The 60,948-nt window shown below is 37.2% G+C and overlaps 1 protein-coding gene across 6 annotated transcripts; it reads left to right on the forward strand.

The window, feature by feature from the left end:
* The first annotated feature begins 7,634 nt into the window (after nt 1-7,634).
* On the forward strand, nt 7,635-59,491 carry LOC757176 (inactive rhomboid protein 1). 6 transcript variants are annotated; one of them, XM_030984298.1, is made up of 17 exons: nt 7,635-8,521; nt 18,742-18,935; nt 31,883-32,067; nt 41,053-41,181; nt 41,879-41,890; nt 43,203-43,395; nt 43,734-43,881; nt 45,934-46,203; nt 46,926-47,040; nt 48,489-48,563; nt 49,164-49,325; nt 49,839-49,930; nt 50,678-50,741; nt 51,456-51,620; nt 52,964-53,064; nt 54,709-54,862; nt 55,840-59,491. In XM_030984298.1, exons 1-17 carry the CDS (start codon nt 8,478-8,480, stop codon nt 56,284-56,286), a joined length of 2,550 nt encoding a protein of 849 aa, XP_030840158.1. In that variant the 5' UTR covers nt 7,635-8,477; the 3' UTR covers nt 56,287-59,491. The 6 variants fall into 6 exon arrangements, with proteins under 6 accessions (XP_030840158.1, XP_030840156.1, XP_030840157.1 ...); XM_030984296.1 differs by lacking the exon at nt 41,879-41,890 and having other exon boundaries at nt 43,155-43,395; XM_030984297.1 differs by lacking the exon at nt 41,879-41,890 and having other exon boundaries at nt 41,056-41,181; nt 43,155-43,395.
* Nucleotides 59,492-60,948: the final 1,457 nt, after the last annotated feature.

Raw genomic sequence — 60,948 nt, forward strand, 5'->3', positions numbered from 1 at the left:
GATTCAACAAAAAAAAAGTACATAAGAGCCTCCACATGGTCATGGGCAAGTTGCTACGTTACTTGTACAATAAGGTAATATCCAATCATAAATAAATAAGTGAGAGACAGGGGAGGAGTTCTTAATAGATAAAGTCCTTGAGACTAACAGATTGGAAAAATGATAGTTTCATCAACGCAAATCATCAGCTGGCTCCATGCACAGTTACCGTCTTCACTTCGTCAACTCAATTAAAAATCTAAATGTCATGACACCGTCCGATTTTGATCAGCTGCGTGCTCGGTATTCCACGTTCAAGGATGACATCGTCTGTTCGGAACCAGAAGGGCGTTCACACTCTGTGTGAGCGGTCGTCCTTCACACGAGTGAACGTCCTTCTGGTTCCAAACGGATGATTCAGCGATGGAATCCCGATCGATGACTGGTGGTTTTGTCCACAGCGCTGTATGGACATACCTGCGCATCCAATAGGTGTTTGCTCTGCTCTGTCATGGACACACTATACCCGGCCTGTCTGAGACACGTTACCATGGCGATGACATTGATGCCGTGAAACATACCAGCCGAACAAGCAAACAAGCCGGCAATCATAAATAGACCTGTCAAGGGCAATAGATGTCTTGTGTAATTGTCAGTATGGTTGTTGTTGTCAAGGGCAATAGCTGTCTTGTGTAATTGTCAGTTTGGTTGTTGTTGTTGCGCATGATCCTCGTTGATGTTGCATCTGTCACTCGTTTTGACATCGCGTCTCTCCATGCTAATATTGCATTAAGTGACCGCTTCCTTGTAAGGTACCCTCCCCTTTTTTGTGACCCTTTAAATTGCCCTATTTCCACCTCTGCTCCCCGTTAATCCATCGTTCCTGATGATGCCCATGTAGAGCAAGCTATCTATAGATCACATACCCATGAGGCCTGTTTTCATCAGCTCGAGTTTGCCAAATAACCAGCTATTTCCAGACTCGCGGTATTATCCCGTCACAAACTAGCTTGGACGGGCGCAAATCAAATAATTTGGAAACGGGACCAAGATTTCTCGACCAAATATCCCGCTAATTGCAACTGCGTGCTGATGAAGAGGCAAAGTCACTGGTTAATTTGCGATCGGGATAGTTAAAATAGCGGGATAATTGGCAAACTCGAGCTGATGGAAACAGGCCTATAGGGTTGTGAAAAAATGCTGCTTTTTAAAAAGGTCAATTGCCTGCAATCCTGTCTGTAGTGTCCTTTGCGGAAAGGAAATATATGCAAATTGTTGTAGATTGCTGAAAGGCATTTTTCCTGAATATTAAGCCGTGCTAACTTATTTTTGTAATTTTCATTTGTTTGAGCTTTGTACTGTACTGTGATGTCTCATCGTCACAAATGAAAAAGATGTATCTTTGTGATGGCGATTTACCTATTTTCTTATTTCCTATAGGCCTAGAATTTATGTCTTTCAATATCCACTCTTTCCTCATTTTAAGTCATGAGTTTCACTGTATGATTTTATGATTTTCTGTGAATATTTCCATTGTGTCTAAAAATTGTCTTGCCTGTTTTTGTTATTGTTGTTTTTGTAATGTTGTCTGTTATCTTACTGTAACTCATGGTCATTCAGTATGTGTGTTGTCCTATGCAGGTATGTTATTACCTTTACCACCATGTCATCGTCTCGGGGAAATGTTTATACGGTCTGTGCTTCAACTGATTCTAATCTAGTCATGTTTTATTTAAATCACCATCCATGTAATTTGCTGTCCGATGGTTGGAGATATCATGCCTTCTTTCTTATCATGCAAGACGTGCCACTCTGTATGGACAAAAAAAAGTAATTTCAATTTGCTGTCCATTCTTGTGTGATATCTCAGCACCATGAAATGCAATGGGCATGAGATCTCGCACAGTATGGACAGCCAAAGGTCATTATACAGTCAATCCTGTCTATAGCGACTGCCCAAGGGAAACACAAAAAGTGGTCTTTGGAGACATGTGGTCTTTGTAGGCAGGTTCCTGTAGTACATGTTTCAATGCGAAACCATTTTCAAGGGAAACAAGAAATGTGGTCCTTGTAGACAGGTGGTCACTAAAGCAGGTTTGACTGTACTAGCCCTGATGAGAATCGAGCTATGGAGACCCGTAAACATCGCCTAGATCTGTGTCAAACATTGATTTGCGTAGAACTAACCCTCTCTCTTTACTTCCCTTCATTTGTAATTTCTCAAAGTAAGTTGACGTGGGAATATGTTAAATCTGGACTCAAGTAAGTAATAGCTTCCTGTGGGAAGTTTGGATGTTTTTTTTCTCGCTCGGTGTTATTCCTTTGCTTCGTAATCTGTCGTGCATCCTGCCTATCAAAACAACTGGTACTTTCAAAGATTTAAAAATGTTGTTTGGTGTTTCTTTTTAATTTCATAATTGTTAGCTTTTTACTCTTCAAATATTTTTTTGTGTGTATTTTTTGTCATTTGGAATGAATTCTTTCTATTTTGTAGTTATTCCCTATGAATTTCATTTATTATTCTGATGAATTAAAGCTAACCATGAAAATGATTTCTATTAATTTTGATAGTTATATACATGTAAGAGAAAACATTTATCTCTTTTGATTTCTTATAATTTATATCATTTATATAGCTGACTTTTTTAATGTACACTGTAGTGTAAATGACCATAGCTCGGAGTGTCAAAATACATTTGTTTTTTAATTTTTATTTAAAATAGTTTAATAGTAAAGTGTGAGCATGTAAAGGTTAACAAGGACAAAAGGATTTCATGTACATGTAGCATGCATGTTGCTTTAAAAAAAAACTACTTGTTTTTAATAATCATGTCCTGTATTTCTACAGTTTTTTTTTTGCAATCTATTTGAGAACCTTACATTTTACTTTTCTGTTGGAAGTGATGAAGAAAATGAATGAAGTTTTCTTTTCTTTTTATTTTGAGATCCTGTCAAAATGTATATAATTTAGTTTTTCTTGAAATTAATTTTCTTTATATTGTAGATATCTAGTTATTGTGCAAGTATTTTTTATCAGATTTTCTTTTGAGTTATTGATCTAATATTTGCATTTTCTTTAGCCAATTTTGTTGCCATTTAGCCAATAATGAGCTGACCGAAATATATTACGTTAAGTATAATTGATAGAAATACCATCGTTATTCAAATAGACCGGTTTACTTACATTTTCAAATGTATGTATGTTTCTGGTTTATCTGCGGACCTCGTGAAGCGGTATTCCAGTAACCTATTATTAAGGAATAAACTACGATACTTGGAATCCAGTCTGCTTACATTACTTGTCGCTATGGCAGGCAAACTTCATGCAAGCTTTTAGGTTGTCAGAACAGCATTTAAGTATGCATAACATTTGAATATGTTAGTTAACTGGACTATTTACCAAAGATATTTTAATGAATTTTCCTGTGGCTGAATGTTGATGGAACACAAGCAGGCATGCATGTACAGCATGTATTATAGTCAAAAGGTCATGCATTTCGTTCCCCCCGTTTGCAATATATATATATATATTCCTCCATCTCCATTCTCCCCTGTTAATACGATGTGTCTAGATCCCCGTGAAGAGAATTAGAGCTATGACGTTATAAATCTGACCCATTAATACCCGTGAACTGCGTGGCGTGGGAATGGCTGGAGCGTATGCAAGGAGAGAGAGAGAGAGAGAGAGAGAGAGAGAGAGAGAGAGAGAGAGAGAGAGCACAAAGCCAAAGGTTCATTTACACTGCAGAAAAATGAATTTGAAAAACCATCATTTTTTTAAAAACTGCCATTTACAACTACTGAAAAAAAACCACAAAATGATGGTGTTTGCAAATTCTGTCTTTTGGTGAGTAGTGCACATGCGTGAATTTCCGCTTATCTGCGCGGTTACATGAGCAAAAACTGGTATAATTCACTGGTATCTTGAAGCAAGCTATTCACACTGCATAAACGTTCAGACTCTGACACTTCAGAGGAACGTTTTTGTCTTTTTCTGATCTTGCGTGGTGTTTATGGGTAGTAAGTCGCCTAGCAACTTCTGACGAAATTTTGGATTAAGAGAAAAACCCAGGGATTTTGCTAGCAGTGTGAATGGCCCCCCTGGAATCTAATTCTTGTTTCTATGGGTGGCTATATTCTGATTTTGAGTAAAGGGTTTCGCAATTAAATCTGGCCTATTAGATGCAGCTCAGCGTGAGAATGTGTTTGAACGTGGAGGTGAAGAGAGAATAAAAAGCGGCGGGCTGAGTCAGGAGTTAAACTTTTAGCTCAGTGGGAAGCCCAACCCACCAGCTTTGAGGGTTACAAGGGATTCACACGTCTACACAGGGAGGGTGTGGTGACTGGTTAAGCTAGAGTCTGTCATTTGCTTTCCAGTTCTTTTCTCCCTCTCGAAAAAAAAGTCTCTTTAGATGTGTTGAAAAAACAGTGTCACCTTCAAATAGATCCATGTTGATCTATTTTCCCTCCTTTTCAAGCACAAGTTACCCAGCATTCAAATTACAGGAGGTTTGAGTAATTTACCCCCCCCCCCACCTACTAGAATAGCCCCTACTGTATATGCCTTTTGGCTTCCATGGAGCTCTTGTATTTTTAATTATTTTTATTATGAAAAGAATCAAATGAGCGGGAAAAATAGATTTATATCTGAATTTCAGTTGCGGATAGTCAAGAAGAAAGCTGTATTTTTTTGGTCATGTGTGAATATAATTGTTGTGATAAAGATTATTATGCATTTAGGGCCTACATACATACATAATGTCAGTTTTGTTGTTGTTTAAAGCATTGTAATTGCTTCATCAGCCCTTGCACAAATTTGAATTAAACCTTGCTACAGTCTATGCCAAATATTCCTATTGTTCCCTTAATAAAATCCTGACCCCTTTTTACTCAAGCCCCAGTGTCGAAATCCCTTTATTAAGATATTAATGTATTTCACCAAGTTCTTTTTATAATTATCATTTTTGTCTCCTTAATGACCGCATGCATCCATTTCAGGTCCATTAGTTTGCACTGCAGATGCGCTATAAAAATGAGCTTATGGACCCATTTTAAGTACATCCTGCTTTTGTGGAAAATAAAATCATCCAATGTCAGTTTCATGCGAAATTCCCATCTGTTCGAATGAAAGTGGCCTTACAAAATACAAAACCCCCTTGGAATCCCACTTTAGCTATATCAAGGCATCAGTCATTATCATCAGCCGAGAGCGAGGAGGGCATTAGTTCACATACTGAAACAGGGAGATAATGCCCTCCTGGCTCTCGAGAGTTACATACAATAAGCCTTGTAAGTATAAGAGGATGTGATGCCCGGTCGCATGATATTTATCAATATTGTAGGAGTTCCTAAGGTAACAGCGAGCATAGCACATGATCGGCAAATGAACTCACTTCTTAAAGGTATATAGTGAAGCATTGAGTATTAAAGTAATCAAAAGTTGGAATGTGCTAAGATTTGCTCACTAGTTTTCAAAGTAAAAAAAGACTATGCAGCATCTGTATATCAAAGTGTCTTACTAGTTAATAGTTATCAATTAAATTTATTTGAAGAAATGTGATGAATTGCTTTATATCCATATTCAAAGCTCTAGAAAAACCCAAAGAGATCTTTTCAAGAGTATGAAAACTCTATAAAGAGTGCTACTGAGGTAATTTCAATTTCATATAGCACCTTTTTTTCACCTTCCCTTTCATTCTCTCCCCATCTTCTCCCCATCTTCTCCCTTCTCCCCCTTTCTCTTTTCTTTCCATTTCTCAACTTAATGGGGGGGGGGGGGGATAAGGGTACCTGACCCCTGTGCCCCCCTGTAGCTACACGCATGTCATTGACTGCAGGTATAATTATGATCTCGATGACTAATACTCAGATGAATTGACCCTGTTAGATTTGATAAATTGTTTTTCCTTCCTCATCATATTGTTGCAACTTGCAAGACTTGACAGTGTGTTCAGACAGAGTATACTGTCTTCTTAATATGTTGCATATATGCTGTTACTAGTTGGCTAATAAGCCATTGATAAATGTTTGAATACATGATCAAAGTGTTGTGTCTTCATTTTTTTTCTTACGTGGGCCCTGTCGTATAAAGAGTTTCAATTGAACTGGATTGATTGCAAGTTGTCCGATCAGTTGCATACTTACAAACTGCCACCCCTGTAGATTCAACAGAGTTACGACTTACGATTCATATAAACTTGTAATCATGTGGAATGAATTTGCACCTTTTGATGAGACAGGGCTGTGCTCTGAATAAAATAAATAATTTGAGTGGAGTATGATATTTTTACCATGATCCACATTTGCAACATGTTGTCTAACTATTTACTCATTTTATGTTTCATTGCTGCTCCACCATCTGTACCATTTGCCCAGTAATGTAGAGTATGTCTAGCACTATAGTCTAAGCTGGAAGTCATCTACTTTCATCACACATATTATGTAACCTTCTACAATAGACTACAAGAAAGATTACCGACAGTCCTTTGTTCAGGGCTCCCCAAACCTCCCCCTCTCTCACACATGGTGCGACCGTAAGCCTACCGTATACTACTATATGTAAACTTGGTGAAATTTTATCCTGTTGAAAGTACTTCATTAAATATTCAACTAAAAAAAATAATTAGATTCATTGACTCTGAATAAAAGTGAATGGATTCATGGCTTTGTGTTAACAATTTCAATAATATGGATACAGAGGGCCTTCATTTACACATTACCGGTATGCTTCCAATTCCTGTTTTTTGTAGAAATCAAAAATAGAAATAACCTTCAATAGCCAACACAGTATTTAAAGTCACAAAAACAAATGTGATAGGTCCAAAAACAGCCAGCCGCATGTTCTCTCCTTATGCTTTTTAGTAATAATCAATATTTAATGCAGTAATCAGAGAGAAATGTTTGTGAGCATGATTAATGTACACTGCCCACGTTTACCGGGTAGGTAGGATGACACATCTCCTGCTTATAAAAATAGTTTCTAGTTCCTCCGCCGCCTTAGGGTTCCAACAAGGTTAAAGTTATTCAGTATGAAGTGATTAAAGGTACTTCTCGACTTTTGGAAAGTAATGTTGGAAAAAAACAAGATAATTGTAAATTTTGAAATTTTCATTTTTTCATTTTTGGAGAATGTCTCGTATTCTACATGTTTCAAATATAATTTCAAGTAAATTTTTACTATTTTATGAAAGTTCCTTACATAAAAAACACCTGTCATTATAAACAAGTCCTAAAAATTTTTTTGACACAAAATTGCTTGACACAAAAAATCCTGGTTTTACAGGTTATAATGATACACAATTCCTTGAAATCGCGCCTGCTACATTGTTGATATTGATGATATATTTATATTTGAATTCTTAGATCGACATCTTTACACGTCTTTATGTCTTTCTTTTCTAAAGATTGATCCTTTCCCAAAAAGTTTTTAGGGATATGATTCAGCAGTTTCAACTTCTTTCACAATAATGCTGCCTGAATATCTCAAACAGTAGCTTTAAGTGTGAGCGATAACTTATGTATCAAACTTCTTCAATGCAAATGAACTTGCAGTGAAGACCTTCCTTTCTCGTTGCGATCCGATACAATTGCCCCCTTCCCCTGTGAGTCTATGCCTCGCTCTCTCTCTGCCCCCTTCACAGTAGTCTTGCAGTGTTTCCTGTGACTGGGTCGGTTTAGTCTGCAGGGATAGACTCTGTGTGGACTCTTAAACACAGTTCCATTCAGTCGTGAGCCGAGCCTAACTGTTGGTCTCTGCCTGTGCCACGAGCAGCTATCGTACAGGGCTTATGGGATGCAGTAGACCTTGAGGTCTGCGTAGTCTCGCAAATCAGACACTCTGTCAAGCGCTCTGACAGACAAGGGTTCTTGTCTGCAAACTAGGAGCCGTTCTAGCCGTCACATCCTGAGGTAAACTCACAGGAACGTCTGAAGACACGTCAAACTCGCTCTCAACTCGCGAGGACCGAACCGGGGAAAGGCGCAGAGAGGGACTGCAATGTTCAGTAGCAAGACACTGCACATGTGACAGATATAGTGCCATTGTTTAGAGGGAATTAGCACTTTAATACGAGAAGGATATGAACATTTGTCATTTTGAATCATTTATTGAAGAAGGCCTTGTTTGAAGAACTATTGCTCTCTAAGGATTAGTGGATCATAACTGTGATATTGATGCAAACTCCAGGAATGGTCTGATAATGTGGATTTGTTAGGAGTCGACCAGTTTCTTTTAAATGTGGAGAACTTTTGCTTCCTACAAGAAATCGTTCCATTCATTCAGCCGATAGAATGAGGACGTTTCTGCATTTTAATGTATATATCTGTGATTCTATAGGGATATAGATAGGGTAATCATATATCTTTATTCTGAGATTGTACTTTCAGTGATCTTGTGGATATTCACCATTTTTCTGAGAATGAACCCTGTTTGCAAGGTTGCTAGATTTTTATTGGATTAACAAATTATTCTTTGTAAGCGTTGGTCAAGGTGCAACAGAATGAGGTATCTGACCAATCCCAGAGCCCCCGAGATCTCTCGAAGGTAAGGTATAACTATGAATCACAGCTGTACATGTACTGGATGTGGAATGATATGGCTAATCTACTTGATCTCCCTTCTGAAACCTCCCTCTCTGCATCAAAGGGTGTGTTTATCATCCCTTTTCTGGCCTAGAATCAGCGTTTTCAAACGTGTTTCAAGCAAATTTGCGTGGCGATAAATGCAAGGCTTTTTTCAAACGTCTTTAGATTATGGGTATATTCACATGCAAAAAAAAGTGAGTTTTGAATGTGAGAATGAACCAGAATTATGTTTCTGAGAGACGATTCTGCTTTGAAACACACATATTGGACCTTCCCAGGCTAATTTCCGGTTCGGAGAAATAGCCCGCGCCTTGTGCTGTGCCCTAGTTGACCTCCGAGGAACTTTCTGCTTCCCGGGCCAAACGGCACAAAGCAGCTGCGCAGAGACAAGGCCTTTATTTTGAATCGTGAAGAGACGATAAAAGTGATATCCCACAATTCACAGTTCACAGTATAGTGGGGTTCGATATAACTATGTATGTATAGAAACGCTGTTTCTGAGTGGCAAAAGAGTATAAAAACACCCATGCATCACTATACTGTCTTGTCAAAGTGAGATCCTTGTCTGCGGTTGCAGCATTCTTAGTTTTTGCTATAGTTCTTCAAATTGTTTATTTTATCAGTCCTTAAAATATATTTTCGAAGTACCGTAACAACAAAATTATCTCATTTCAAAATATTACTCAATTGAAGAGATCAAAGAGGAAATTTATAAAAGTGTCAAATTAAATCCTCAGTGGTACAGGGGCATTGTTGGGAAGGGTGTTGGTCTTGGTCTTGGATGGGATGGTAGGCCTTTTACACTTATTATAGGATAATTGTCGATCACAGGTATAGCTATAAACAGCACCTTGAGTAAAAACCTCAATTGGCACAGTATCTAAAAGTTCCACCCCATCATGTAGTTTTCTGGAGTGTTGTTTTACTTGAAAAATGTGCTGGTTTTTAAAGGTAAAGACCAGTATTGGCAACGCCCCAATTTCAAAAAATGAAATGGAAGCTCTCATTACCAATCATGTGAAAGAATATGTTTGACTAATACATGATGATAAAAAATTTGCCGGGAAACCGCCTACTAATTCATATATTTGGTAAACTTATTTCTCTCATGGTCTGGTGAGAGAGATAGGGTAGTCCCATATACATCTTTCTGTGTATAGTGCTTGTAACTTTACGAAGAATGGGCCAAATTTCTTATCATTTTGATGATTCCAGAACCTTGCAGGTGCTAGATGCTAGATGATCAACCTTTTCTGATCGATTCCACAACATTTCTTTCACAATGCAATCGCATGACCATTACTGGTCTTTACCTTTAATATAATCTTACAATGAAGAAATATTATTATTATTATTTATTTGGCAAAACAAAGTGTATACAGAGGATTACATAGAAGAACAAATCATACAAAACAAAGTATGAAAATCATTAAAAAAAAAAGAAAGCATTGTGATTCCCATTAAATATTACGTTAACATTCCTATTACATATTTCAGATGTAAGAACACAATAGGGGGGGGGGGGGTCTCCACATCGTTCAGTATGAAATTGGCAGTGTCTTTATTTAGACATTACCCATCCATTTGAGCAAACAGCTCACATTATTCAAAAACACGACTAATCAGATAAGATGTCTGGCGGTGTCTAAAGGCAACTGCTCCGAGATGACCTGTCTTTAACCTTCCTTCTCGTCGGCCGGCCGGGAAGGTTCGTAGTTTGAGATAGAAAGCATAGATTTCCTTTTGAAAAACCCAATTTAGTACAGACTTCATTAGCATACATTCACATGTAGTAGTCACCATCGCAAACAGTTATTTAACTTTTTAGTTTTTAGACTGTAAGCATTTAATGGATAGTGCTATATTATTCAGTCTTTTAAAGACTGAATGATATGTCTCATTATGGAGTTATTTGTAAACAATGGATGAATGACTAATGGTTGTCCTTGGGTTTTGATGGGTTTGTCATTTGCAATATGATAACAATACGATAACAACAGTTTTTAGAAAATTCATATTACATCAATACTACTACGGTATCTAAGAAGAAAGAAAAAGGAAGCATGCTTATTAATGTCTTCCTTGAATAGAAGTCACACATCATTTATAATCAACAGGGACAATATGGAGAGCCAAGAGATGGAACTGTTGCCAATTTTTGTTGCATTGTTTGACTTTATATTCATAAACAATCATAGTTTAACTTTTCTATGAAGACATACACAGTTTATCCATTGAGATCTAAAATGTACTTCTCACAATTGTTTTGAGTTACAGAGTGATTGACATTGCATCTACGGTACATGCATTGTTACACTTAATACATTTTGGAAAACAAAATTCATTAGTTTTTGGAGCCAGAAGGGCGTTAGCATTCTATTACACAGAGTTAACACCCTTCTGGCTCTCAACGGATGATATTCTCTTGGAAAGCCATACAGACTACCGGTATTCATTGACAGGATATACCAAAATAAATTGCATAATTGTAAACCACAATCATTTGAGTCACTGAAATATGACATCGTCTGTTTGGAGGCAGAAGGACGTTATCTCAAATACCTGATAAAGTTATCACCCTTTTAGCTCCAAACACTAAACAGACAGATGCTGTGTAGATTGAATTTGTAGGTAAACCATCAATTGTAAATGGTATCAATATGACCTGAATTTGATGACACTGGAGCCAAAAGGCATTAACTCATGAACGCCCTTCTGTCTCCAAACACTACTAACAGACGAATACTGTGTAGATTGATTTTGTAGGTAAATCATCAATCATAAATGGTATCAATATGACCTGAATGTGATGACACTGAACCCTGACTCATGCATGGCCATGGAGGTGTCTGATTGAATGAAAGAGGCAGTCGGAGTAAAAAATGGAAAATGACAAGTGAAAAGTTGTACTTCTGCCAGGCTAGAGACAATGGACAAGTTTAGGGATTCTTATAGGCCTCAGATGGTGGGTGTGTCAAGCTTCATGTTATAAACATATGCTGTGTTATTATTTGTGAAGTGGAAAGGGTGTTGAGCGTTGGAATATCAATACATTCTAAGAGAACCTACATGTATGTGTGTCTTATCCACAGGATCTAATATGCTGAAAGTGGTACATTACACTAATTTTGTATTACTTATTCTCTACTTTTACATCTATGGTGAATATAATGAATATTTTCAACAATGCAGTCCTGATACATGCAATTCTCCTACTTGACTCACTGTCTACTATCTTTCTTTAAAGGGATCGTTTAACAATGTTAAATCTGAGAAACACGGCCCTAAGTGTTATCAGTGTCTGTGATATGGTGTAATATTGAAGCCATAAAAAGATTGCGCTTCAAAATGATCAAGAAGTGCCTCAAAAAAGTAAAAATCTTTGAGTGACCGGTTTTACCATACTCGTTTTCCCCAATAGACTGTAGTGTTATGAAAACCGTCAGGCGAACGGTTTTCAAAATTTGTAATTCCAATCATAAATATCTTGATAATCAGACAGGCGATCGGCTTGTAAAAGTCATGGGGCTCCTGACTGACCTAAAGGTTTATAATTATCATTACATCATGAGCTAAATCCAGAATTTTGTTTCAGAATCTGAGACAAAGTTACCGGATCCCTTTAAAATAATAATAATGGTGGTTTCTTGTAAAGCGCTCACATCTGTCAGATTTGACACTCTTGGCACTCCTCAGTTATTACCTTCATTTTAGCATGGCTGCCATTATGATGGTCTAGCATCTCAAGGAATTAATTCCCGCCAGGTACCCATTTGCCTCACCTGGGTCAATTTTGGCAAATGTACTGTAGATTAGTGTCTTGCCAAAGAACATTGGTGCCGCGGCAGGACTTAAAACGCGAACCAAGTTATCGACGGTCCTGTGACATACCCACTAGCCCTCCGCACCTCCCTTTTATGATTTCCATCTCGTTGATCATCTCATCATCCTTTAAGATCTCAATCTGTGGGTATGAGACCTTCTCTACCCATAATACTGAACAAGGAGCATCTCTGTACTCATAGTGCAATGTTCATGTTTCAAGGACATTAGTGCAGCGACGGAACTTGAACCCTGAACCAAGTGATCCAAAGCCTGGCGACATACCCACTAGACCTCCGTACCTCCCTTTATATGATTTCCATCTCTTCTTCTCAACATCTTATAAGATGTAAATCTGAAGTTATGAGACCTTCTCTATCGGTTATATAAAACAAGGAGTTTTCCTGTACTCATATGGCAATGTACTTGTTTCAAGGACATTAGTGCCGTGGCGGGGCTTGAACCATGAACCAAGTGATCCACAGTCCGGTGACATATCCACTAGACCTCCGCACCTCCCTTTATATGATTTCCATCTCATCTTCTCATCGTCAATAGGTATGTCCACATCAGCTTGAGATTGTCAAATAGCCCACTATTTCTGATTTGGGAAATAAGCTCAAAGTTACAAATCGCGTCCTCATCAGCTCGAGACTCGACCTCGAAACTCAAAACTTGACCTCGAGAAATTAGCTCGAGATATTTTGCTCAGCGTTCGCGCATAGTGGGAGTCTTCGGGCTGGTGAAGACGCACCGGACAAATAGTGGGATATTTTGGGATATCTTGGGATGATTATTTCGACCAAATATCCCGCTAATTGCAACTGCGGGCTGATGAAGACGCATATTAGCTGGATACTTTGCGATCGGGATAGTTAAAATAGCAGGTTATTTGGCATTCTCAAGCTGAGGAAGACAGGCCTAATCTGTAGGTATGAGACCTTCTCTATCGGTAGTACTGAACAAGGAGCATCTCTGTACTCATCATAGTGCAATGCTCTTCTATCATGACCAGAAGAAAGTTGAGTAGGAACAAGATGGCAGCTGTACACTCAAATATTCTATTTTGGAAGCACATCAAGGATTTAATGGCTAAAACGTACACAAAGACATGTCAGTATAGTCTACATCAAGCGGACATGTGATCAATGATCAATTCAATTCAATCAATTCAATTTTGGTTTATCAACATACAATGTACAATGCAGTAGTCCAGGGACCAATAATGCAATGTTTACATAAAATGTGCATAAAAACAGGAATGATCATATAAATGTACAAAAAAAATGATAAATGATTAACGATATTGTTCATACCTAAAGTTATATACATATATAAATAAATGATAATAGATGGATGAACAACCTATAACAGTTACAATTAAACTTATAAATATTATTAAAAGAATTGATGTATTATTTCTTTATTTATCCTGTGCCCCAAATGCCTTTCTATCCTTGCAATTTATTATTTGCTTTTCCAGTCTCTCTCCCTTTTTTTTCTTCTTCTTCTATTTTGGGGGTAAAAAATGTGGATCTCTTTTCTTTAGCTTTGTCCGATGGCTCAATGGCACCTAGCTTATAGCACTATCAGGATTCATTATTCATTCCCTTGATGTGCTGTATATAAAAGAGTAATTATATTATTCATAGCCAAAATAGATAAGTACACCCTAATGCTTCCAACTCCAAATTCACTATTAAAGACATAGCTTGCCAACCTTTCCCATTTTGGAGGAATGATTCCCATTTCTTGGCCTTCAAGCTGTTGTTTAGAACCCTTCGATTCTTCTCTTTTTTTTCTGAAATATTCTGTTTTAAAAGTACACAAAATAGAATATATTCCTAATTTTGCCTTGAGAGATTCCTAATTTTTGCAGTTTGCCTTGAAAGGTTAGGTTAGGAGGTATGCTAAGATTAAAGATAAACTCCAGTACTGGTAAAAAAAAAAAAAAATTCTCACAGAATCAAACGAAACTTACACTGAATGTTCAAGATTACAAATAAATGACATGTGCCAAACAATTTTTGAAGAAAATGTATACTGGCTGAGTAATGAGCATAGAAGGACAAGGAAATCAAGGTAGTACTAGCCCCGACACCATGTGTGTCGTCCCATGTATAGCTTTCTATGTGAGTGCTTGTTACTTTACCAAGACTCGGTCAAATTTATTATGATTTTGATGACTCCAGAACCTTGCAGTGCACACCAATACTTACATGCTACATGATCAACTGTTTCTGATCCTTTCCACACCTTTTCTTTCACAATGCAATCGCATTACCAGTACTAAAGTTTATCTTTAAGAGGTGATTTTATACGAAGCACTTATTTAAAAAAAGTCAAGATGGCTAGACTACTCTAAGTTGCTGTCATTTGGACAGGGAGTCACATGAAGCTGTAATGTCACTTCTCTCAAGAGGGGTGCCAATGTGAAGTGTTTATTTCCCCAGAGTCGTGTGATCATTAGCTACATGTATGCAGTGTAGAGTTCAAGTCATGTGAAAATCATTACTTTATAGAGAGTACTTTATTTCTAGTAAGTTCACCGGTAGTCAAAAACTATATAGAAATAAAACCGTTTTAAAGAGCATTAATGTGTTTAATTTACCCTGTGAAATAAGTATGAAAGGTTATTTTTGAAATGTTTTAAAATGATTCTATTTCTGCCCAAAATGTTACTAGTACTGTAGCATTTGGACAAGGGAGTCACATGAAGCTGTAATATCACTTCTCTCAAGAGGGGTGCCGTTGTGAAGTGTTTATTTCCCCAGAGTTGTGTGATTAGCTATGCAGTGTAGAGTTCAAGTCATGTGAAAGTCATTACTTTATTAGAGAGTGCTCTATTTCTAGTAAGTTCACTGCCATTGGCTTCTGCTATGTATTACAATTGAAATTTATAGTCTGAAACTATTTTGAAATAAAACCGTTTTAAAGACGGTTTGCATGCGATTAGCTATGCAGTGTAGAGTTCAAGTCATGTGAAAATCATTACTTTATAGTGAGTACTCGACTTCTAGTCAAGTTCACTGCCATTGACTTCTGCTATATTACAATTGAAATTTAGAGTCTGAAACTATCTAGAAATAAAAGCTTTAAAAAAAGCATAAACATGTTTAGTTAACCCTTTGAAACAACCGTGAAAGGTTATTTTTGAAATGTTTTAGAATGATTCTATTTCTTCCCAAACTGTCAGTAGTACCTTAGCATAATAACTAAGAAAGCAAATAGTATCGGAAATATGTTTACTTATATTCCTTTAGTGGGTTTATAACTGTTGGAAAGCAAACACAAAGCTTTAAAGAAAACAATTAAGGCAACTGTGTTTATTTGACATTGTTTGTAATAAGAAACAATCCTTAAGTTGATTGATACTTACATGTGTTTTCTCAATATTTGAAAAAGATCTATGATGGTTTATAAGAAGAAAAAAAAGGTTTCAAAATTGTTGGCTTCCTGCTAAAAGGCCGTAACATCTATGTATTGTCAATGGCAGTTACAACAGTCTTCTTGCTGGCAGCTGACAAAATATAATGGGGATTTAAGATTTAAGTGCCAACAATTGTAATATCATTATCTTTGCCATTGGATTGTATACATTACATTATGTGGCCTGAAAGGAATTAAACTTATTACATACATTGTGTACTCTTCCAGGATATCATAACTGGGCTAGGCTTTAATTAAGTTACCGGTATGTGCAAGTGTAAGGCAAGGCCCTGCCCAAGACATTAATTAAAGAAGTCTGCCTCCCGACTGTCTAAAGTTTCTTCGTTATCAAGATCTAGCATTGGCATTGTAATTGACAGAATTAATGGGTTCGCTCTCAGTCGTTTGAACGGCAGGAAACTACTGTAACTACATCATTCATTTACAGTCTATATTTGGGTTGAAGCTGAACAGTGGTTTTGTGAAGTCTTTAAGAAACGATCCATCGTTGTGACAGTTGTAGTTTGGCAGCTTTGCTAATTTTGAAAAGTGTTTGACTCAGCAGGAATCATATAATTAGGGCACATGCTTTTCTAATGAATTATGCTGTAATACAAATATAGCAGGTATTTTTTTCTCTGAAGTTTCAAGTGTAAGATATGGTGACGAGACCCAAGATACAAGTCTTGTTAGGTATGTCCTCATCAGCTCGAGATTGCCAAATAGCCCACTATTTCTGATTTGGAATATAAGCCCAAAGTTACAAATTGCGACTTCATCAGCTTGAAACTCGACCTTGAAACTCGAGCTGGGAAATTAGCTCGAGATATTTTACGCGGCGTTCGCGCATAGTGCCAGTCTTCGGGCTGGTGAAGACGCATCAGACAAATAGCGGGATATTTTGCAAACTAGCCCAAGATATCTTGGGAGTTGGGATGATTATCTCAACCAAATATCCCGCTAATTGCAACTGTAGGCTGATGACGACGCAAATTAGCTGGATAATTTGCGATCGGGATAGTTAAAATAGCGGGTTATTTGGCAATCTCAAGCTGATGAAGACAGGCCTACTGTCTACATAAAATAATACAAAAGTTTGTTTCCCATTGGTGTTGCATACAATGTTAACCCTAAACAGGCCGGGCTATTTGAGGTCTTAGTATGGCCGGGGGGGGGGCCATTATGGCCCCCCCTTAAGATCTCGGCCGCGAAGTGGCCGATCGCCGCGAAAATTTGCACGCATGTCAAGTGAAGTGTATAGAATAATTTGATAATTTCAATTTTTTGAAAAATTCACTCATTTGCATATTTATGGTAATTTATGCAAATAAAGTCATAAAAATCACATTTTGACCCATAAATCATATATTATTCATATTTAAGCATTCTTTTTCACTACATATATTCATTAGACCATTCTGAATAATAATACGACAAAAAAATTTGGAAGAGCCAGCTTATTCCTTATGTTATTCCTTGTTTTTGTAATTTCTTATGTATTTCATTGTTTTTTTAAGTTATGTATTTCATTGTTTTCAATATTTGGAAGAGCCAGCTTATTCCTTATGTTATTCCTTGTTTTTGTAATTTCTTATGTATTTCATTGTTTTTTTAAGTTATGTATTTCATTGTTTTTGTTGTTTTATTTCTTTTCTTACTACAATTCAACTATTTTGACTCCAAAAACAACCACCTAAACTTTAAACAAGACCCAATAACCCATGTTTGATCTGTTTTTAGGAAAAATGACTTTTACATATGTTTTGTACACAAATCATGAAAATAAGCGATTTTCGGGCTGACATGCAAAGACAAAAGGTCACGTGACCTTGTAACCGCAGGTCCGATTTTCAAAAAAATTCTTTTAAAAGTTGCGCAAGACTTGAAAGAAAAAAGTCAGCGAGCGGCGAGCTAGGCGCCATCCGTATGCGTTCCCGAGCAATTAGAAAAATCGTGGAGGGGGGGGGGGGCCATAATGGCCCCCCCCCCCGGCCTTATTAGGGTTAACATAGACATAAACATGATATTGTATGCTGAGAGCCTGAAGGGTATTAAAAGTTGATGATAAAACAAGAATGAGTCGACACCCTACCAGCTCTCACCACACAGTACATAAGAAGAACATTATTCTGAGTCACATTATTAATGCATTGAATCGTCAACTGAAATAAATTACAATACCGTAATTTCTTGTGAGCAAAAAGAAGAAGAGAGAGAAAGAGGGAGAATTTAAAGAGAGAGACACAACGAGTGAGAGAAAGTAGAGAGAAAAAAAGAGAGAGAAAGAAGAGGGATAACCGATGACTTATTATACTTTATTGAATTTTGACACCCCCATCCTGTCAGAAAGTTTCTTTGTGTGAATAGTTTTATGTCCTATTGTAATGTTTAAAAAGAAAAGAAAAGAAAAGAGAAGGGCATTTTTCCCTTTTGTGTATAACATCTGCATGCATCTTTCACCATAAATGTTCATCCACATACGCAGAAAGGAAGCGTGATTCATGTTAACATCATCTGAACACACTTCTTGTCAGTATCAATATTCTTTTCATCTCACACACTCACCAACACCCCCACTAAATGTTGTCGGTGGTTTTCTACCGTAACTACGATTGAGCTATACTTTGAGGTTCTTATGTAAGCCATTATGAAGTTCATTAAGAAATCTATCGAGAGACGTATGATTAATGCCTTTCTGGCCCTAAACAGACGAAATACTAACTTTTCAACCAAAGCATTTGCCAGCGTGGTTTAAGTGGAAACTACACTTATCTATTCAGAATTAAAAGGATAATGGTCGACTAATGGTAATTGTTTTTAGATTAGGAACAAATCTCCAAATAAAAACCAATGTAATGATACTTTAGTAGGATATTACTTTATGTGGCAAACTCTAAACGATCCAAATTTTTGTTCTTTTCTTCACAGTCGGCTGGTGTCACAGACGGCAAACTTCTTTGGTGTTGGAGACAACTGCCAGGAAGACCAAGCAAAATGGCGCCGGCGGCAATCACGGGCCCTTAGTCGGCGCCACGGTGGCATCAAGCAAGGATGTGAACCAGCAGCTCCATCAGCAGAGGACCCGTTTGGGTTGCCTCTTCCACACATCGTAGATCCCCTAGGTAAGTGTATTGGTAGTTTATGTAGTTGTACTAACACAGATCACTATGTGTGGGCCAATGTTAAGGGTATTGAGTGAAGAGCAGGTTGCTACAGGGTACTCTGTGCATGAACTTTATTATTGAACGGTATTGCACATTTCTTCAGGTTTAATCACTGTCCAGTTTAAGCCTGTTTTGAATTTTTTGGGAGGAAGAAAACTTAAAGGTAAAGACCAGTTATGGTCTTGCGATTGCATTGTGAAAGAAACGTTGTGGAATCGATCAGAAAAGGTTGATCATCTAGCATCTAGCATCTGCAAGGTTCTGGAATCATCAAAATGATAAGAAATTTGGCCCATTCTTCGTAAAGTGACAAGCACTATACACAGAAAGATGTGTATGGGACTACCCTATATCTCTCACAGACCATGAGAGAAACAAATTTACCAAATATATGAATTAGTAGGCGGTACGTTTCCCGGCAAATTTTTTATCATCATGTATTAGTCAAAACATATCGTCGTTGTTTTCACGAAGTGACGGTAGTGAAAAAAAATTGCATTCACTTTGCGTTACGATTTTCCTCACTACCGTCACTTCGTGAAAACAAGGACGATATTCTTTCACATGATTGGTAATGAGAGCTTCCATTTCATTTTTTGAAATTGGGGCGTTTCCAATACTGGTCTTTACCTTTAAGCTAAGTGCCGGTAAACGATGAAATGTGATTACTATATATATATGAGAAGGACACAGTAAGGTACCCAATTGTGTGAGCCCTGAGCTTGTGATTGCTGCCCTCTACTGCCAGATTCACAGTTTGTGTCTGCCTTTGATGCATATTTTACTGAGTGTACAATCATTGAAGTATTGAGAATCTCCAAACACTGACTGTTTTTCAGGGTCTGGTAATTGTTGTGCACTTTGTATATAGATTTATACATTTATATATAGATAGATTTATAGATATACCGGTATGTATGATTAGGAATATGAATAGGTAACATGAAGAAATAGTTTTGCACAGTCTACATCTTCTTTAGATCACAACAAAAATATGAAAATTGTTTTTGTTCCACACTGGCACTCTCAAGTCCATGTAAGTGAGCCATTGTGGACAAGAAATGTTTACTGGCATGGTGCATTTAGTCCAGACAAGGCCTAGATGTCTTTCTATAGGCCCAGTTGTTGTAAATGGGTTCCTGGTTGATATTTACACAATCTTGCAGGCCTAGAAGTTTTTAGTGAAATACTACAGTTCAGTGCCGGTCTTCCTATTTTTCCAGTGTTCATAAATAAATATATATACAAATGTACACATTGACATTTAAGTTGCCTGAGATGAGTGCTGGGTATGAATATCAATAAATACAGACAAATTGAAATTTCCATTTTCTTGTCTGCCCTAGATTTGTCTACTGTCTGTTCATCATTATATGGTTTAATCCCAGCATGATTGATTATCATCTTCTGATAATTGAAACTCCTCTTTAATATGATGCATGCAATTGCCATTTTAGGTTGATAGATGAGGATACCCGCCCTTTTATTTTGCTTCTTCAAAGGTCATTCCAGCCCTTGCATTAAGTTCCATTTGTATGATAGCAGAGAAATAAGATAATAAGAATGACGAAACATTAAATTAAATCGGACCAATAATGAGAGAATTATGAATAATTAAAGTATGAGATTACCAAACAAGTGAGAATCTAAAATTGGCAAATAGGTCTCTAGATTGTGATGTGCACAGACAACTTTCCTGTTTGTTGTGTACCAAAATATCATTAATTTCTGTTTTCTTCCCAAGTGCCTTCTCCCTTTGGGCACTACTCAAAATATATTATGGATAGCAGAGTATTATAGGTCCTCTAAAGAGTAAAGACGTTATTGAGTCGTAGATTTTTGATGGAACAAATGGGAAAGTTGTCCACCACTACATCACAGAAACATTTCCAATTTACCAAATTTGAAGAGCCCGTACCTATAGTGATTGCAATTTTTTAAAATCACAACTTTCTCTTTTTTTGTACGATTTCAATCAAACTTTCACAAGTCTGCTTCTCGCTATCGAGGTTGGGTCTCCCTTTAGAATGCATAATGTCATATTTTGCATCTTTGAAGTTCATTCAAAATATTAGTTCTAAGGCTAAGCTCAGCTATGCATATAAATTGAAAAATATTTCATATCTCCAGAGCTTGGAGGATATTGACTCAGGGCTTAAATTAATCCAAGGCCACCAAGGCCATGTCCGTGGATGCCCCTTTGATTGGCCTCAATGCCCCTCTCACTGGCCTTGGAGATATTTTGTGCCCTTTCCAATTCTTCCTATTTGTGCTGTAATATAGGGATGTGCCCTACAGAAAAGTGGCCTTGCCCTAAAAATATATGTTGACTCATATATTTTTTTAGATTATGCCCGTTTTTGCTCTCTACAGGTTATTTTTAAGGAAAATGACATGTAAAATTTCAAACCTCTTTCACATGAGTACTATAATTGAAAATTAGGGCAGGAGATAATGAAAGGATTAAAAAGAAATTTAGATAATGATTATATTTCTTTTGCTTGTTGGATTTGAATCAAATCTAATCTTTTATAAGTTAACCTTACATGCATCAATCATTATTTTCTTTATCTCTTTTCTATTTCATATTGTGCTTTGTTTTCATCTAAACATTCTCCCCTTTCTTCTCTCTGTAAAATGTATACGCCCCAGGCCCCAGCACCCTTTACATGTATATGAACTGAGATAGAAAGAAGTGGTATCATGTTTTTAAATTCATCGGGAAAAAACAGTAAAGCAATAGTAAGCTTATTTTGAATGATATATCTTGGAAACATTCATCATCTGGAGTTCTAGACATTTAAATTTGAAATATTTTGTCATGAACAATAAAGAGAAAAAAAACAACTTATTCTCATGACGCCCTCCATTAAGACTAAAATAAATGAAGGGAATGGAAAAGAGAAGTTATAAAATGGAAGAGAAGTTATAAAACGGAAGAGAAGTTATAAAACGGAAGAGAAGTTATAAAACGGAAGAGAAGTTATAAAACGGAAGAGAAATTAGAGAAATTAACATATTCTTTCTTGCAGTCTCAGTCTTATGCAATTCAATAGTGGGTGTTGATTGATACAAAACATTTTTTTAAATATCTGAAGGAAAAAAGAAAGGATCAGATTTGGATGCATCACTTGAAAGTCAATAAAACTATCTAAAAGGAAGGCAACACCCTTTGGTATTACTCACATATTCCTTATTTTGAGACAGATTTTGGATTTAAAGATGAAGATGCTTTTAAGGAACCATCATAAAAGGAGATAGATGTTATTTTGTATTCATAATAATCCCCTCAGGAAATGTGAGTAATACCAAAGGGATCATACTTTTTCTTTGTTTTGTATCAGCAACAATGGAAATCCATTATTTCATTGCATTGAAAAGCTTCTAATTTCTGTTCCTTTCATTCATTTCAGTCATAACGGAAGGCGTAACGAGAATTATGAAAATTTCCCTTGTTTCTCTCTTTTTATATCTTTCTCTTTATTGTTCATGACAAAATATTTCAAACCTAAATGTCTAGATGATGAATGTTTGCAAGATATATCATCAAAACGAGAGTACTTTTGCTATAACATGTTTTTTTTTCTATGAATTTTAACCAATGATACAACTTCTTTTTAAATCAACAGTTGTAAAAATGTGAAGGGGACTGGGGACATACACTATACAGACTTCTTCCTCATGTTGATAAATTGATATACCGTGCGTCCCAGAAAAAACGAATTCGTTTAATCAAATTATGGAAATGCAAGCACTACTTTAAACAAACAGAACTTTGTTATTCCTAGCTCATTTTTCCTGATTGAGGTGTCATATGAAAGGGCAGAAACTCAACTGTTTAGAAATGTGATTTTCTGTTAGAAATTCAGATATCGTCCGCCAAATTACTTTTCGTTTTTCTCTCTTCAAATTGATTTTAATCACTCATGCATGAAATATGCATTATTATGGGTTGCATCGAATGAAAGAGGGGGATCTAAGCTTTCCAAATATGTGTCATTTATCAATTATAATTGTGATTAAGTTATGATTAAACATTGATAATTCTTGGTTTCGTTTTATCTGGGATGCACTGTACAACAAAAAAGGCCAAAATGTTTAACAAACAAAAAAGAGAGAATCATTATCAATAGGTGAAAAGTAGCCCTACTAGTTTTTATCATTGTATTTTTTCTTTTAACCTAAATTTCCTCTGATTAGCCCCTGTGAAAATTCTATCAGGACTTCACAATAGACATTCACAATCTTCCATCATGCATTTAGTTTACTACCACGTTCCTTGTTCTCTCTTAGTATTGCCTTCTTCTATTATTTACATTTACAAGTTAAAAGTACTGATTGGTTGTTGACCTTGAAGGTTGTACCCAATAAGAAAGGATATTAATTTTTTTCTGTGTTTTATTGAAGGATACATGTTTCTTGGTTTGTTTGAAAACAAAAACTCCTTTAACTAATTATGGGGATGCAACATTTCTAACAAATTTGTTTATTAGTGCATGGCCACTGGCCGTAAATATATTAGAATCTGATTTGCACTTATCTTAAACATGGGTGTGTACATTTACTTCCATTTAGCTGAAACAATATGAATCAGTATTTAAAGCTTATCTGCCGTAGTTTACAGGAGGGATTAGACCGCCCTGCAAGGTCACTGGACAGGTGGTTATCCCATCAACTCAGCTCTCAGTTAACATAAGAAAGAGGAGGATCATGGGGGACCAATGGTCACCGATTAGGCATTGTTTGTTATATAGAGGGCGCAAGTAGCTACAAGTAGTGCAGTGGGCCTTTAAAAAAAAGTTATGTATAAAGAGGGTAGAATTCATTTTACACGACAAAGGCAATGTACATGTATCTGTCATTTGAATTATTTAGTGTGTGGGAGTAAATTTGTAAAGCTTAACAAAATCTTGAATGTAGGTGTTTGTCTTTACTTCTATTTATCTAAAGCCATCTGAAAAAATATTTAAAAAGGCAAATATTCCAGAGATTATAAAGCCCTCCAAAAATAGGGTGGGATTTAGTTTATGGGACAGTTGTGAAGGTACATGTGCTGTGGATTCTGTGCCGTCCCCATCAATTATTCTTTCATGCACAAAACTTGCTACATGTACATGCAGACATGTGCGTGGGGCATTGATATATAGTCAAGAACATTTCAGCTCTTCTCATTATTTTAGAAGAAGCACATCTGAGATGCTGAAGTGCATTTTAACCTTCTCCTGTAGCATACGGTAGTACACATTTTGTATGGATTTCACTTCTTGCGCTAAAATAAGAAGATACTGGTCTTCAAGATACCATGGACCTAACGCTGATGATAGTTTTGTTGTAGGCTCCTAGCATTTCCATCTGTTATCTTTTCTTCGATCTTCAAAATTTGGCTCTAGTCCTCGATTTAGCATTCAGCTGTCGAGGTAAGAAATAAAAACTCTTTATTGTCTTTGGGTACTTTTTTTTGGGGGGGGGGGTGGGGGCTGATGGTCTGAGGGACAGACATTTTGATGTATAGTTCTTGACATGTTTTTAAATCTGTAACAGTTCAATGCTCAAATTTATGTACATGTTATTGTACCAATGTGATAAATCATATCTGTGTCCTTCCTTCAAATTAAGTCCCACCTGTGGAAATTTAGGACAGAACATTTGCAATAAAATCATGCTTTGATAAGGTTTATTTTATAGTCACATCATAACATTAAAAAAAAAAATCCTCTTCCAGAATACTTTGATTCGAGGGTTCATGCAATCTGAATCTACAGGGAAAATAAACAGTGCACATTCCTGACATTTATTACCTGCCGATTGCCATGACAACCCCACCCTTCTTTTGTTTATCCATCATGTTGACATTGTTTGTGTAATGTCAATGATGATCTGTTTCCTGTCTGGACACGAAATGAACACAAACCTTCTGACAATGGTCAATGCTACTGTATCTCTGTGAGGATGATGAAATTTACAATTGGTATCAATTGGATTTACAGGGAGGATTAAACTTTGTCCCTTTTTAGGGGGTGTATTCACATATGGCAGCAGATCTGCAATGCTTAGGGGAACATGTGAGATTACTTAAGAGTGTACTGGATAGTCCCTGGTTAGGAAAAATGATGATGAAATATGTAATCAGGAACAATGGGATTTAAAGGATATCAAACTTTGTCCTGATGGGTATGTTCACATTTTACTTCAAGCTTGCCATTTCTGGGGGAACATTCAAAGGCAGTAATAATGTAGTAAGAAAAATTGACAAATGTAGGATAAATATAACTTGTTGGATGTGTTTACATTTACATGTTGTTTCAAGTGTGTTGTATCAAGAGGGACAAGATAAAATGAAAATTTTAATTTCATATTGGGCATAAAAATGAATGTGAACAGTCAGTCTGGACCTTGAACTGCATACATAAAATGAAATATATACATTTATAGAGAAGGTATCACTGTTCGATGCGTTTACATACTTGTTCCAAGTTTGTCATCGACAGGGACAATAGGACTGTCTACAGTAGTTGTACAGTAGATCTGTATCTATTTCTTATGGGTTGCCATTTTCCTAAATTTATATCTTGATAGCTTGAAACTGAATGTGAACACAAAATTACACCATATGGACATTGAACTTCACACCTTTGTATGTTGGAGTTATTCCATTGAGATTTTGGGCGATTTTTAAACTCCTTAAACAACTACAACTCTTGTTGAGAGGCTAGGATACTGTTTTAATATAGCATTGTGTATTATTGTGTAAACATGATGACTCATCATCATCTTATTAAACATTAGCAGATGACAGCTTGACTGAGGGCGAGAAAGTTTGTGATTGTTCGAACATGCTTTTATACTGTGAGGGTGAGACCGATGGAAAGACCTGGAATATTAGGCAGTTTTTGAGGTGATGGTCATTTCATTTAGCATGGACGCTGAATTATTTGAGGTACCTAAATTACATTTTGATTTTGCATTATTTATTTCCAGATATGTGTTGCAAGAATTTGATGATAATTTAGCTCTAATCTCTTTTCAAAATATGAAAATATTAGAGCTGTATCATACCTGCAATATATTTTTATGTGTCAATGAATCTTTGATGGAATGCATTGGTGATATATGTGAGCAGAAATATTAACGGTATTCAATACTGTATATGTTTACCCATCTAGATGGGTTGGTATATAATTTGAATTATTTGATATTTATTTTAACACTAAGTTATGTCGGCCTGTCAAATAGGCCTACATTGCACAATAATTTATTTGCAATTCATACTTGACATAACTTATATTTTTGAAGAGACTCAAGAGAGTATTTGATTGTGCATGTTACACAAAAGAGGTACTGAATAAAATCTTGTATCTCTGGACCCAGACTAGTCAAATCCAGTCTGTTCTCCTTTTGTAAAGTGGTTCATCAAGGGCTGGCAGTCTGCCTTCCAGCAGTGAGAGAGGGGTGGGTTGTAGTGGTTGGGGTGGGGGAGGGGGGGGGGGGTGGAGCCTACACCTATGGCTCAAATCATGCCAGTGCTTGTCTACTGGTCTTTTTATTCAGGTGTGTGTACATTATTGACACATGTGTATTTGGTAGGAAATTTTTTAAGGAATTCTCCTGGTTTTAGAGTTAAAATGTGATGCACATGTAGGCCCTACTATCGAGCCTACCTACTTCTTGTTGGCTATATATACAGTTGAAGTTTGGGGGTCTTTCAAAATTGTAAAGTAGATGGAGCCTTCTAGTTCTAGTGGATTCATGGATATTTATGATCATTTCCAAGAGGAAGAGAAAGAGGTTATTTACCATACACGCTTGAGTCATTGGACTTTATTGAAAGGTTTGTACTCTTGTAATAGGGCTGTGGTTTTTGAAATGTTATTGTTACTAATATTATATAAATCAGACCATTCTTTGTTTGTATAAAACTTGAAATTCAAATAATTGGACAATAGTGATGTTGTAGAGCCTAGAGATCTTTATCATTTTACTTTTGTTTAGATGATATTTGTTTATGTACATTGTAACTTTTACTTTGGGCTTTTGAAGTATTAAGCATTATGAACAATGAGAAAGGAATGCTGCCCCCCCCCTTGTGAAAAAGTAATGAATTCCCTGAATTTCCTTTGTACAATTTTCTTTGTTGCTGACCAGTAATGAATGTAGAGATACTTTAAAGTTTGAATGCCAAACTGTGTACCACTTGTCATTTTCTTTGCCATACTTCAAGTAAATCAATATCTGAAGTGGTACAGAGTGTTAATGGTATAGAAACATCAAATTTCCAACACAAGGTTTAAGTTTGGAAATAAGGAGTGGACAAAACCTGTGAAGAGGTCATTAAGGTCTCCTCCTTTTTATATAAATTTGCAACTTCTAGGAATACTTGATGGTGCAATTAAACGGTGGGTGTTTCAGACTTTTACAAACATGAATTAAAGATACGTCTTGCTGGTACTTACGTGGGAAGACGTAATAAGATGAACTATGCCATTTTGATATTAGCAGATGAAAGTGGATGAATTCACATCTTAAAGTGCTTGAGAAAAAAAATTACCATTTGTTTCTGTTTGTCTTATCTGTTTTTGCACGCACACTGAAGAAAAAATGACCCCTAACATTCTAACCACCTTGAAAACCTCATTATTCATATTGCTTATTTAAAAAGGATTAATTTTGTCTGTTTTTCTCTGTTAAATTGTATTCATAGCACTTCAGATAAAGATCACGTCGTAATCTTTACCAAGAATCAAATGTTCCTTCAAAACTGTCTATGAACATGTCTGCCTTTGTAGCTTTACAGCTCAGTATAATTTTGTGAGGAATAGTGGGCCTGTCCTCATCAGCTTGAGTTTGCAAAATAACCCGCTATTTTCAGATTCAGGATATTATCCCAAAGTTCGAAATTGCGTCTTCACCAGACCGATACGCTCATCACAAGACCATCATTTCTCAGGATATTTTCCTGACCAATATCTCGCTAATTCCAACTGCGGGGCTGATGAAGGCGCAAATTAACTGGTTAATTTGCGATCGAGATAGTTAAAATAGCGGTTATTTAGCAAACTCGAGCTGATGAAAACAGGCCTAATAAGAAATGAGTTAGGCCTACACCTAAGTAAAGAAGTTAAGTTCAGTTAGGTTCAACTCTCAGGCAATGTCAAAGCCTCTGATGACGTTGTTCAACGCCAGCAGTCTTTACGTAATCCAAGCATGAAAAAGCAAAAGGACTTCAACAGAAATTGAGGTTGACATATTAAACGGGAGCGCCGAAGAAAAACAGCAGTGGCACAGGTAGGCTGGAAAGATGTGATTCTGCCCGGAGCTACAATTTTGCTGTAGCCTTTGCGCCAAGACAGAGGGTTTTATATTCTCAGGAGGGAACTCTTTTCTAGACTATACTGAATTTTTGTAATATAGGAAAGTGTTTGTGCGATAAACATTTTATTTTTAATCTATTAAACTCATGTTATTGAATGCCAAGTAAAAAGCAGAATAAATTCTACAGTTGACAAGCCATATTCATTACATTTTGAGATTACAATAAATCAATGACCTTTAATAATGAAATGAATTGAATAATACCATTTCATGTACCTCAACTTCTTCCATTACAATCAATGTGGAACCTGCAGCAAAGTCTTTTATTAATAATTAAAAGGAAAAAAAATATAAACATTAACAAAAATAAACGTCATTATTGGACAATATTTTCCTTTACTTCTTGAAGTACAATATACTTCCAGACTATTGCCATTATCATTTTCCATCCACTCCCTTACTTAGCATTGTTGTTGACAAGGAGGACCATAGAAATTAAATTTATTTCTTTTCGACTGTACTGTACTGTACTGTATATTGGGAATTCTCAAAATCAGCCACTAGGGGGATAAATCTTCCTGAGCGAAAATATTGTGATTTGCATATAGATGGGCTGTCTTGCCTGCTTGAGACGGGAAAAAAAATGAAATTTAAAGCCGTAGTCGCTCATTATACGTCGAAGTAATCATTATTAAGCTGTATGCTTGTCTGACATTATTATCAACAGAGATATGGCAAGATTCCCAGTAGTTATCGACTTCATTTCCTCTTCAAAAACAGACAGAGATGGGAATGTCATTATCGTGCATTGAGGGTTAGTACATGTGTACCTGTAATTGGTGAAGGAATTCAATAAATGTTGTGATCAGGTAGTATACTATGAATAGCTGCAGGAAGTGTGTCTAGTGGAATGATTCATTTATGAACTTGAGAATGAGATACGTGTGACATGTTATCAATGGCTATTTGCACTTTGCAGACGTGCAATGGGCATCAAAAGTGTCGAACACCAGCTCTCTGGTGTCAACAAAAAACCTCTGTTGTTCTTGCTGCTTGCTTCAGTTTGGGTTTCAAAATTATTGCTAAGGTCATTATATGACAGTATCTGCCATCAAGATGGATTGCAAAGAGGTTAGAGTTTCTTACGTTACTTGACTTGCATTTTCTCTATGCTATTTTCTTGCAAGCCAACCAAGCATTTGTGCAGGAGGGCTGTTAAAGTTTATGTCGCTACCATCCTTGGTAAACGTGATTACCTCACCTTCTTCCTCTCTCTCGCTCTCCCCCCTCCTCTCTCCTTGGATAGTTCCTTTCCCCTTCTGAACTCTGGGAATTTACTTTGCGGATGCTCGCCGATAATTTCATTACTCTCGGCTCTGCTGATTTGGGGAGTGTTTGCTCCATCAGGATTCTTTCTCCGTTTCATTTTCTTCTGGAAGTGCAGGAAAAAACATGATCTGTTGAGTCGTTGTCTCCGCAGAGACAGGGAGAGCAGACAATTTTAGCAAGCCAGGAGTGTATGGGAGATTGAGCCAGTAGATGTTTTCACTCTCTCTCTCTCTCTCTCTCTCTCTCTCTCTCTCACACCCCTTCTCACCCCCTCCCCTCTCTCTCTTGCTTCCTCCCGTCTTGGTCTCTATGTTGCTGGCCGATTGCCTTTCAGCGGGCTATTTGGATTAGAGGAATCAGGAGTTTATTGAGGGAGATCAATAAATGATTCGCGGAATGTGTTGCAGGTGACAAGGGGGTATGAGAACGATGGGAAGCGCTCCGCAGAGGCAAACGTCCCACGTCTCGGGGTCTCTTCGCTTGAAGAAGAGTATATTGAAGCAAGGAGCTTGAAGCGACCAGAAGCTATTTGCAAGTCTAGTGCATAATGATACTACACCTTGGTGGGATAGACATATTGTCAAGACACCAACATGCGAGTGGAACTTTGCAAATAGTCACCAGACAGAAGAGAATGCATTCATTTAGAATATTCAAATCATGGTTTTATGAAGATCGTAATTTTGTTGTCACATGAGCTGCCTCAGTTGGATTCATGTTAGAGTCTAAACAAACACTCGTCACTTCTTGAGTCCTTTTAGAAGTTGGATCTGTAGGAGTGTGAATCAAATCTGGATTTCATTTCTTGTAGACAGGATTCATCTGTACTCTTTCTTCTGGTAGTTGTGGAATTATATCTTTGGAATATTACTGGAATTTCAATTATGGAAGTGATACTGAACAAGGTGACTTTTGCCTACATTTAAAAATGTTTTTCTGATATTTTTTTTGTTCTAGCCCCATGATTCTTCTCTTTCTACTATTTTTTGCCATCTCCGGGTCTGTTAGTTTTCTTATCTTCACAGGGCCTATGTTTTTTCTGGTATATTTTTGTTTTGTTTATGATTTTAACACTGATAAACCTGTTATTTTCATAATCTAGTTATTCAGAGACCATGTAATCGAATCATAGTACAGTGTACATAGACACCGATCATATAATTTTGGTATGCTTGTTTTTGTTATTAATTTTCCAAAATTGAATTATTCATATTTATTATGGGTTTTTTTACCAACAAACAGTGACATCAGTCAGTGTAATGGATTGTTATATGTTAATTCAGATATGATTTTTTTTTAAAGCTAATTTAGGTGTGAAAAAACTTAAGACAGCAATACAAAAAAACTTAATCAAAAATGAAGGAGCAACAGAAAGAACAAAGAAGCCATCATGATTATGGTATCATTATTAGAGAGAGAGAGAGAGAGAGGGGGAAAAGAGAGAGAGAGAGAGAGGGAGAGAGAAAGAGAGAGAGAGAGTGAGAGAGAGAGAGAGAGAGAGAGAGGTAAATTAAATTGATAAATTCTGCTATGCATGTTTTTGTTGCCAAACCCAGTGAGTGTGCGGATATGACATTGAAAAGTAGTAAGCATAACAGGACAGGAAGAATTAGGACATATGGAAATACATGATGTTGGTGGAGTAGTTGTTTATCGAAGGATGATAATAGCATTCATAATAGTACTACATGCCTTCTGTTGAGAGCCAGAAGGGCATTAACTTTGTGTTAGAGTTAACGGTCTTCTCGCTCCAAACAGACAATGTCATCAACAAACCATGTACCCGGTATGCAAGACTGAATCATACATTCTCAATTTAATCATTTTGTTTGCTATGAACTTGACGTGCTTGTACTTTGAATGCAAAAGTAAAAGTACATATTTCTATATATTCCTATTGAGTGAGAGAATGTCTTAATTAATATTTTCTAGTGACACAAAAATTAACATTATTTTTATGAAGTGTGGAATGTATAATAAAATAATTTTAATGTGCACTTTCAGATAATTATGTACCAAGTCTTCCCCATCAATATTTCTGCTTTGCATTAGATGGTTCTAGTGACTTGGAAATTCTCATTTATATATTATACATTGTACGTCAGTTTATTTTTTGTTATGTTTAATACAGTATTTCTCGTTATGTTATACACCTTACGTTATACACCTTTTTGCCACTTTGTTTTGTTATTGTTTTCCTGTGCTATATATCTCTGTAATTCTTGTTCTAAGTACTATATTTTTATTCATTTTTGTTACTTTGACAGCGAGACCTGGGAGGTTGAGGGACGAGTACGACAGCCCTCGTGGTCCGCTCCCGTCTCAGCTGAGCACCGGCACGGCAACCAGCAGCATCCTCCAGAAGCAAAGGTCACAGCGGCTGATCAGGCAGCGCAGCAAGAGGCAGTCGGTAGCCAAGATGGGATGGGAGCTTGTAAGAAATTCAGTTAAGGTGAGATGATGGAAAGATGAATATGATGATGAGGATGGTAGTGGTAGAGTGTAGTGGCAGCATCTTCCAGAAGCAAAGGTCACAAAGGCTGATCAGGCAGCGCAGCAAGAGGCAGTCGGTAGCCAAGATGGGATGGGAGCTTATAATATAAGACATTTAGTTAAGGTGAGAGGATGGAAAGATGAAGATGATGGTGATGATGGTGATGGAGTGGTGGTAGGATTAAGTGGTAGTGGTGGTACTGGTGGTAAGGGTAGTTATAGCATCCTCAAGGAACCTAGATAACCTTCCACTCACACCGATCTTGAAAAGTATGTGAATAGTGATTTTCTTTTTTCGATGATGATGTATGACAGTATATGGAACAGAAGACTCTACCGGTATATCATACAACTACATTATATTGCTCTTTCCATGGTTCACTCTTATCCCCTATTGGAAAGAAGCGAAAAGTTTCCCTCCATTTCACCTTGGTAGCCTATAATCTAGGCGGAGTGCTGAGCTTTTTTCTTTGCTGCTAGACTAACCCTAAGCAGAACGTCTGATACGGCGAGACTACGAACCGTGAGTCGCGAAGCGGCTCACCGCCTATAATCACTGGTCTAGCTAATCAATATTCATATATATTCAAAATGGCGGATCTATGAATCATTCAACAGCCCTACCAAATAAGGTACACCTATGTTACGTTCGACCAATCAGATATAAGAAACCGCAACGAAAAAAGATTGCGCTCGTCCATTACTAAATAGGGGTAATAAAAAGGAAGAAGGGGAGATGAAACCAAAAAAATCTTTAAAATGATCATTTTACTACTGTGAAATATCAAAAAATTAAAAAATTGTAGTTTTATGTGAACAATAAAACATATATCTTTGTATGGTAAAACAATTATCGTATCAAATTTACAATGACAAATTAGTGGTTCCCCCTTGCTTTGAATGGACCGCTAACGGCAACGACTCGAGTCATCATGATCATAGAATCCGTGGTCGCGTAGAAAATCACAGCACAAGGGGATTGCTTGGTATATTGCACTCTTTCCAAAACCAGTAGGTAATGCAACAAAAATATCCCTGCCGGCTTCAATAACGCTACGAATAGCGGATTCCTGCAGTTCTCTGAATTTTCCATTAGGAATGCCTAGTTTGTTGGCCGCATAATTATGATAAACTTTCTCGCAAAAGATCGTCGTCGCATGAACTACCCGCCATCTTGGATGAAGAAAATGACGTAATGTCACGTGATTTATAATATGCATATGCATAGACTCTTCTCCATACGTGTTTCTGATTGGTTGAGTTCATTTCGTATTCATGAGGTTTTTTCGTACGAAAAACTGCCACGGATTCATGGTCGATAATAAAAAAACAACGACTAAAGCTAGACCAGTGATTATAGGCGGTGAGCCGCTTCGCGGCTCATGGTTCGTAGTCTCGCCGTATCAGACGTTCTGCTTAAGGTTAGTCTAGTAGCAAAGAAAAAAGCTCGGCACTCCGCCTAGATTATAGGCTAACCTTGGGGGTGTTGTGATGTGCTCAACCGAATTATGGGGTTGAAGAGGAAGGGGGAAATTGCATGATCTTCCTGGGGTACGGGGAGAGGGAAGGGAACTGCCAGAAGAGTTCTTTCTGATAGCTCCCTGACCTCTTAAAGTCTCATAGATAGATGGATGTACGAGATAAGCACTGTCCACCTTGAAGCGGTGTGAAATCTCTGTTTTTAGGATCAGAAACAATGTGCTGAAGATCGTGGATAAGGTTATAAATGAGCTCTAAATTGACCCATAATTGACCCCATATTTGAATAAAATAGATTGTTAAATACCTTTGAATTGTGAACAAGGCTGTCAGTTATAAGCACCACTGATTTTATACATAATTTTAAAAAATTTAGTGATTAAATTGGTTAAGATGATTGATTTGATTAATTGTTTTGTTACAAAAAAAAAGACATGACAAATTTCCATTCTTATTAGCAGATTCCTGTTGCTTGTTTACAAATATCTTTATGAAACCCATCCGTGCATATTTATTTAAAATATAAATATGAGGAAAACAGTGTAACTGAGGTTTGAGAAAGTGAGTACAATAATTCATGAAAAGTGAGAAAAAGAGAAAAATGTAGATCTAATTTTTTTCTGAAATATATTTGCACTCATTTTGTGTATATGTTGGAGTCGAATGTTGGATCGTTATGAAGAATCACATCCATCTCAAACTTGAATCTTCCTAAAGTTGGGAAGCTATGTTGATATCTAGACTCTAGAGGTTGCCTCAGGGTACATGTTTAATTCATGAGCATGTTCATGGTCAGATGGAGGTATGGATGGGCAACTTAGATTATAAGCTCTAAATTTCATTTCTTCTGAACCACTGTAGCCCCCCCCCCCTCCCCCAGTATCCCATTCTGTTAATAATTTGAATTAAAATTTAGTCATATTCTGCAGATACAATATATACCTTGTAACATATAAATAATGAAAATTACTGTTAAAGATAAACTTGAGTTCTGGTAATGCGATTGCATTGTGAAAGAAAAGTTGTGGAATGGATCAGAAAAGTTGATCATATAGCATGTAAGTAATGGTGTGTAATGCAAGGTTCTGGAGTCATCAAAATCATCATAAATTTGGCAGAGTCTTTGGTAAAGTAACAATCACTTACACAGAAAGATGTATATGGGACAACACACATGGTGTCGGTGTACATGGTGTACTACCCTGATTTCCTTATCTTTCTATGCTCATTACTCAGCCAGAATACATTTTCTTCCAAAATTGTTTGGCGCATGACATTTATTTGTAATCTTGAACATTCAGTGTAAGTTTCGTTAAATTATGTGAAAATTCATTTTCTTTTTTTACCAGAACTCAAGTTTATCTTTAATTACAAATTTTTGTTTTGGGAGGAATCATTTATTTTTTAGGCAGCATATTTGCCTCTTTGCATTTCCCTTACCAGGTATTCATTTGTTTCCCTTTAATATAGAACAAAGAAATTTTAAATTGTTTAAGATCATGTTGAGTTTCATACAGTTTTATCCTTAGTCTCTCTTTCTTCTCTCCCCCTCTCTCTCTCTCTCTCTCTCTCTCTGTCCTTTCCCTCTTTCTCTTAATTTTTCTTAATTTCAGAAGGTGATAGATAACTTGCTATTTATAATTTTTCTTGTGCTATAGTAATAGTTAAGTCGATGGTTTTAATATGTATTTTTGGTAACACTGAGCGGCAGCGGCAGCCCTATCCCCTCCCTTGTGTATAAGTGGATGGATGTGGGCGGACAGTTGAATCATTTCCCCCTGTACTAAGGCTATCAGCTCTATGAACTATATATTAAAAGATATCAATCGTAGATTTATTCAAAGATTGCTCTCAATGAATCCCACTCAAAAAAGATGTCATATGTTTGGTGCCAGAAGGGTGCTAACGCTTTATTGAATGATATGATTAAACACTCTTCTCACTCCAACCAGATGATATATTTGTATTAACATACATTATATCCCCTATCCTTGACAATTCTCATTCACAATTACTAGAAGCTTAACGTTCAAGATTCGTAAATTTAGTTTGACAGTATTCACAATGTATGCAGTATTATGCACTATGCACTCGTTGATCAGTGTGTGAATTTACGGAATGATAATGATAAGCGATTATTCTAAAATACTCTGCAAATCATTGGAATTGCAAACGGGGCTAAACACACTCATATTAGTTGTGAAGGCCTGAAGGGGTCATAAGAGGGTCAAGGGTCATGTTATGATCATTATCAATATTATGCTAGCGGACCCTGTAGCCTGCTTCCTAATCCTATCCTAGAAATGGAACAGTATTGCCTAAATACTGGATTGTTAAAAGGTTTCATACTTCAATTGCTCTGTGAGACTATTCACTTTTATCAAAGTCTGAAGTCCGTTGCACTACATAATAAATCTGTAGTCCTAAGAATGTCTGCCCCCTTCCCTTACCCCATCCCACTGCATACCTACTATGAATTCCACTCATAAAAGATGTCATCTGTGTGGAGCCAGAAGGGCGTTAAGTTTTTATTCAATAATATCATTAGAAACTCTTTTGACTCCAGACAGATGATGTTCTAAGAGCCTACTTATCAATTTAATCATTTACATGGATGAGGGTCAATTCGTCCTTGTTTTCACGAAGTGACGGTAGTGAGGAAAATCGTAACGCAAAGTGAATGCAATTTTTTTTCACTACCGTCACTTCGTGAAAACAGCGACGAATTGGTCTTTGCCCTGGCAGTTTTTTTTTGCCACCCTAGTACAAAGCCAAGTTTCTGCAATGTCATCCTATAATAATGATGATTATAATAATAGTGGGTTCTTGTATAGGGCTCATGTCTGTCAAACTTGACACTCCTAGTGCCCCACAATTATTACTCCAGCTTTATCATGGCTGCCGTTATGGTGCTCTAGCATTTAAAAGAATTAATTCCTACCAGGTACCCAGTTACCTCACCTGGGTCAAGTGTGGCAAATGTAGATAAATGTCTTGCCAAATGACATTAGTGCCATGGTAGGACTCCATCCGCAAACCATGGGATGGGAACTATGACATATAGAGTAGTATAGCCATACAGCAAAGAGCAAAGCATTGATCTACTGATTAGTACTGATGAGTTTTAACCAAGGCATCGTTAAAACAAAATGCATTTTGAATTTGCATGTACATACACCCATCCTCATCTAAATAACACCGTAATTGAATTTACTTTCATTCAAGAAGGTAGAAATCAGAAAGAGTTCTCACAGCGTGAACAAGACATTCTGATGGAGAATTCAGTAAACATGTTTTGATTGAATTAGTGGCAATTAGGGTTGTTATTAAATTATCCGTCATGCACTGGATCACCAATTTCACATACATGTACATGCACGGAATCAGAGGAAAAGAAATTATTGTGCATTTATGTCAGGATGGATATTATCAAGCTGGATGTGTGAAATGAGTTGGGAATCAAGCATAATAATTATTGAGAGATTGCTGATTCAAATTCAGTACAAGTTATAATGATCGATGAATTTTAATTGGTGATATTTGTAATTGTCGCTGAATCTAAATTGGTTATAGTTATTACAGGGCTTCGCTGAAGGTATATATGAAGACAGATCATATGAAGCTGGGTTAGCAATTTATGCAGATCCTTGAAAAATAATTTGGTTTCATTTGATGAGTCCAACAGAGAAAAAGAGCTATTTAGGTGTGGAAAACTATGATTTAAAAAAGAGCTAATTTAAGAATCGAGGACAAAGTAATTGTACTATGATGAATAATATTTTTTGATCATGTTGTAGGCCTGCATACATAAAGAGGTCCTGATATCCTTTTTCTTGTCTCTTTAATTCTTATCTTTGTGTTGTCTAATTTCTGTCTGTCTGTCCCCACCTGTTCTCTCTCTCTCTCTCTCTCTCTCTCTCTCTCTCTCTCTCTCTCTATCTCTCTCTCTTTCTCTTTCTCTCTCTCTACCCCCCTCTCCCCTCTCCCTCTTTCTTGTTCTTTCACTTTTACCTGTTTTCTCCCTTCTCTCTTTCATTTTCTGTCTTCTTAAGTTTTTACTCATTTTGTCTTTCACCCTTCTCTCTGTCTCTGTCTTTCTTTCTCCCCGTCCCTCCTGACCTGTCACTTTCTGTATCCTATCTTCTCCCTCCTCCTTCTCTCACCCTTCTCCTTCCCCCTCCCTTCTCCGTCCATCTCTCCTTCTGTCCCTACCTCCATATATCTCTTTCTTTCCCTCTCCCCTTCTTTCCTTCCTTCTTTCCCATCTATCCCAATCTCCATCTCAATCTGCTCCCTCCATCTCTACTTTTTCACCTCTCGCTGACCTGAAGCTACTTGTAATTGTCACGGTGTTGACCAAAAACGAGGCTGACAAAATTGGATCAGCTGAAGCTAATAATAGTACATAAAGAAGATATGATTTTGCTCTGCACTTTCATTTATTCAATAACTGGGAAATGAAACAGTGGCTTCGGGATGTGTTTATTGAAATGCCACATGTCTGTTTTCTTGTCCGCTTTTTCATCTACATGTATGCACTTTATGGACTTTTTTTCTCTTCAAGCCGTTGAATCGTCTGATAAAGCAGGCAAGAGGGAACCTTCGCATACATCAGTAACGTCCGGGTTATTGATTTGCATCCTGATCAATCCATCATAGGTTATTTCAATATTTATGAATATTCTTTCGTATGGTGCGTATGTAAAGCCATTGGCTGGATGTGCACTTCTTGGAATCCTTTATACATTTTTGAGATTTCTTCAACATTTTCTTTGACTATATGTATGTCTAAAGTACACAGCATATTTCAATCCATTCAGCATCTAAATTGTTAAAGCTCATGTTTCAATTCTTTAATCTCAGTGCTAATAATCGCGACCTAATAAAGTACATGTATGTAGATAAAAAAAAAGTGGACAGGAAAACAGACGGCGTGTGTGTCAACAGTAGTGTAAGCACACAGTCCTCATAGGTTTTTACACATGTGCAGTGCAGGTTTGCTATTGTTAGAATTCCCAGAATGGTATCTTAATTTGTTTCTAACTCATATTTGTTTAATTTCACTTGAGGAAAAAATTAAGTTAAATATTGGTATTATCTTCCTGAATATAATCTATAATCCTATAATTTTGATGAAAAGATTTTTGAGGGCTTTCCAAAACTGTGCATGACCTTTAAAAGTGATAGCTTGTACTTCTTATGGCCCAAAAAGAAATAGAAAACTTTCTTATTGCAACCTGCCTTTTCAACAAAAAAAGGAAGGAGGAGGCCCCCTTTTTTTTCTTCTTCTTCTTCTTCTTCAAAATGTCCGGTGGCACATTTTTCCAAGATGTACGGCTGTGCTATTTTTCAAGATGGCCGCCAGATTTTTTTTTTTTTTTACCCCCGAAAAAGATCATTTTAGCAGTATGTTTTGGGTTTTTTTAATTTTTAAAAAAAGACGGGCGATCTCAAAAAGGAAGCGGCTGGGATGCTAAATATTTTTCTTTCTTAATTTGGCCTTAGATTTAACTAATGTGTTTTTCAGAGTTTCCTTTAAGAGCTTGCCAGGGCTGTAAAATTACTCTTCGCTTCCATTTCTATCCTTCACTGAGAGCATACATGATGAGTGGTCATAGGAAGGGAACATCATGCCTACAAAATAATTTGGCGTGTTCATGTCAGGTCACATCCAGCAAACAGTGACGCGAGGATATGAAATCAGATATTTTCTTCTGGGGATCACTTGAGTGCATGCAAACAAGGGTTTATATCTTTTATTCCAATGCAAGTTAGATGAGAATACTATGGTATATCCTTTCAATTGTTCTGACCACCTCGATTGTGTCAACCTTTTGCAAAGTTTTTCTTCAGTAGATATCAATATACTGTCTGTGCTCTGCAAAATGAATGAAATTACAAAAGCAATCTAAATAATTGCAGGTTTAAAACAGTATTTCTAATGAATAATTATATGTAGTCTTGAATTGGATGAAATTGAGTAATTGTAGACCTGTGATGAATATCAGTTTATATTGATAGAAATAACTGCCTGTTATTCAGTATTGATAGTTGATGTCTTTTTACATGACACTTTTCCAATTATTTGTTCTATATTCAGTATTTATAATAGTGATAAGAAATGGCAGATATTACACTTTTCCAAAACTGTTAACTTTAAAGGGCTCTTAATTTTTTTCTTGCAACCTTGGTATCAATGGAGATTCTTTCTTTGAGAATACTTTTATTTGTAGTAGTTGGAATATCATACATGCTCTGGCAACAGTTATCTGCAGGTAATATCCTACTAACAAAATATGTTACTTCAAGGGTGGACCAAACACTGTACCTGTCCCTGACCCTAATCCTCCTAAACCTCACCCCCCCCCCAAAAAAAAAAGTGCAACCGCTAACCCTAACCCTAAACATGTATCGTAAACTAAATAAGGCCTAGAGCAAATGTCGCCAGAGCAAATGTCAGATCACCAGAATGGCACATTACTGTAGACGATGCAAAGAGACTTTTTAGGCTGACTGACCACGACTTCTCGAGATCAAAAGTGACACTTCAATTGGGACCTTTTCAGCTCTGATCTACTCGAGTTCATGGTAGCGATCATCCTACAAATGTAGGCCATACATTACCGGAAATAGAGGCTACAGACAGGCAGACTCCCTCTGCCTAATTTATTGATTTAGGGAGAAATTTATAGAGATGTGGGTTCTTGTCTGCTCCAAGGCAAACGTTCAGCTGCCTAGAATTGGAGCAGAATGGATTGCAACAGGTATATTGATGAATCGCAGCTGAAATGGGATTGTAAAATCTTTTGATGTCTAGACATTAGAGATATTTTGGGAAAGGTTATCTTTTAGCACAGTTTGTGAATTGAGCTGTGGATTAGGGGAAGGTGGCATGTCAAATGTTTTGTTGTTGTTGTATTGTGGTTATTGTTGTTTCAAGACAACGATTGATCATGATGATCATGATGATATTGATGATGATGATGATGGTGATGATGATAGTGATCATGATAGAGATGATGATTATGAGGAGGAGGAGGAGGAGAAGGATGGAGACCAACATAACAACGATGATGAGGATGATGACGAAGAGAAGATTATCATTATATTAAAATTAAGATGGAAATGATTTAAGAGATGATGACAAGAATGTTGGAGATGATAATGATGATCACTTTGCTGAGGGCGATAAAAAAAACCTATAAACAAAGGACTTCTTGTGTGACATTCAAAGGATTTAGTAGAACTCAACACTTATAGTACAGCTGGGCCTGATACACACCATCCACACCATCCACCAATATTCCACTCCAGAATCTCACAAAATAAAGTTGTATATATATATATATATATAACCCTGATTTTTAGATCGCTTATATTTCTGCTCAGTGAAGTTCTACATGCACTTTCAGGTTGCTAAATGGTATAAAGAACGACTCCATTTTTTCTTGTCTTTTAACTTTAGCAGCAACCCAAGGTCCAACAGCGTCCTCCGCTCATTCACAGCAGAAGTTTTGCTCCGGCTAGTATGGTCTTTGACTATGAAGATGATGAAGAATTCATGGACCCATCACAGTTCTTTTCACCAGGAGTGGTAAGCAGTGAAACTTGTAAAAAAAAAAAAAATGGAATCTGACTGTCCTTTTAAAGGCCCACTGTACTACTTGTAACTACTTGCACCCTCTATATATCAAACAATGCCTAATCAGTGCCTGTTGGTCCCCCATGATCCACCTGTCAGTGACCTTGCAGGGAGATCTAATCCTCTCTGGCCGAACTAGTACAGATGGGCTTTATAAAGAAATCTAATCATCTTTCTCCATCTCTTAGCTTTAAAGTTGCTCTGATTTTTAGTTCAGTCATGATCATTCTCACCATAAACATTGTCTGGGAATATAATGAGAATGATTTTAATAGGCAGTACAATATTAAAGTGAAGTTAAATACCCAAAAGTATATTATTTGAAGGAGGAAAGTAGAATGTATCTCTTCCTGTATATCTTTGAAAAAAATATTCTGTGTTGCCCTTACTAATTGTTTTGATTCAGTTATTCAAGCAGATATTATTGACTAAATGTTATGGAGTATAAAAGAAGGGAAAGGAGTTCATTGTCTGAGAAACCCAAAACGTGAGGACTATGTGCATTGCGAATCAAAGATGATATCTGAGATTATTGTATCAAATTTCTCTTGGAGAATACCCCGTGCAGTTCAAATTTGTTATCAGCTTTATAGAAAGAAAGTAAATATGATCATTAAAACTAGATTTTGTTCTCTTGTATTTATTTCAGGGCCCCCAAACGGTAAATTCTTGGGCATGTCCGATATTATTCAAAGTGTACCAATCACCTTCAAAAATAATTTTGTGTGCCCTATTTTAAGTGAGAGCTTACAGGTGCATTGAGCAGCCGACTCGCCAGTCACTGTTATGTTTAATACCTGAGAGTGAGTTTTTGCCTGCAAAATATCTTTAATACAAAAGCGATATGAGAAGCTCATATTCTTAATATGATATTACGACATAAAAGTACTATCACACCAAACTGATTTATTATGGGGTATTGGTACACTTTGATTGCTAGTGATAATTTTCTGCCTGCCAGTTTATAATTTCATTTATACCTTTTTTTAAAATTCTGTTTGTTATGTTTTATTTTTGTGTGTATGTATTAAAAGACACAAGTATATGATCTTACCAATAAAGTTACTTTTGTTATTTGGGCTGTGCTAAGCTTACAACTCACCCCTGTTTTGTGCAAAATAGAAATAATATGTTTTAGGTCCATACAGTGTTTGCAAGTGGTGACCCATTGGATGCAATTTTCTAGTTTGATGGTTTATGATCTATGTTGGTGTTTCTTTTAAAAGATCTTAATTTTGTTGTATTGTTCATATGATTTTTGAATGATTGTCTGCAATATTGGCATGTTCTTATTTTGTTTTTGCATTTTGCTTGGTTTTCCTCCTTCTCTCCCCTACCCTTCTTTGTCCCAATATACATTGAACATCTGACCATCGATCCCATAATAAACTTTCCTTACCTCTTTGCCGGCCACACCCTCACCTTTTACCCTTCCCACTTCTTTCCCTCTACTTTTTAAAAATATTCTATAATGAATCCTTGCCCCTGTCATATCATCTGTCAAATTTTGTCCAATTTGAATTTTCTGTTCTCGAAAATTATTTTCTTTTCTGTCCCATCCTGTTTTTTCCCCCCATTTGGAAACATTTCTTCTACTTCATTGTTTCAATCATTCTACCACTCTGTCCATCTGTACCTCCTTCTCTCTATCTCTCTCTCCTTCTCACTCTCTTCTTCTCTCCGTCTCTCACTAAATATACATTTATATCTATTCCTCTCTCTTCTTTCACCCTCTCCTCTTCGCTTTCTGGGTTGTTTTTTTCTCTTTGTTTCTTCCTTTTTATAATTTTCCTTGTGTCCTCATTTGTCATTGTCCTGATGGGTTTTTTCTGTGACCCCTGCATCCTGCCCCCTGCCCTTCCCCCTCCCCCTCCCCCTGCATCTATCCCTGCCTGTGCACCCACCCTGACCAACCAACCATCCAGCTTTCTGATGAGCTCAATGACGAGGTGTTCTTTGACTTCTCACCAAAGGCCAAGAGGAGAGCCCCGCCCCCCAGCGCAGAGCCGCCCCCTATCCCGCCCCCGAATCTGCGCCTGGAGTCGGATGAGACAGCCAGCGAGTATGAGGAGATCAGAGAGAGGACGCCCCGCAACGAGGACCGGTTCAGGGAGTTGCCTCGCCCTCCTCCCGGCAAACTTGGTGGATTCGATGAGGTTGACTTGGGTAGGTGTTTTAATGATATGTCTTGAAATGAAACATCTGATTACATTCGCACTTCAGAGATGAATAAGTGTAATTCCATAATTCAGTAATAATCAATTCCTGTCATAAGAATTAATATCTCCACTGAAATTGAATGAAGTGAAATTGCTTGTATATTAGCTGGTTAGGTGAATTAACGTATCAACTACAAACTGCTTTCCTATTATGTCTAAGTATTGAAAAAACAAGATTACTGGTTCTAACTCTGTGCTAAATCAATAGTTTTCACCCCCCCCCCCAATCTTTTAAAAGACATGCTGTCACTCAGCTTCTCTGTTTCTTTCAACCATTTTCTGCAGCTGGAAGACCGCCTTACAAGGGGGAATACCCAGACCCAGGAGAAGATGATATGTACGCTATGCCTGATCTTCCAGATGTCTACCGGAGAGAGCCTTCAGCCGGGGATCCCCTGGACTCCAGGACAACCAATGTGCTACAGGACATGATGTGAGTTTAAAGCCCCACTGTACTACTTATAGCTACTTGCGCCCTCTGTATAGCAAACAATGTCTAATGGTGCCTGTTGGTCCCCCATGGTCCCCTTTTTCTTATGTTATTTGAGAGCTGATTTGATGAGATAACAACCTGTCAGTGACCTTGCAGGGAGGTCTAATCCCCTTGGCCAAACTAGTGCAGACTGGCTTTAACTCGTTGCAGACGGGAACCATCTAGTTCCTCAAGGGGAATGAGAGAAGTCAGAAATAACATTAATATTAATAATAATAATAATATTGGATATTTTTGTAGTGCGCATATCCACCATGCAAGGTGGTTGAAACAATGTAGTGGAGAATACTAGCTACTGATTTCAATGCTCACAGCATACAAGGAATCCCTTCCTATCCATAACCATTTTAATACTGGGATGGAGAGTGGCAAATGTAGATTAAAGTACTCAATCAAATGCCCGTATTCTCACAATCTGATGCCAAGCGCTTACACTTAGAAGTGTATTAGCTCAATAAACCACCACAAAAAAGCTGCCACGTTTTTTGTTTAACGTATAAACGAAAGCCAATCGCGTTCTACAATGATCCCACGCATAATCACTTAGCTCTGTTATAAAATACCACTGTTTACCACCTCATATCTGAGCGAGGCTTAAAGGTAAAGACCAGTTATGGTTATACGATTGCATTGTGAAAGAAACATTGTGGAATCGATCCGAAAAGGTTGATCATCTAGCATATAAGTATTGGTGTGTACTCCAAGGTTCTGGAATCATCAAAATGATAAGAAATTAGGCCCAGTTTTTGTAAAGTTACAAGCACTGGACACAGCAAGTTGTATATGGGACTACGCGATACGTGCCCGACACGTGCACGATATCTATCAGGTCCAAATAGATATAATAGTTTACCAAATACATCAATCAGTAGGCGGTTTCTCTGCAAAATTTGTATCACCACGTATTAGTCATACTCTTGATTGGTAATAAGAGCTTCCGTTTCATTTTTTGAGAGGGGGGCATTTCCAAAACTGATCTTAACCTTTAAAAGTAAACCTTTTTTTTAACACAGGGCCACATCTTCACCAATATCATGTAGCATTAAAATCTAGCTAGGTGAAGCAAACTTGCATCAGATGAATTTTTCAGACTAGTACATATCCAAAATTCTGACAAAACGCACAATGGGTATGAGGACGAGAATATTAAAGAGTACTGAATTCTTATATCTACCCAGTACGTATGTATGGTAGTGAAACATGGACTTTAGCCTCTGATACTGAAAAGCATTTGGAAAGTTGCGAAATGTTTTTTTTAAGAAGAATGATGATAATCCCTTGGACTGACAAAGCTAGTAATGAGGAAGTTCTTAGAAGAGCTGGAGTGCAAAGGAAAATGATATGTGAGATGTTGATTAGGCAGTTGGAGTTCATGGGTCACATTACACATAAAGAAGGCCTAGAGAATCTTGCTTTGACTTGGAAAATTGTGGGAAGGAGGATACTTGGATGGACAGTCTGCAGAAATTGTTGAAAGAGAGAGGAGTGAAAGAACTGTGAGTGTTGCTAAAAGAGAAGGCTAGGGACCGAGGGTTGTGGAGCAGCATGATCGCCAAAGCCAATCGATATGGCACTTAGAGAGAGAAAGAGCATGTCCACCCCAGTTCCCAGTTATACAGATCCTAGTCAGGAAATACGATGACTGTTGCTTTCCTAGATGTGCCCTTTTAACAGTTACCAGTTGTACTTTGCACAATATTTTACTCAGCTATCTAAAACCATGCGTCCTCTGCAATTAATTCGATAACAAATTCCAGTGCAAATTTGTGTATGTTTGTGATGTTTTTAATGTTTTTAAATCGCAAGCCTATTTGATGTAGTTCCTATAACTGACCAGTAAATCATCCTGCTTCTGGTAATTTTTCACCAACTGAAGTCTCTTAGCTTTTACTGAGTCATGAATGGCAGGTGTGAAGCTGTTTAGGCATCTTATCTTGTCACCCCCCCCCCCCCATGGACTAAAAATAACATGGTATAATTGTTACTTTACAGACCTACCGGCATCGGGTGGCGCAAACCCAAGACGGAGGAGCGCTTCAAGATCCCGCCCATCGTTTCACCCCTCCCGGAGGACCTCCCGGACGGCAGCAAGCCCCTCCGCCGCACCAAGATCAGGGAGCAGATCATGGACATGGCCATGGACAATGCAGACAGGAGAGAGATCGGCAAGGGCCTGGTGGGCCGGGTCCTCAACAGGAGGTACAGGTCCAGGAGGATGGACAGCTACGTTCAGAAGCAAATCGAGGAGATCGAAGACCACAGGTAAGCCGCCTACAGTCAGAGAGGCACCTTTCCAACATTGAAGCATGCGGTATCTCATTCTCTGCATCTGGTAGCATGTTGAGTATCTGTGGGTTGCTCTCGGAGCATTTGAGCTCTAAAAGGCTCATCAAGAGCTGAGATAAATAGGAGAAAATATGCATCAGAATACTCTTTTTAAGAAGAAGTTCACTTTTTATTAAAATTCACAAACAAACATCATGTTAACAATTTTTTTAACAGGGAAGCGTTTTGCAAAGGTGTGTAATTGGAGACTTGAAGCAACGCATACATACATTTGGGCAACGGTTTGGTTAATCTTTTTGAATTTATAAAGGCATGAATCATTGATAATATTGGTTATATTTCAAATATAGGTTTTAGTCATTGAGATGCATGCAATGATAATGAAAGTATTTTTTTTTAGGTTACAATTAGGTTTTTTGTTCTTTTTTTCGTAGGAAGTGGAGTGATATTGTGTGCGTGACTAGCGGCAAGTTTTCTGTGGTTAACATTATTAAGATCTAGAAAAGGACAATACCTCACTTATTATATTGTACTATTCACAAATATCAATCTAAGTCTTTGCAGGCAGGGTCTCTATATTGAGGAAGAAGTTGCAAGAAATGTTGTGCCTGTGAACGAAGCCACCAAGTTAGGGAAATTCCCCTCCATATGCCCTTCACACATTTAAGAACAATTCTTTTCTCTCTCTGTGTCTTTAGTCGACCCTACTTTACCTACTGGGTAACCACAGTACAGATAGCCATCATGATAGTATCTCTTGCCTTCTACGGATTTGCGCCCATCGGCTTCAGTTACACACAGAAAACAGGAGTGGTAAGTTTCCATTAATATTCAATCGTATTCAAAGAGTTAACACTTAAATTGCTTTCTCTGCCTCTCTCCACAGTTGCTCGTTTGCCACACATGCTATTTTGCACAAACTACTGGGCACCGATTGACGGATTGAAGGATTGCTTTGTGCAACACAAATGCTTTGCAAAATAATCCATTTCCGAACTTGATTTGCTCTTGGACAACCCTTTTAAACATTGGTATAGATAGCCTCGCAATGGAACCAGTTGAATTGTCTCGAAGCCTTTGGTATATCTACGTCGTGATAAATGCAATTGTGTCACGGGCAGATTGTTTGCGTGGCATATAAAGGGTTACTGCTCAAACTTATTCTTTGATGATTCGACATCTGCCCATTGTGACATTTGCTCCAGGCTTTAGATTCTCAAAGGTATTTAGTTTGGGTTGCAATTGGGTTTTACTTCACGTTTTGGTCAGGGTTAAGGTCAGGTACAGTGTTTGATCCAGGGTTGAAAGTTAAGAATTCAGTTAGTATAGGTACGGACGTGATAGAGAAGGAGTGGAATCATTACAAGAGTTTCCACTCCTTCTCCATCACCTCCCTGGTATAGGTTATTGATTGCAGAGCAATTGTTGCAAGAGCATGTGTCATACAACCTCTTCACAACCTCTGGGACTCGTTCCACAAAGCCTTTTTTTCAATGTCAAATGACAAATATCAGTGACAAATCTGCTGATAACCAATCAGAAGCAAGGATTTTGGTAGCTTATAAGAACAACTGTCATTTGTCACTAATGACAAGTGTTGTGAAACATCCCTAGTTGTGAGGAGCTAATCAGTGAACAGTCTATGTCAGTCATCTCTATGGGTGCATGTTTGCTATTAAAGTTCCAATGGTGTATTCCAAATCTCTTTATAGGAGTGTCTATGATACGGTATAATATTGAAGCCCTAATAAAAATTGCATTTCAAAATGATCATGAAGTGCCTCAAAAAGTAAAAATTTACGAGTGACCGGTATTGCCATACTCCTTTTCTGTAGCTGTAGCATTAAAAAAACCTTAGGATTTTTTTTTTTTTAATTTTGATTTCCAATCATAAATATCTTGATAATCAGACAGGTGATTGGCTTGTAAAAGTCATGGGATTCCTAACTGACCTAAAGGTTTATAATTATGATTGCAGCATGAGCTTAATCCAGGATTTTGTTTCAAAATCTTGGGCAATGTTACAGAGTCACTTTAAGTTAAGGATTTCTTTGTCTTCGTCTCCCCCTCCGCCTCTCTCTTTCCTGTAACCAGCTTAAGATTTTCCATTGTCACGTTTTTCACGTACAAGAGAGGCCCCTTTTCTCCACGTTACCCTTTATTGAATCTCCCTTTGTTAAACACCAGCCCACCATTTATTGTACATGTCTTGATTATATCTAACGTTCTGCACTATCACTATTATTACAACTTTTTTGCAGGTCTTGCAATCAAACTTAGTCATGGAGACAGTGGGGTACAAGGAACCCGATAACTTCTGGATCGGGCCGAGGCCGGTAGGTGTACCTTTAATTGCAGTTCCAACTATGTCTGTATGATTTCAAAAATCATAAAATTTCAAGTGTTTCCCAACAATCATTTATTCAACAATCATTTATTGTACACTTGCACTTTGTAGATTTCAAGAAAAATGAGTTTCCACTGTCTTTATAAACAGACTCTGACAAGATTTGCTTTTATTTTCTGATGAGCACTTTTTATAAAGATGCTTTGGTTTGAAATTTGTACTTCAGATTTAGTTTGAAGTTACACTTTAGCGCATTATGAACAATGATGCATTTATAAACAATGTTGTAATGGTATATTTTTCAAATCTAGGACAACCATTACATATCTAGCTTACATAGCGCATCAAATTACATTTTTTATTCACATGAAAAATTGTATAAGTTCTAACATTATCTGTGATAATTCTTTCAAGGAGTAATGAATCAGTTGTACAAAGTCTGGCGAAGGATAAAAATAAATAATAATAATAATAATAAATGTGCCTCGGAATAGAATGGCGCTATAGAAATGCCTATTATTATTATTATTATTATTTAAGGATCATGATGATCATACATGTATCTTCCTCTCATCTTCTTCATCTACAGGCGGACTTGATACATCTAGGCGCCAAGTTTGCCCCGTGCATGCACCGAGACGAACAAGTATTTGCCAAGATAGAGGATGCAAAATTTATAGAGAACATGACAGGGTGCTGTATACGATCAGACAATGCTGGTTGTGTGCAGACGTCTTCTGAGGAATGTTCAGTAAGTAGCTGAAAGTATACTACAGTATTTGATTGTCTGTTCAAATGAGCTAGAAAAGACTCTTCTGTTTCTCCCAATCTTGCCTCTGCTTTGATATAATATAGATTTGTTCATCATCTAGTTTGTGAGTTGATTTGTTAGTTTTGGATAGTTCTTCATTTTATAGTCAGTCACATAACTACCTTTTCAGCTCATAATTCCCTCAATCTACATATAACCTAACTTGTTGTATGAGAAGATTTTTTTTATTTTCCCTTGAAAAGTCCATTTACATTTTCCAAGATCATGCACATCAGGCTGATATTGTATTTAAATGCTCTGTTGGACCACATCTTGCAGTGTGGCAGAACGGGTTGCACAGATGAAGACCTGGCTCTTGTAAATGAGAGGGCCATCGCAGCCATCAGGCGATGGAAGAACTTAATTTAATTTAATCTAATGTAGAAAAGTTAGAGTTATCTTGATCTAATGAGACACAAACGAACAAACTACTCTGTTTTATTTGTTTTCCAGACAAGATTTGCGATGTTCTCCAAGTGGACACCTAGTAACCCTGATACCAATGAACTAAGGACATCGGGACCTGTGTGTGGGCAAGATCCAAGGTGAGTTCATCATCATGGCGATCAAGATCAAAATTAAAGTTAAAGACATTGTTTAACAATGTTAGATCTGAGATGTACATTCCTACATGTTATCAGTGTCTGTGATATGGTTTAATATTGAAGCCCTAAAAAATTTGCGCTTCAAAATGATCATGAAGTGCCTCAAAAAAGTAAAAATCTTTGAGTGACCGGTTTTACCATATTCATTTCCCCCAATAGACTGTAGTGTTATACAAACGTTAGGAAAGCGAAAATGAAATTTTGATTTCCAATCATAAATATCTTGATAATCAGACAGGCGATTAGCTTGTAAAAGTCATGGGATTCCTGACTGACCTAAAGGTTTACAATTGTGATTGCAGCATGAGCTCAATCCAGAACTTCAATACCTTCAAGTTCTGAACTTTTCTAGTTACCCGCGTCTGTGTAAACGTAACGTAATCTAACTGAATAGTGCACCTGTCTGCAGAGGGGGAATTCTCCGGAAACGCTCGTCTTCTCAGTTCTGTAGAAACGTAGAAACTGTGTGAACACATAGTTTATTGCCTGATTTTTGGCCAGTTTTGTCAATTTCATCTGTTTCATTTACCAAGGTGGTATGTGATGATTAAATATCGCTGGAACTGAAATTGAATGGAATTGAAAAGGACCAATATGAGAAACAGCTTTGGCTGATACTCTCATCCTGTATAAATATTTTAAAATAAAATATATGAATAAAATATTTGATCTTTGTTTTTCAATCAGGGAATGCAAGAGTCCTTCTTCTAGACCACCTTATGAATGGCCCGATGACATCACCAAATGGCCTGTAAGTCATGAACAAGTTTTTCTGATTTTTTATAACTATTCCAGGATAGATTTACTTGAACTTTGACGTTCTTAAAACGATTCCATGCACACCTTACAAATTATTTCCAACCATTATCATTTATTTTGCATCTGGCAAAGAATAATATTAAATTTTGTGATCAGAGTGTAAACAATCAGACAATGCATCCATAACCAGTGAATTGTAAGCTTATAAATACTTCATCACTTTTAACTTCTCCATGATCAAGCCACTCAGCTCTGGTGCAGAATTGTAACAAAATGCTTTACAACATTTGAAAAAAAGTCTGCATCGTTCAGAAGGGTTAAAATGCAGGCATTAGAATTAATTTGTCTTACTCTTGTTCTGACTTCTTAAGTGTTCAGGCTTTGCTAAGTTTCAAAAGCTTAGTGAAAACTTGTTTGAATTCTTGAAGTTTACGGCCATGGATTGTACTCTTTCTACTTGAATTGCCCTTTATTTAACTCCCCTTTCTTCAAATGCACATCGTGAACTATTTTCACTCTTTATCTGCTGCCCTCACCATAGATTTGCGTTGAGCCGTTCAGGGTAGGCAAAGTTTCAAAATCTTAGTGAGCACTTGTTTGAATTCTTAGAAGTTAACGACAATGAATTGTACTCTTTCGACTTTAATTGCCCTTTATTTTACTCTCCAAATTCACATTCACTCTTTGTCTGCTGCCCTCACCGTAGATTTGCGTGGAGCCGTTTGATTCGCACAACCAATATCACACCATGTGCGAGGTCACAGGTCGCCCATGCTGCATCGGAATACATGGTGAATGTAAGATCGTCAGCCGGGACTACTGCGACTTCGTCAACGGTTTCTTCCATGAAGAGGCTACGTTGTGTTCTCAGGTATTAAGCAAATGGAGCTCTCATACGGCTCAGTTAAAAATCCTGGAGGGTGTTTTACAAAGACTAAGATCGACTTTAAGTTGGACTATTGCCAGCCAGTCATGCCACTGGTTGCTCTCGCTATTGGTCTCTCAATTATGATCTTTAGATACTATTTTTTCCTTCAATGATGAACTATCAAAAAAGGTAAATTCTGTAGATTTGTGACCATGATTTGGACGTCACTTGAGAGACCAATGCCAGTAATTGGTAAGAAAAAACAGTGGCATGATCGGCCTGCCATAGTTACAGTCGATCTTAGTCTTTGTGGAACACTCCCCAGGAACAGGGAACCTCTACAGTTAAAAATCTAGGAATAGGGAACCTCTGCAGCAAAACGAGATGAAACAACACAGTCACCAGTCTGTACACCAATGTGCAGTTCAAGGACCTTGTGTATGAGCTGGTGGGTGGAGCAATCCTGCAAAAAATTGCATCTTGTAGGGGTTACCACGGTCATGGAAAAACCTGGAATGTCATGGAATGTCCTTGAAAATAATCAAAGAAATCTCCCAAAGTCATGGGTGTGGGGCATGTGTGGCTCTGGCAGCCTTCAAGCTTGAACTGACAATGGGCCTAGTATTCGTACGTTGCTTGGATGCCTCAATCCGAATCCCAAAATGGCACTTAGCTGGTAACGGAAAAAGGCAAAAATAGGTTCATGGAAAGTCGTCGAATTTGGTTCTCAAATTTTTGTGGGAACCCTGACTTTCTACATGTGATGAGCAATGGCATTGTGTAGTTCCTGTCAGTCAGGGGGCAATAGCATTATCGGGAGGGGGTTGGGGGTGGGGGTGGGGGGTACCAATGTTACTAGGTGGGTCAAATTGGAAGTAACAAAGCAACCGATTATGGGGAAGGTGGGGGTGTCCTGTTAGTATCTTTCCATGTTCCTTCCCCCCCCCCCCATGTCCTTTTCTTTTCTCTATCTTTTTAATTTTTTTCTCTTTTGTGTCGAGCACTGTGCAGAGCCTTGTAACTGCAACGAAAAGCGCTAAATCAAATACAGTCAAACCTGCTTTAGCAACCACCTGTATAGAAAGATCACCTGTCTATAGTGGCCACATTTTTTGTTTCCCTTGAACATGGTTTCTCATTGAAACATTTTCTAAAGGAACCTGTACATAGAGACCACCTGCCTATTAAGACCACTTTTTTCCTTGGGTGGTCTTCATAGACAGGTTCCACTGTACATTTTTGATTGGATTGGATTGGATTGGGTTGTTGATCTGTGTCGAATTCCACAGAATATATGATTACTGACGTTAAATCACTCACTTTCTCTCTTTTTTCTTCCGCTTTAGGTTTCATGCGTAGACTCTATCTGTGGATTAATCAACTTTTTTAATCCAGATTATCCCGATCAGATCTACAGGTTATGGCTCTCGCTTTTCCTTCATGCTGGGTAAGTTTATTAAAACCTAGCTGCAATCTTATGGGCTTTGCAGACTTTACACACAACCTACAAACTGATATTTTTTGGAGAAACTGTGATAGGATTCGATATGATAAATTAAAGTTTAAAGACTTTTCAATGAATTCTTGATAGTACTTTCTATTTCAGGAAAAGTGCAGGGCACAGTTAACTACAAATCAGGGACAATTTTGAAGTCTACCATTCCCCGACTGCTTGGGCCTATCATAATCTCTGACTTCAATACTTGCAATACCCCACTATTTCAATTTCTGTTGTTCTTATAATCGCATGGAATCTCAATCAGAAAGTACTCACATTTAAAGCCCCATTGCTCTCATGATTTGATGACATAACCACCTGTCAGTGACCTTGCAGGGAGGTCTAATTCTCCTGGCCAAACTAGTGCAGACGAGCTTTCAACATAAATTGCAATCGTACCCTGAATGCAATTCCTCTCTCAACAAAATTATAAACTGGATATGATATGAGTGATTGGCCTTAAATTCATTGTTTTATGTCTTGTTGGCATCAGTATCTATAGTCCATATTTTCATATTCAATCACATTGTTATTAGGAATTGTTATAATCAAAGTTTTTCAGGTTTTGCCGTATAGAAATTATTAAATTATTTCAAAAGATTAAAACTTGAGGCCTATCTGCACTAGTTTGGCCAGGGGGGATTAGACCACACTGCATGGTCACTGGCAGACGGTTTTCTCATCAAATCAGCCCTCAATTAACATAAGAAAAAGGGGGCCATGGGGGATCAACGGTCACCACTTAGGCATTGTTTGCTATATAGAAGGCGCAAGTAGCTATAAGTTTTGCAGTGGGGCTTTAATTCATTGGTTTATGTGTTGTAGCCATCATCATCAGTATCTATAGTCAATATTTTCATATTCATTCACATTGTTTTAATCAAACTTTTTCAGGATTTGCCGTATAAAAATTATTTCAATTTCTGTTGTTCTTATAATCGCATGGAATCTCAATCAGAAAGTACTCACATTTAAAGCCCCATTGCTCTCATGATTTGATGACATAACCACCTGTCAGTGACCTTGCAGGGAGGTCTAATTCTCCTGGCCAAACTAGTGCAGACGAGCTTTCAACATAAATTGCAATCGTACCCTGAATGCAATTCCTCTCTCAACAAAATTATAAACTGGATATGATATGAGTGATTGGCCTTAAATTCATTGTTTTATGTCTTGTTGGCATCAGTATCTATAGTCCATATTTTCATATTCAATCACATTGTTATTAGGAATTGTTATAATCAAAGTTTTTCAGGTTTTGCCGTATAGAAATTATTAAATTATTTCAAAAGATTAAAACTTGAGGCCTATCTGCACTAGTTTGGCCAGGGGGATTAGACCACCCTGCGTGGTCACTGGTAGGTGGTTATCTCATCAAATCAGCTCTCAATTAAAATAAGAAAAGGGGGATCATAGGGAGGGGGATCAACGGTCGCCGCTTAGGCATTGTTGGCTATGTAGAGGGCGCAAGTAGCTACAAGTAGTGCAGTCCCGCTTTAAGTCCCTCCACATTCTCAACAGACAAAGTTCACCCTATAGAATTCTACTAACATGTCGCGCATCAAATCAATCTGCTTAATATTCTTCCTGCAGTATCTTCCATTGTGTGTTGAGTTTCATCATGCATATGACCATCTTGAGAGACCTTGAGAAGCTAGCCGGCTGGTTCAGGATAGCCATCATCTATATCTTCAGCGGGATCGGAGGAAACCTCACCAGTGCAATATTAATTCCATACAGGGCTGAGGTAAGGACCGACTACTCTCTTTCTCTCTTTCTCTCTTTCTCTCTCGTTATCTCTCTCTCTCTGTTTCTCACTCTCTCTCTCTCTCTCTCTCTCTCTCTCTCTCTCTTTCTCACCAGTGCAATATTAATTCCATACAGGGCTGAGGTAAGGACTGACTACTTAGAGCTCTTGAGAAGTTTTCAAACAAATATGTGATGATGTGACATGCATAGTTTTCCCTGTCCCTACCTCGTTATTTCAAGAAATTAATAGTAAAATAGACAATATACGTGTCAGTTGAATTACCAGGTCCATGAACTTATTTTAGACATTTTTAGGCAAGTTTTCGAAAAATGTATTTTACCCTATGAAATATAAAAATCATTTGCCATTTTTACAACTGTTATATAAACATATATTAGATGTGTTTCAGAAAAATAGAAAAATAGGACATATTTGTGTCTAAAAAAGGAAAAGAAAAAGGCTCATATTAATCCTAAGTAATACACACACACCGATATCCTTGGTCTATAGAGATCAGGGTGAACCTGGTTGTTTGTGCAGATACATGTAGGTGGTCTTGGCATAGGTTTCTTTGTAGTTTCACTGGGAAACGATGTTGATTAAAAAATGCTGTCTTTGTAGACAGATGTTTTTTTGATAGTCAATAGTCGGGCAGTTGAAGTTCATGGGTCACATTACATGTAAAAAAGGCCTAGAGATTCTCGCTTTGACAGGGAAAATTGTGGGAAGGAGGAGTAGGGGAAGAAAGAGGATACTTTGGATGGACAGTCTGCAGAAAATTGTTGGGAGGAGAGAGGAGTGAAAGAACTGGGAGTGGTGATTAATAGAGAAGGCTAGGAGCTGAAGGTTGTGGAACAGCATGATCACCAAAGTGAATCGATATGGCACTTAGAGAGAGAGAGAGAGAGTCGCAGGTTTTACTTTATCTCAAAGAATTCTTTTTTTTTCTTCTTCACTTTCACGTTGTCTATTAGGTTGGTCCTGCAGGAGCCCAGTTTGGTCTTCTAGCCTGTCTGGTCGTCGAGGTCTTCCAGAACTGGCAGATCCTGCGCAACCCCTGCAAGGCCCTCCTGAAGCTGCTGGCCATCATCATGGTGCTCTTTGCTCTGGGTCTCCTGCCCTGGATTGACAACTTCGCCCATCTCGGTGGCTTCATCTGCGGCATCTTCCTCTCCTTCATCTTCCTACCGTACATCTGCTTCGGGGAGTTCGACCGCAACCGCAAGCGCATCCAGATGGTGGTGTGCATCGTGCTCCTGGTCGGCTTCTTCACGCTGGGTTTCGTCCTCTTCTACATCCGCCCCATCACAGAGTGCTCCTGGTGCCAGTACCTCAACTGCGTGCCTATCACCGAAGACTTTTGTAACGATATGGACGTCAAGTTTGAGGATACGGTTGAGGTTCAAGGAGGGATCAAGTGAATTTGAGATTGTGATGTGCCACTGATGCTTTTGATATCGTCTCTTGAAGAGATGATTCTGATGTGCCATCGATACTGTTGATATTGTCTCTTGCAGAGATGTCTTCGAACATTGTCTTGACCCAGCCAATCTGAAGATCATGATCATGAGATTGTGATGTGTCATCGATGCTTTTGATATCGTCTCTTGAAGAGATGTCTTCGAACGCTGTCTTAACCCAGCCAATCTGAACATTGTGATAATGAGAATCTGATGTGTCGTCAATTCTGCTGATACATGTAGCAGAGCTGTCTGTGAATGCTGTCTACACCTGGTGAATGTGGGTGTCGTTGAATCGTGAGATCCTTACGTGCCATCGATGCCGTCACTTGCAGAGAACAAAAGTTGTCTTGCCACAGATCTATACATGGTGACCTCTTAATAGAGGCAGAGAGTGCCATTTACCGACTCTCCATCTGATGGAAGGGAGGCATATATCTATATCTTATATGATCAGTCCAAACTGATGACTGTTAAGTGGAAGCCGCGGAACCATTCTTGCAGACATCAAGGATTATATGCGTTGTCATTTCTATATGTCCCAGTGGTTGCAACTACTTAAATCACGGCACATGTCAATATACTTTGAAGCTTATGTATGAACGGAGTATAACTCTGAAAGACGTATCCGACGAGATGGTTGTCATGACAACAGAAATTGTTTATGGAGATGGAGATTCGGTATCTAGTAAACCATTCCTTATTAATTTTTCTCATACGAATGGTACATCAGAGGTGCAACCTTTGGATTATTATGCATTATCTTCATTTTAAGTGCCTGCCGCCCTCTTGTGGTCAGTCAACTTCATCTATATCATGTGAAAACTCATACAAATTTGTACTTACATTATCACCATTAGCCAAGTCCTAATCAACAAAAGAAAAAGAAGGTCATGAATTACATCCATTTGGAGGTATTTTCCCTTCTCAAATAGTTGGTCAGTCGATCTAGAATACTGTTATTTTAAAGAAGTTTCTGTATCAGTTGAATTATGTAAGGTACTACCATAGCAGGAAGTGAGTAGCGTCTCTTTTAATAGAGCTCTATACTCTGTATAAAAGCATATTAGAGAGTAAATAAATTACACATAGTAAATGTACTCTCCAGTATGATGATGATAGCCCATAAAAAGATATTTCAGACAGGGCAATCTTATTTCGATTTTGATAATGCTCTTCATGATGGGTTAAATTTTTATGAAAATCCTCTGAAATGCAATGTATTCTTAACAAGTCTATCAAATTAACTTTTTCAACAACTGTCATTTCTTTTTAAACAACAAGTTTCTATGTGTAAATCGAAATCAATGAAATATTTGAATATGAAAATCAAAATGAGGGAAAATGTTTATGTAATGAGTAATGAGATTGACCTAATTTATCTTTTAAAATCACTTAGAAAGCAATATTTCAAGTCAGAATTCTTAACCATTTAAAATCATTTCAGTATAGAACATCCTGTAGACATATTGTGCATGGTTTATATCTAAGTCAATCCTTAAAATATAAGTGAAATATTTTAGGAAACTGTCTAGTTCTTTTTTTATTAATTATTTGTATAGGGTAAAATATATGATTCATATCTTTATCACACATATTTTACAATTAGTTGTTCTTATTTATTGCAAGATAGTTGATGATGACATGGAGATCCTAGACATTTTTTTCATAAATCTTCATTTCTTTTATCTCTGCTCACATGAATCAATCTGATATTTTATTGGATTTAATGCAAAATTTTCAATTATGGGAGTAATTTTCTATTTCATACCTATGATTTTAAAACCCAACATATCCTAGCTGTATTGATGTTTACGTGTTTTTATACTGCTACTCTAAGCCTCTATTGAGTATCATCATCGTTTTTCTAGATGTAATTCAATTTACTACTCATTAGGCCTGTTTACATCAGACCGAAGTTGCAAAATAACTCTCTATTTTGACCAGCCCGATCTCAAATTAACCAGCTAATTTGTGTCTTCATCAGCCCGCAGTTGCAATTAGCGACTATTTGGTCAAGAAAATATCCCAAGAAATATTGGTTTTGTTTCCAAAATAGCGGGCTAATTTGCGCTAGTTTGTGATGGGCATATCTGTCTGGTGAAGCCGCAATTTCGAGCTTCGGGAAAATATCCAGAGTCTGAAAATAGCTGGTTATTTTGCAACTTGGGTCTGATGAAGAAAGGCCTTTTGTTGTTTCATCTTCTGCACTCTGTCTTCCACATTTCTTCTTTATCTGTCTTCTCTTTTTCTGCCCATCCTTCTATCTCTCTTTTTCTGCCCTTCCTTCTATCTCTCTTTCATTTGTAGTCACATTGTCTTGTTCTTTGATTATAATTATGTTTATAAATTGTTTCATATTCCACTCCCCACCCAGTATATGCACCATGTAGTTATATGATCCTTCTAATGTTTTCAGTGGTAGATGGATCGATTTTATATTTTTTTAAACTTAACACCGAGAGAAAAGAATTCTCTCGATCTGTAATACTTATCTTATCTCTGTTAAGACTCATTCAGATATGATGCACCAAAACTGCAGTGTTTTTTTTTTAAATGATGACTTAAAGTGTACTATGCTTTACTGACATTTCTGTATCCCATAACACAGAGCTAAGTGAAGTCCTTAGTTGCGGGCATTTGCCGTTTATTCAAGCGTTTAAAAAAAAACATGGCGGCTTTTTGGTGGCAGTATACCGCGGCATTTCTGAACAAGCCTTTACTACTATTAGATATCTACATGAATGTTTCTTATATGGTCTATTGTGCTAATAATTACGGCAAAATCGAGGGTATACAAATGATATGTTGGTGCTGTTACATTTTACCATCGCGTTGGTCAGTGATTTTTAATTCTTTTTTTTTACAATCTCAGGTTGCATTTGTGAGCCAGAGGAGGTGATCTACATGAATTAAAATCAATATAATTCATACATCGGTGACAAGGAGAGACTATAGAGCAATTTTAATGCATTCATCAAAATGTTAGAACTGTAATATTTTTAACCGTCGTAAGAGTTTTTCTATGAAGTATACATGTATATGCATTGTTAAGATATTTATATGTTTATTGTCATATTTTGATGTATCATACTAAACATGAAACTGTGCAATTACTTTTACTTTGTAAATAAAGACCTTTCCAGCTTTTGGAAGAAAAAAATAATTTGTTATTTCCATAATCTTATTTCTCTGTTTCAATTGTCTATTTGATTCAATTTATATATTTGTTACAAATATATACTGTATGATGATTATTTGTTGTTATTATTATTTTTTAGTTTCAGTTTTTTTTTAAGTAGATTACATTCTGTGAGCCATTTCATTTCACTTCATTGTCCAACTAAATATTGGTACATAACTTACCAATGGCCTGGTCTTATGCACTCATTGACACAATATAGGTTTTTAGGTTAAAATCAATAAACAAATGAAGATAGAAAGAAAGAAAGGAATTTAGAGATTAATGCCAAAAGGGGGGTAAATCCACTCTCAGTGTTTAAAACAGATTAGATTAAGTGTTTTCTCTTTACCACTTTCTCTTGTACGTTATCTCTTCATTTTGTATATATTGTAGGGATTATGCCTTGCATCGTTTTTATCATCTTTACAAACAAATCTAGCAATGAATTCTGTTTAATCATAAATTTTGATAATTTTCATTTATGTGGATTTAGCCCCGTTTGCAATGAAACTCTGGTCGACCATCTCACTTTGCAAGTTTAACCAAATTTTAACGATTCAAATTAATTGCAAGAACATTGATACTGCTGGCATAGCATAATATCATCTTCTCCAATATTTATTGTTTATTGAATATTTTTGGGAAAAAAATTTCCTCTAGAAATTCCAACACTTTCAAATGCTAGTTGCCAAAAGGAGCTAAATTCCAATTTGAATATGTTGGGATTTTGTGCAAAATCACCGAGACAAAATGTATCAAACTTAGCTTTAGAAAACTGTGTTCAAATAAACAGCAACTTGAACTCATGAACGAAAGCCAAACAAAAATATAAATGATGGAGACGCTTACAAAAGGAGCTATGGGACCTACCCATTTTATAATTTAAACCAAGAAAAAGGTGTTTTGTTCTGATGAAAGTATAGTTCTTAAAATTTGACGACACGTACATGTGCTTTATCTAATGGAAGAGCTCCTTGTTAATGAATAATCCTTTGAAAATGTCACAATTGAACACTGAAGTGTTAGCGGATCAGTGAACTCGTGAGGCCCACACGAGGTTAATTACCGAGGTGAGCTACATTATTGTGTATACATGTACAATGCGTCAGCAAATACGATAGAAAAACATCACTTTCAAAACAAGTGGTGACGTAACATTTCATGGGTTTGAATCCCAAGTCAGGAGATAATTGTCCCGAATTCACAAAGGGGGTTTGTCGACAAAACCTAGGTTTATGTGCGTCATAATTATGACGCGTTTTAACCAACCTTTGTTTTAAAAAAAAACGCGTCGAAACGCGTCATAATGACGCACGAAAACCAAGGTTTGTCGACAAACCTCCTTTGTGAATTCGGGCCATTATGTTTTATATTATATAGAATAGTTGAGAGATGCGAAGAGTAATGAAGCCTTCTTTCTTGCCATTGGAAGAGAGAGA

The sequence above is a fragment of the Strongylocentrotus purpuratus genome, unplaced genomic scaffold (genome assembly GCF_000002235.5).
Source record: "Strongylocentrotus purpuratus isolate Spur 01 unplaced genomic scaffold, Spur_5.0 spur5_scaffold_14, whole genome shotgun sequence".
Taxonomy (NCBI): domain Eukaryota; kingdom Metazoa; phylum Echinodermata; class Echinoidea; order Camarodonta; family Strongylocentrotidae; genus Strongylocentrotus; species Strongylocentrotus purpuratus.

What these genes read in the sequence shown, in the direction of transcription:
- LOC757176 (XM_030984296.1), top strand. Translation starts at nt 8,478, where the DNA reads ATGAGGTATCTGACCAATCCCAGAGCCCCCGAGATCTCTCGAAG. An exon ending in ACACATCGTAGATCCCCTAG is followed by an intron (nt 18,936 to 31,882) that starts GTAAGTGTATTG and finishes TTACTTTGACAG; the next exon opens with CGAGACCTGGGAGGTTGAGG. An exon ending in TTGTAAGAAATTCAGTTAAG is followed by an intron (nt 32,068 to 41,052) that starts GTGAGATGATGG and finishes TTTTAACTTTAG; the next exon opens with CAGCAACCCAAGGTCCAACA.